Source organism: Dromiciops gliroides, chromosome 1 (genome assembly GCF_019393635.1).
Source record: "Dromiciops gliroides isolate mDroGli1 chromosome 1, mDroGli1.pri, whole genome shotgun sequence".
In the NCBI taxonomy this organism is placed as follows: domain Eukaryota; kingdom Metazoa; phylum Chordata; class Mammalia; order Microbiotheria; family Microbiotheriidae; genus Dromiciops; species Dromiciops gliroides.
The window spans coordinates 386,778,028-386,850,116 of record NC_057861.1 but is presented as its reverse complement, the minus strand read 5'-3'; the positions used below and the strand labels follow the sequence as shown (position 1 = coordinate 386,850,116).

General features: G+C 39.9%; 1 protein-coding gene across 1 annotated transcript; it reads right to left on the bottom strand.

Moving 5' to 3' along the window:
- Positions 1-25,743: 25,743 nt before the first annotated feature.
- SERPINB5 (serpin family B member 5) lies at positions 25,744-66,199 on the bottom strand. The gene is made up of 7 exons (XM_043977505.1): positions 66,104-66,199; positions 48,581-48,755; positions 41,231-41,368; positions 38,455-38,572; positions 34,905-35,047; positions 29,923-30,090; positions 25,744-27,321 (listed from the first exon to the last, which is right to left on the bottom strand). The coding sequence occupies exons 2-7, from the start codon at positions 48,746-48,748 to the stop codon at positions 26,929-26,931; spliced, it is 1,128 nt and encodes a 375-aa protein (XP_043833440.1). The 5' UTR covers positions 48,749-48,755; positions 66,104-66,199; the 3' UTR covers positions 25,744-26,928.
- Positions 66,200-72,089: the final 5,890 nt, after the last annotated feature.

Below are 72,089 nucleotides of genomic sequence, written 5' to 3'. Positions count from 1 at the left end.
GTCTTCTAACATCCCTTGGCTGAAGCCCTTGGACCTTCTCTCTGTTATCCTTTGTTCTCACTGTAGACCAGACTTACCTCTCTTTCTGATAATACAGTTCATTTTTTTTTTTTTTTAGTGAGGCAATTGGGGTTAAGTGACTTGCCCAGGGTCACACAGCTAGTAAGTGTGTGTTAAGTGTCTGAGGCCGGATTCAAACTCAGGTACTCCTGACTCCAGGGCCGGCGCTCTTATCCACTGCGCCACCTAGCTGCCCCCAGTTCATTTTTTATATATGGATCACTAGTCCAATCTTTCTGAGTGAGCCTGGATCTCCTCAAGGAACCTTGTAGAATAGTCTAATTAGTCTAATGCTGCTGAAAACAGGAAGATCTAGAAAGCCTCCCCATCAATAGGAAATCCCTCTTCCATTTGGACTCTATGTGAGGCATCCTCCAGAATAGGAGCAGACACCTGAGCAAAGGGGTGGTCCAGTAGAAAAGATACTGGATTTGGTATCAGAGCTCCTGGGTTCAATTCCTGGCTATGCCACTTACTACCTGTGTGTCCTTAAGCAAATCACAACCTCTCTGGGCCTCAGTTTCCTCATCTTTAAAATGAGGGGTTCTACCAAGTGGTCTGGCTCAGCTCTAAAGCTGTGACCCATGACTCTAGTGAACATATTTGCCCTTTTTTATGCCTCACTTGAGGTGACTCTTCAGAGCATTATCGAGCAAAATTATCTCTGTAGTCCCATCAATCAAGAATCTTGCAATCTTAAAACACACATGAAGGAGACCTTGTCTAAGGAAAACACATAAGGCTATGCCAAATGTTTTTTTTTTAATTATTATCAAAAAGTAGGGGGCAGCTAGGTGGTGCAGTGGATAGAGCACCAGCCCTGGATTCAGGAGGACCTGAGCTCAAATTTGACCTCAGACACTTAACACTTACTAGCTGTGTGACCCTGGGCAAGTCACTTAACCCCAATTGCCTCACCAAAAAAAAAGAAAAAAAGAAAAAAAAAAGTAGACAGATTCTGTTCTTATATTGCTTACACCTTTCAGTAACTGTGAACTGCAGAAAATCATCTTCCTTCCTAGACTTTGCCATCATGGTGCCTTCATATCAGTTTCATCCTGAAACTTTCCACATAAACTGGGAACTCTTCACCCTGCAATATTAATCTTCCTCTGTGGCCTTCTGACCCAGGAGCATCCCTCCACCATGCTGGCCCCTTTCTTCTACTGGTGAGTTACTCCAGCTGCTCCATTCTGGAAAGGGTCCCAAGGAAGCCAACCTTCACTCCCTTCTAGTCTCTGCTTCTGACTTTCCAGACTTTGACACAATGCTCCTGTGATGCTGCCTTCTTCTTCCTACCCCCCCCCCATTTTCCAATGCCTATTAGTGTACTACATTTTCCCCTTAGAACTAATCTCCTTAAAGGCTGGAACTGTCTTCCTTTGCATTTTCTGTAACCCTAGCACTTAGCACAGTGCCTGGCATTCAGTGAGCACTTAACAAATGTTTCTTGCCTTGCCTACCTTCAGAAGCTTTCCTCCGGAGCACATCTAGCTATCTCTCATATTCAGTCTCTCTCAATCTGTCTCTTTTCCTGGTTACTGATATATTCAAGTCTCCCATATTCTTTTTTTTTTATTTTATTTTTAATTATTTTCCCAATCTATGTAAAGATATTTTTCAGTTCCAAATTTTTTCTCCCACCCTTCCTTCCCTCCCCCGTCTTGAGGCCAACAAGCAATTTGATATAGGTTATACATTATAATCATGTTAAACATATTTCTACATTAGTTGTATTGTAAGAGAAGGATCAGAACAAAAAGAAAAAAAAACACAAAAAAGAATAAACAATAATGGGGCAGCTGGGTGGCACAGTGGATAAAGCACTGGTCCTGGATTCAGGAGGACCTGAGTTCAAATCTGACCTCAGACACTTGACACTTACTAGCTGTGTGACCCTGGGCAAGTCACTTAACCCTCATTGCCTACACACACACATATACACACAAAAGAATAAACAGTAACAATGATAAAAAAGCAACAATAAAAGTGAAAATAGTCGGCTTCAATCTGTATTCATATTCCACAGTTCTTTTTCTGGATGTGGAAAGCATTTCCCACCATAAGTCTTTTGGCATTGTCTTGTATTGCTGAAAAGAGTTTAGTCTATCACAATTGATCATCTCACAATGTTGTTGATACTGTGTACAATGTTCTCCTGGTTCTGCTCATTTCACTCAACATCAATTCGTGTGAGTCTTTCCAGCTATTTTTGAAATCCAGCTGCTTATCATTTCTTATAGCACAATAGTATTCCATTCCATTCATATGCCACAACTTGTTCAGCCATTCCCCAACTGATGTGTCCATCATCCCCTGAATTTCCAGTTCTTTGCTACCACAAAAAGAGCAGCTATAAATATTTTTGTACATGTGAGTCCTTTTCCCTTTCTTATGACAATTAATTTTTTTTTAGGGGCAATGGGGGTTAAGTGACTTGCCCAGGGTCACACAGCTAGTAAGTGTTAAGTGTCTGAGGCCATATTTGAACTCAGGTACTCCTGACTCCAGGGCTGGTGCTCTATCCACTGCACCATCTAGCTGCCCCCTCCCATATCCTTAAAACAAAAAAAATCTTCCTGTGGCCCTGCCATCTTCTCAAGTTAGTATGCTATATCTCTCCTCCATTTTACATTCACTTTTCAAACCCTCACAAACTGAATTAGGAACCTCTACTTGAAATTGTTTTTTCGAGAGTCACCAGTGTGTCACCTCTTAATTGCTAACTTTAATGGTATTTTTCCTATTCTTAGTCCCCTTTATACTCATCATCCTTTTCTTGGCCCTAGTAGGGGTAACTCCCAAAGTCCTGTCCTAGGTCGGGTTCTTTCCTCCTCCTCTCTCTTTATTCTCTCCTTTAGTGACCTCACTTGCTCTCATAGGTTTAATTATCACCTTTTTGAAGATAAACCAAAATACATCCCTTAAACACCAATTCCACATTTCCAAATATCTACTGGATATCTCCACCTGACTATCCCACTAGCACAGCAATATGATGGTAAATGTTTAACAATCTGCTCTCAAAAAAAAAAAAAGCATGAATAACACACTTTCAAGTTTAATTTGTATTGTTAACATTTTCTCCATCACTTTCTTATGTCTAGCTACAACCAACAAAACAATAAAGTTCTAATTTGTAGTATTTGTCAATTTCCAGGTTGTAAAAATGCTTACACTGAGGGGACAGCTAGATGGCGCAGTGGATAAAGCACCGGCCCTGGATTCAGGAGGACCTGAGTTCAAATCTGGCCTCAGACACTTGACACTTAAGAGTTGTGTGGCCTTGGGCAAGTCACTTAACCCTCATTGCCTTGCTCTTCCTCCCCCCCAAAAAAACCCACAACCAAACAAAAAATGCTTACACTGAGAATTTAACAATCAACCCTAAGCCTAACAATGACTCCTAAGCCCAACATAAGTTGGATCCAGCACACCCATGCAATAGTACCTCAAACTCAATGTGGACAAAACCAAGCTCCTCACCTTTCCTTCTTAATCTCCTCCCCGCAAATTCCTTGTGCCTGTTGAGGGCACATCATGGTCCTGGTGGTCCTGGCGGTCCTGGCTAAATGCTTAGATATTTTCTTGGACTCTTCCTTCTCTCTCAATTCCCCCACATCCAAACATTTGCCAAGTCCCATTGAATGTATTTCTATAACATCTCCCAGTAGAATGTTACCCTGAAAGTAAAAACTGTTTCATTTTTCTTTGTATTAAAAATATTTGAATAAAATACTTCCTCAGTATACCCTGCCCTTGGGCCCCTCCCTCCTTCTGTCTCAGAAGAGTGAAAGGTAGATATCAAAGAGTTTCCTCACAAAGCCTGTATAAATATAGGCTTAAAAGGAGGGCCCCAGGGCAGACATATCACTTCCAACTTGGCTGCCCACCCTCTCCAGCCTTGCTTTTTCAGCTTCCATTTATGCATGGTCTTCCCCACTTGATTATAAAATCCTTGACTTTATTGCTTCAACACTTAGCTCAGTGCCTGGTTTAAGGACTTAATACATGTTTATTGACTGGCTAAATAATAATTTTGTATTTAATTGAATTGAACTGAACTGAACTGAATTGAATCTCTTCTCTACATCCCCTTCTTTTAATTCCTGGTGCCACATCCTAGTTCAAGTCCACATTACTTTTTACCTTAACTACCATAACAGATTCCAAAACAATCTCCCGATTTATAGACTTGGAGAACATGTCATATGAGGATCATTTGAAAGAATTAGGGTATTTTAGCCCAAGAGCTATTTTCCGATATTTAAATTTGTGCCAAATAAGAGGATTAGACTAGTTAATAATAGCTCACTATGTAGTTTAGGGTGGCTAGGTGGTACAGTGGATAGAATGCTGAGCCTGGAGTCAGGAAGATCTGAGTTCAAATCCAGAGACACTAGCTGTGCGACCCTGGGCAAGTTACTTATCCCTGCTTGCCTCAGTTTCCTCATCTGTAAAATGAGCTGGAGAAGGAAGTCACTCAATATCTCTGCCAAAGAAAACCCCAAACAAACCCAAATAGGGTCATGAAGAGTCAGACACAACTGAAATCACTGAAGGACAACAACTGTGGATTATGTAGCTTTGAGATTTGTAGCATGCTTCACACCCATTATCTCACCTGATCTTTACTACAACCCTGTGGTGGAGATGCCATTATTATCTTCTCCATTTTACAGATGAGGAAACTGAGGCTTACAGAAGTTTAGCCACTTGCCCAGAATCAGAAAGTTAGTGTCTTGAGGCAGTATTAGAACCAAAATCCACTATGAAACAGTGCTTCTCACTCTTTCTCCCTTTAGCCTAGTTCTGCCGGTCAAGGAGCTATGGCTGGAAGTTGTAAAGTGGCACATGTAACACTGGATGTGGGGGAATTTTCTGAAATACTAGAACTGTCCAAAAGTGGAATGGGCTGCTCACTAGTGGTCTTCCAGTAGAGTCTGGATGACTTTTTATAGGCAATACTGTAGAAGGAATTCCAACTCAGACACAGAAGAGAATAGTTGATCTTGAAGATACCTTTGTACTCTGAGATTCTGGGATTCCCATTCAGACGCTACCCTAATATAGTTGTCACACAGCTGCCAAAATAATGTTCCTAAAAAACAGATCTAACCAAGTCACTACTCATCTCAAAAATCTTCAATGGCTCACTATTGCCCATGAGATAAAACGCAAAATCTTCAACCAGGCCTCCACAATCAAGCTCCAAACCTATCTTTCTTTTTTTTTTTTTTTTTGGTCTGGGCAATGAGGGTTAAGTGACTTGCCCAGGGTCACACAGCTAGTAAGTGTCAAGTGTCTGAGGCCAGATTTGAACTCAGGTCCTCCTGAATCCAGGGCTGGTGCTTTATCCACTGCGCCACATAGCTGCCCCCCAAACCTACCTTTCTAACCCTGGTTCATATCACACACTTTCATGTACTCTCCTTTCCCGCCACACCAGACTGCTACTAGTTACTTCCCACTACCATCTTGTACTCTCCCATGTCTACATTCTTTTGCAAGATGTACTCCATGCCTGGGATTCACTTGCTTTCTAATTCTGCCTCTCTGGTATCTCTATTCCTTCAGGGTTTGACTTTGATATAATCTTCTCTGAATAGTCTTCTCTAATCTGCCAGTTAAAAAGATTTCTTAAATTTTCCTAGAGCATCTTGCCTGATCTCTCCTTTGTCCCCATAACTGGGAATTTATATATATATATTTTTTTTAGTGAGGCAATTGGGGTTAAGTGACTTGCCCAGGGTCACACAGCTAGTAAGTGTTAAGTGTCTGAGGCCGGATCTGAACTCAGGTACTCCCGACTCCAGGGCCGGTGCTCTATCCACTGCACCACCTAGCCGCTCCTGGGAATTTATATTTACTTGAGCATGGCCATATCTTGTCCTATGCCCAGGAGAAATAAACTCCTTGAGGGAGAAGAGTAAGGAATTTTTATCTTTCTATTCCCTGAACCTCACAGTGTGCCTTCCACATACATGGTAGATGGTCAATAGATACTGGTTGAATTGAATTGTAGCTTTTGAATGTCGTACTGCATGATAAAATGCCAAACGAGTAGCACAGATAGCCAGTATTTTGATGTTATAAGTTCAAAAGGAGAGAAGGTTACTGTGGTTGCAATGGTCTGAGTTGGTTATGAAGTCAATTCCTATGTTTATCTTTAAGAGAAAATAACACATCTACCTTCCTCATCACCAGCATTCCAGGAAATGGGCAAAGAATAGTCATTACTGTTAGGAAGACACTTTGATCTCACTGCATGAAAAGGATACAGCTCCTAGGTGGTACCAACAAAAATACATGGCCAATCACCTGGAGATGGTTATCCCCAGTGCAAGGTCTTTGAAGGTCGCAATAAAACATATCCTCTATCATAAAACTGGAAACACCTTCCTAAAATACACACAGCACTCCTAGGGAAAGTGTGGCACACTAGTGACCATGTGACCATGGGTGGACAAAGCATATGCATGGAACTCACGGTGGCCAGGATACACAGAGGGAGGGGAGACTTCTGCTTTGACACCCATAGGGACCAGCCATGCCTTTAATGTATCATCATCCTACTTTCCAGAGGCCGACTCCCCATGCTTTCTACTGTACTCTATTCCCCGAATGCCCTGATTGCAGTCTCTGCCAGGAGCTATCAGGAACTCTCTGGAAATGGGACTGTGGAGATTCTCTGCTTCTAGCTCTAGCCTCAGCTTTTAGCTACCTGTTTCCTTATGAGGAGTGAGCTGTTACTCTTCTTCTAGTTCAAAGTCCAAAGGCTTTAAGCAGCCAGCATAGCCACAGACTGGGAATAAGGAGAATGAAAGGAGAGAACCTCTCTATTTTATATATTTATTTGTTTGTTTGTTTATTTATTCATTTATTTATCTATCTGTTTGTTTATTGTGAGGGAAAAATCCATCCTTTTCTCAATAATTCTCAGGAACTCAGCATCGAGGTGACAAAGGCTTTATTTTCTTCTCATGAGAAGGAGGCACCCTAGTGTGCAGCTAGTGGGTGCCCAGAAAGGGGGCTCACAGGCCCTGTTTTATACCCTAGTCCCTAACGCAAATGGACCTTCCCCTTTTTCATCACTGGTCGGAGTTACAATCTACTCGCAAAAACTAGCTAATCAGAACGCAGTATTCCCACCCCTCTTCCTTGTATGGGCATAACTCAGGAGTGGACCTTATACTTCCTTATATGGACACAACTCTGGAGAGGACCTAATTGAGACCAGGGCTCCTTGAACCATGTGACCTTGCTAACCTGAGGGGGAGGAGGAGATCTGAGACCTTTGTCCTACAAACAGGTCAGGGGAGTATGACTGACTTGTTATATCCACATTGAGAGGAGACAACTACCCATTTCTCACATTCTTTCATTCATTCCTTTGTTTATTTGTTTGTCCTTTACAATGAGGCTGAGGCCTGTCTTCAGGATATTGGCTATGAGGTGTCATCTCCGGCATGAGATTCTCAAACCTAGTCACAAATTCTTTTAGAACAAAGAACATAGACATTCCTGGCTAGAAAGCTAGTACCCTAAGCTACCTTCTGACTTCTGACTTTTCTTTGATAAAGATTTTTGGTTTCTGGGCATGAAGTCTCCATGGGCAGCTTCACTCTGGCAAGCATCTCGTACCTCCTGATTTGAATCTCTGAAGGCCAGTCTCTACCTGCTCATTATTCATGTGAAAGTACTATCAAATAACTACCAAATCTCTGTGAAGTTCAGGGTTCCCAAGTTTTTCAGCTCCAAGCCTTTTCTTTTCTCTTATATAGATAATTAGGTGGGGAAAAGATTCTATAGGAAAGTGGCCTAGCCACATTCCTAGCCTTTCATATGTAGACATAGCCAGAAAAGCTTGAAAAGACTTAGTTCTCACCCTTATATCAATCTCACAGATGCAAAAAAGCATTTGGTATCACTTTAGAGAACTCAGACTGAGGCAGAAACCTCCTAAATCCAGCACCAACCATCTCTGAGGCTGGCAAACATGAGGGATGATCAGGGACCCACTGAGTAAAGCAGGGCAGTAAGGAATATGGTGCTGAGTCCTAGAGAAGAGAACTCTGGGTGAGGCTAAGTTGAACTGGGTTTAAGGTTAAGAACTTCACTGGCTAAGGAGTTTTCAGTCTAAATATTATGAAGAGCCCCCTCCCCTGCTTTTTTTTTCTTTCTATCTTTTTTTTTCAGGGCAATGAGGGTTAAGTGACTTGCCCAGGGTCACACAGCTAGTAAGTGTCAAGTGTCTGAGGCTGGATTTGAACTCAGGCCTTCCTGAATCCAGGACCAGTGCTCTATCCACTGTACCACCTAAGTTCCCCAAACCTACTACTTCTTAAGGAAAGATATTTTTATTATTATAAATACCCAAATTAAATACAAAGGACCTATGAAGTAAGACTATCTTTATCCAGAGAGAACTAATAAATAGAAGTGATATGGCGGGAAGTGGGGTACGGGTATGGTTAGGGGTTGGGGTTCTTAGGAATTCCTCTTTAAAGAATTACACCCTCTTGCACACAAAAGTAGTTAGAATAAGGTGATAGTTTATTTAGGAGCAAGGGAAGGGAAGGGTGGGGGGAAGGGAAACCATGAAAGAAATCCTTGGACTTTTCATGGGGAGATTGGCACAGAGCACATGGCTCAGAGGTACCAAATCTCCTCGAACAGGAGACTGGAATGTACTTTTATAGAGGACTGATGGGGGTGGACCATCTGCCCGTGAAAAGTTCCTTTAGTGAGAGAGGACCATCCCCCACTGGTGGTAGCTGGGGGAATTAGGTGAGGAGTGGAGGACCATCCCCCACTGGTAGTGACTAAAGGAATTGGGTGAGGGGTGGCTACAGATCTCTCTTCAGAACCCAAAGGCCGCAGCCACACCCAAACTTATCTCCCCAGGGTAAGGGAGACCAGAATGAAGAGTAGGAATCCCAAGCTAGCTCAGTCCGATTTGGTTCAGCTTATCTCTCTAGGAGTTATCTGTCCTCTGGTTTAGTTTCTCAAGGAGAAGATTCCTCGGTGTGCCCCAGAGAAATTCTGGGGTGCTCTGCACCCCATGACATTCCCCACTTCTCTATATATAAGGAAAGGGGACGAAGATTCTTCCGAAACTGCTTCATGCTGACCGGGGGTCAAAGAAATCACGGCGCAAGGGAGGGGGAGGGGAGAGAAGTGGAGAAGGCCTGGAGTGTGCGGAGCTGTGAGGGGCCCAGAGGGTCCAGAGTCAACACATTGGCACAATGGGTATCTGCCACGAATCCTTGAGCCTAGATGGAACAGACTTAAACAAAAAATTAAAACTGACCAGAGCAAAAAAAAAAACAAAAACGAAAAGGGACTTCATCAGATCAGGAGTCAAGTGGGACCTTTTTTGCAGGACAGGGTGTGGCCTGCTTTACTGGAGTTCAAGCCTAATTCTGTGATAGACAGTGTCTATCTACATTTAGGGTCCTTTTATCCCATCCCCACTTTGTGCCTTGATTGTATGCTAGGACCTGAACCAGAGAGTAAGACAGAGGTCGCCCCAAAACCATTCCTAGGCTTGCCTCCTATGTCCAGCTTGGCCATGGGCCTGACAAGGTGCTGGTCAGGAGAGCAAGCTGCAGAGTGCTGGATTTTCGCTAAGCCAATCTCTTGGGTGCTGCCCTGGGGACAAAGAGGTAGGAGAGCTGGCCTCACCTTCATGCGGCATCCCCCACTTCTGTGTCCCGGTTTACTGAAGCTGCCAGAATCTCGGCCAGCCGGAGTTCTGTTGGTAGCAGATGTGGTGATGGCTGCTGCTATTATAGAAGCTTGGTCTATGGAGTGGGCACGAGCCATCTTTTCTCTCTCTTTGGCTACTGCAAGGTCCCTGTTATTAAAAATCTTAAAAGCAATATCAAGGAGTTGTAAGGATGGGATCTGGGGACCCCAGTCTAACCTCTGGAGCTCTCTCCTAATGTCAGGAGCAGACTGGCTGATAAAATGAATATTGAGGACAGTTATTCCTACATCTCTTTGGGGGTCTAGGTTAGTATATTTCTTCAGAGAGTCCGCTAAGCAACTCATGAAGACAACAGGATTTTCATCAGACCCCTGTGTTATTTCCCTCACCTTCCCATAATTGACTTGTTTCCTAACCCCCCTTCTCATTCCCTCAACCAGGCAGGTGACCATGTGATTTCTACGAGCCCTGTCTTCCCTGTTATCATAGTTCCATCTCGGTTCTATGACCGGGACAGCTGTAAATCCAGGGACCCCAAGCCAATTTCCAACCTGTGAGTGTTCATCCCCAACTTGTACCACCAGGTCCCAAATCTGTTTTTTCTCGTCAGGGGTACAACAGCTGGCAAGAATAATTTGCAAATCGGTCCAGGAAAGGTCAAACTCCAGTGTCACAGACTTAAAGCCATCTATGAACTTTGTGGGGTTCTCTGAGTAGCTCCCCAATTTCTCTTTAATCTGAGATAACCTACTTATGGAAAAAGGGACTTGCCTTAATGTTGTGTCCTTCTCAATGGGAAATTCCTTTAATGGAAGCAGGGAAGCAGGGGGAGACACTGGTAAGGACCTGAGTTGGGGAGAAAGCTCAGGTGGAGGCTGAGACAGAGGATTGGGTGGAGGGCCCAGTGGGGGAGGGGTGACAGCCTTTGGCTGTGGAATAGGTGGGGGAGGGGAAACGGTCTTTGGCTGCAGCTGGGTGGAGATGGGGAAAGGGAGATGGGCGTAGGCGACTGCAGATTGGGTAAAGCAGATGGGGTCAGCTGAATGGAAAAAACAGGAGAAATGGGAACATATTGGAGTTCCCCACCCCATGACAGAAGTATATATAGAATGATTTTACATATATATGTATATATACACATATGTGTCTAATGGGAACCATCTTGGGGAGTTGGGGAAAGAAAAAAGAAAGTTACATGATAACTTTAATATATATTTAAAAGAGGGGGCAGCTAGGTAGCCCAGTGGTTAAAGCACTGGCCTTGGAGTCAGGAGGAACTGAGTTCAAATCCAGCCTCAGACACTTGACACTTACTAGCTGTGTGACCCTGGGCAAATCACTTAACCCCAATTGTCTCACTAAAAAAAGAACCAAACAAAAAATGTTTTATGCACATAAAATTTGAGTCAAGAGTTACATCAATTAATCGATAAATAAGCACGTATTAAGCACCTGCTATGTGTCAGACACTGTGCTAAGTGCTGGGGATATAAAAAGAGATTACAGATAGTCCCTGCCCTCAAAGATATTATATTATATTATAAATATATTGGAGAAGAAAATGTGAACAAATATATACAGAACAAGCTATATACAGGACAAATAGGAAATAATTAATAGAAGGAAGTCACTGGAATCAAGAGAGGCTGGGGAAGACTTCCTGGAGAAGATGGGAATTTAGTTAGGACTTAAAGGAAGTCAGATGGGGCAGCTAGGTGGCACAGTGGACAAAGCACTGGCCCTGGATTCAAGAGGACCTGAATTCAAATCCGACTTCAGATACTTGACACTTACTAGCTGTGTGACCTTGGGCAAGTCACTTAACCCTCATTTCCCCTCAAAAAAATATTTAAAATTGTTTTAAAAAAGGAAGTCAGAGAGCTTTGTAGTCAAAGAAAAGGAGGCAGAGAGTTCCAAGCCTAGGAGGTTAGTCAGAGAAAATGCCCAGAACCGAGATATAGAGTGTCTTGTTCATGGAGCAACCAAGAGGCCAGTGTCACTGGGTCAAATAGTATGTTTCAAGTGGTCAGGTGTAAGAATACTGGAAAGGTAGGAGGGAGGCTTGGTCATGAAGGGTTTTGAATGCCAAATGGAGGATTTTCTATTGACTCCTGAAGGCAATAGGGAATCACTGGATTTCTTGGGGGGGTGGGAGGGCAGGGGGGAGCAGCAGTGCAGTGACATGATCAGACCAACACTTTAGGAAAGTCATTTTATTGGGTTTTTTGTTTTATTTTGTTTTGGTTTTTTGCAGGACAATGGGGGTTAAGTGACTTGCCCAGGGTCACACAGCTAGTAAGCGTCAAGTGTCTGAGGCCAGATTTGAACTCAGGTACTCCAGAATCCAAGGCTGGTGCTTTATCCACTGCGCCACCTAGCTGCCCCCATGGAAAGTCATTTTAGAGGCTGAAAGGTGGATGGATTGGAGTGGGGAGAGACTTGAGCATGCAGACCCCCCAGCCGGGCTATTGAAATAATCAAGACATGAGATGATTATTAGAATGGTGGCAGTATCAGAGGAGAGAAGGAAATGTATTTGAGGGATATTACAAAGGTAAAATTAACAGGCCATGGCAACAGATTGGATATGGGAGGTGAGAGAGAGAGTAAGAAATCTAGGATGACTCCTAAATTGTGAGCCTGAGGGATTCAGAGGATGGTGTAATAGAGAAGGTAGGGGGTGCAGGGAGAGTTTAAGGGGAAAGATAATAAGTTCCACTTTGGACATATTGAGTTTAAGATGTCAACTGGACATCTAATTTGAGTTGTCTGAAAAGTAGTTGGAGATGCAAGACTGAGAATTAGCAGAGATTGGGTAAGTACCATCACAGAGATGGTCATTAAATCCATGGGAGCTGAGGAGATCACCAAGTGAAGTAATATAAGAGAAGAAGAGAAGAGAGGGCCGAGGACAGAATCCTGAGGCCTATTAGAGGGTGTGATCTGAAAGAGGATTCAGCAAAGGAGATGGGGGTTGTCAGATAGGTAAGAGGAACACCAGGAGAAAATGACGTCCCAAAAGGGACATCAAGGAAGAGAGAGTGATGCACAGGTTCAAAGGCTGCAGAGAGGTCAAGAAGAATAAGGAATAAGAAAAAGTCATTGGATTTGGCAAGTAAGAGATAATTAGTAACTTTGGAGAGAGTAGTTTCCATGAAATGATTATGGTTGGAAGACAGATTATAAAGGGTTAAGAAGAGAGTGCAAGGAGAGAAAGTGGAGACACAACCTGTTGTACATAGTCTTTTTGAGGAGTTTAGCTACAAAGGGCAGAAGAGATGTAAGATTATAGTCAGCAAGGATGGAAGGATCAAGTGAGGATTTTTTCCAAATAGGGGAGACATTGGCATGTTTGTAGGATATAGGAAACGAGCCATTTGAGAAGGAGAGGATGAAAATAAGTGAAAGAGTGGGGGATGACAACGAAGGCAATCTGCTGGAGGAGATGGGATAGAATGGGAATGCTTGAACGAGTAAGGGTTTAGCCTTAGTAAGGAGTTAAGACTACTTCATCATGTGAGACAGAGGTGGAGGACATAATAGAAGAAGACTGAGTAATAGGAGATGAGGAAGAGGGGAGAAAAGGGAGTGCATGGTGAGTGGCATCATTTTTTTCCTATAAAATATGAGGCAGCGTTATCAGCTGAGAGAATTGAGGGGAAGGGAAGCCATTAGAGGTTTGAGGAGCGATGAAAAGGTTATATCAATTACCATCACCTGGCCCTTCTGTTATACTCTTCTCTCTCTGTCTCTGTCTCTCTGTCTCTGTCTCTCTGTCTCTGTCTCTCTGTCTCTCTGTCTCTCTGTCTCTGTCTCTCTGTCTCTCTGTCTCTCTCTCTCTCTCTCTGTCTCTCTCTCTCTTTCTCAGGGCAATGAGGGTTAAGTTACTTGCTCAGGGTCACACAGCTAGTAAGTGTCAAGTGTCTGAGGCTGGATTTGAACTCAGGTCCTCCTGAATCTAGGACCAGTGCTTTATCCACTGTACCACCTAGCTGCCCCTCCTTTTTTTTCTCTTAATACAACTTTTTAAAAATCTGCCCTTTTTTGTTGTCCTTAGCTTTCCTCCATAGCCTCAGCTCATTTTAAGTTTTAATATTCCTGACAGTCTTTTTATGGGATTATGCCACATTTTTATATTTATTCCCGATTACCTGGATTTGCTTCCATCTTCTGTAAATATCTTTTTGTTAAAAAATTTAAATTGGTCAGTGAGTTCCCCGTGCATACACACTGATCTCTTCAAGCAAATCCAATTTTTCCTTCTCACTGGGATTCTTAAGAATATCTCTTGCCTTTTAGGCAGACATACTGTGAATAACTGGACTCCAAGAGAGCCTACCTATCTTTCTTCTGAGCCCTTTGAAATCTCTCCTCCTAAAGTATAGAGTGTATGTCAGACTATGCCTAGATTTCCTCTACTTTATCACAAACTCTAAAATGGGCTGGCCACTTTCCTCCACCCCCCATCCCAGTGTTTCATCATTTCCACCCCCAGCAACTATTATTTGAGAGAATATAAGCCAGAAAATGGATGATGCCAACCAGCTTGAAGCAGTGTGTAAGGACCTCCTCTGTTCCAGACCTATAAAAAGCTTCCACAATCAGTTTGCTAGAGAGTTCGTGATTGAAGCAGGCTCATGAATCTGGCACACAGAAGGCACTTAATAGATGTATATTGACTAATGCTGTATTCCAAGCAAACATTTGCTTCACAGAGTGGCTACAATTCAGAATTCAATGTAAACCCTATCAAATCCCCACTAGAGAATAGAACAAACTGTGGATCTCATGACTGCATCATTTATGACAAGCTTGCTAAACTAAATTCCTCATCTTGCAAGGGAAGATATTCTCATGTTCATCTTATGAATGAATGATTAAATGAAAATAGGTAAGCTAAATTTTTTTTTTGTTAAAAATTTACTTAATTAGGTAGGGCTAATGATCAATCAGAACTCCTTTTAGAACTTAGTAATTTATTAAATGCTGAACTTTCTCAAGTATGTCACAAGTTGAATGTCCTATGCCCTTGGAAGTCGGAAGGCCTTTGGGGAAGAAGAAGGGAGAAGGGAATGGCAGAGGGACCAGGGCCATGACCAGTGGGCAGTGGCAATGCACATGAAGGTTGAAGTAAAGCAAGGATTATGGGTTCCCTCTAAAAGGAGTAGGAATGGGGATGGGGGACAATATTTAGTTGAAAGAGAGAAAAGGGAAAGGCGCCTTGGTAGGACAGTTTTCTCATGAGACCTGCTCCAGCTGGGCCCTGCAGTGCCTGGTATAATCTTGCTGGGAAATGGACTGAGGTGGGGGAAGGGAAGGTCTTCTCATGAGGCCTATTCCCCAAAGGCCTTCCGACTTCCAAGGGCATAGGACATTCAACTTGTGACATACTTGAGAAAGTTCAGCATTTAATAAATTACTAAGTTCTAAAAGGAGTTCTGATTGATCATTAGCCCTACCTAATTAAGTAAATTTTTAACAAAAAAAAAATTTAGCTTACCTATTTTCATTTAATCATTCATTCATAAGATGAACATGAGAATATCTTCCCTTGCAAGATGAGGAATTTAGTTTAGCAAGCTTGTCATAAATGATGCAGTCATGAGATCCACAGTTTGTTCTATTCTCTAGTGGGGATTTGATAGGGTTTACATTGAATTCTGAATTGTAGCCACTCTGTGAAGCAAATGTTTGCTTGGAATACAGCATTAGTCAATATACATCTATTAAGTGCCTTCTGTGTGCCAGATTCATGAGCCTGCTTCAATCACGAACTCTCTAGCAAACTGATTGTGGAAGCTTTTTATAGGTCTGGAACAGAGGAGGTCCTTACACACTGCTTCAAGCTGGTTGGCATCATCCAAATCCATTGGTTCACTAGACTTGAAGGTGTTCTCAAGTTAAGTTCACAGTCTAGCTTCTGAGAATAATACCTTCTTAAGGGCTAGCCAGGTGTGATTACAATCTAGTTAACTTTGAAGTAGGCTAATCAGCAGTCAATCACTCTCACTTGATTCAATCAGTTTAGATTAATCTCCTGGTGGGTCTTTGAGTATCTGCTGAATCCCATTATTTTATCACACTCTTCAGAATCTGGCTATGGAAGGTGAGAATGAGGAATCAAGAATGACTCCTAGGTCATGAGCCTAAATGACTGAGATAATGATGCCAACCTTAACAGTCGTTGTTTGTCCTTCCTTCTCCAAGAGGGCCATGACATCAAAATGATGTCATGATTTGCACTGAATTGGATTTAAGTGAGGAGGGGCTATGCAAGGTCACCAGTCTCACACTCTCCTCTAGAGCCATCTGGATCCAGTGGCAAGATATATATCAGGATGACTAGAGAAGGCCCTGAGTGTATTTTGTTTTTGGGGTTTTTTTGGTGAGGCAGTTGGGGTTAAGTGACTTGCCCAGGGTCACACAGCTAGTAAGTGTTAAGTGTCTGAGGTTGGATTTGAACTCAGGTCCTCCTGCCTCCAGGGCTGGTGCTCTATCCACTGTGCCACCTAGCTGCCCCAGCCCTGAGTGTTTTTAAGGCAATTGGGGTTGTGACTTGCCCAGGGTCACACAGCTAGTAAATGTCTGGGGTGAGATTTGAACTCAGATCCTCCCAACTTCAGGGCCAGTGTTCTATTCACTATGCCACCTAGCTGTCCCTTAGGGAAGTGTGGAAGAAGGGATGGTTTGAGGGGAAAATTAATGAGTTTGATTTTGGACATATTGAATTGTCAGGATCCCCATGCCAAAACCACCCCTCTCTTTTTACTACTAGGAGACACCCTTTTTTCTAGAGCTAAGGACCAGCAAGCAAACTGTGCCCTGAGCTTGGCATAACAGCAATCTTTTGTGCTAACCTTTTGGATGAGCTCAGATGCAGCAAAATCCCAGAATTGTTTCACACCAGCCTCAAGTGGTCACTGAATTCAGACACGCACCTTCAGGAACCACATTCCAGTCATGAAGCCCTTCTATGCATCAAACTTACCTCATTATTATTATTATTGTTATTATTATTATTATTATTTTGTGGGGCAATGAGGGTTAAGTGACTTGCCCAGAGTCACACAGCTAGTAAGTATCAAATGTCTGAGGCTGGATTTGAACTCAGATCCTCCTGAATCCAGGGCCAGTGCTTTATCCAAAACTCAACTCATTATTGCTATTACCTCCTCATTGCCATGGCAACAGTTCACTGCATATTTCTTTGTCTAGCCACTGTTATACATATCAAGGTTTGGCCTGCCTGTAGTGGGTCTCCACAGTATCAGAGCAGACCCCAGCACACATGTCTAATTTCCCTCTTCCAAAGCAATAGAGGGGTTTTGTTTGGTTTGGTTTGGTTTGGTTTTGGTTTTGGTTTTTGCTTATAACCACTGTTAGCTCTTTTGTTTTGTTTTGTTTTTTTTAATTTTTTAGAATCAACAGGGTATTACTTCTGTTAGCTTCTAGATGTTTTTTTCATTTTTTTCAGAGTTAACAGCAGTTGTATAACTTCCGTGACTCTTTGGTAATTTATTTTCAGAGTTAACAATGTATGTAGGGATATCAAGTTTGAGATGTTCAGTGGGTAGTTGGAGATGCAAGACTGGAAGTTGGGAGGAAGATTGGGCTGGGTAAGTCAATTTGAGAATCATCAGCATAGAGATAAAAATTGAATCCGTGAAAGCTGACAAGATCACCAAGTGAAGTAGCATAGAAAGAGAACAAAAGAGTGCCCACAACAGAGCTTTGGGGAGCACTCACAGTTAATAAGAATTACCTGGATGAAGATCCAGCAAAGGAGATAAGAAGGTGCATTTAGAAAGGTGGGAGAAACAGGAGAAAGCAAATGTGCTGAAAACTAGAGAGAAGAGAGTATCAAGGAGAAGAGCATAATCAAAGGTGTTAAAGGTTGCAAAGAGGTCAAGAAGGATGAGTATTAAGAAAAGGTCAGTGTATGTGGCTATTAATAAATTACTGGTAATTTCAGGTTCAGTTGAATGAGGAGATTGGTACCTGATCATAGAGACTTAAGAGGGGAGGAATAAGAAAATAAGTAGAGGCATCTATCGTAGACAGCCTTCTCAAAGAGTTCAGCCACAATAGGCAGATGAGATAGAGGATGACAGCAGAGACGGAAGGATCAAGTGAGGGGTTTTTGAGGATGAGGGAGACATGAGCATGTTCATAGGCAGTAAGGAAGCAGGAGACCAGGAAAGATGGAAGATAGCAAGTAGAGTTGATAGGGACAATCTCCTGGAGGAGATGGATTGGAATAGGATCACTTGTGCAGGTTGGCCTTGGCAAGGACAAGGGTCACCTCTTCATGTGAGATAGGGGTGAAGGAAAAGATAGTGGCAGAAGGCATTTGAGTGATATAACATGGAGGGGGGATGAGTGGACTTTTAGCAAATGGCCTCAATTTTTATAGTAAAATATGAGATAAAGTTGTCAGCTGAGAGAGTGAGGGGGAAGGAGAACCAAAGGAGGTTTGAGGAGGTATGAAAAGGTTTGGAAAGAGCTGCTGTGGAGAGTGGAGAGTGAACAGGGAAGTATAGAAGAATTACCTTCTGCAGCAGTGAGTTTATGTAAAGTTGAACTGGTTTTCAAAGGGATCAAGATGGGGAAGGGGGGAAGAGTATAGCTGGTGCAGGGGTGATGATCTGGGAGAGAACTAAGTGGTCAAAAGATTGGAGATTACATTGATGATGAAGAACAGGTTTGATATGGTAAAGCAAAGGAGACAGGAGACCAATAGGTTGTTATTAGATAAGGGAATTTCCGAATTCATGATCATATAGGTGGTATATTTGTAGGTGATGGCAAAGTCAAGATTATGACCATCTTTGCTGAGACTGAGGTGGAGTGGAACAGTATTGTTCAATATTTTCAGTAACGTCTGACCCTTCATGACCTGATTTAGGGTTTTCTTGGCAAAGATACTGGAATGGTTTGTCATTACCCTCTCCAGGATGTAAAATTAAGTCATGGAAAATGAATAGGTTGAGAATTGGGAGTTTAAGGCATTTGAAGGAGTATCAATATGCATGTTGAAGTCCTCTAGTGTGAGAGTGGGAGTTGGGGAAGAGAGAAAGATTGTGAGCTGGGTCCTGAACTTTCTGAGAAAGGAAGGGGAGTGTCTTGGAGGTCTGTTGAAAACAGTTATCAGAATTTTGATTGGGGTGCAGTGAGGTAAATGTAGATTGTATAGACCTCAAAGCAGGAGAGTTACAAAGTGATAGTGGCAGAGAGAGAACCTGGAAGTAGCAATGGGTAGTAGCAAAGAGTATTCTAATTCCCCTGGAGAAGGAAATGGCAAACCACTCCAGAATCTTTGCCAAGAAACTCCCAAAATGGACGTCACAAAGAGTCAGACACAATTGAAAAATGATTGAAGAGCAAACCTTGAATTGAAGGGGAATCAGTGAAAAGCACAACCAGTGCTGAAAAGAATGCCCAGAGAGGCTGTGTCACCAAGAGGGAGCCTGGTCTCAGCGAGAGCCAGAAGATGGAAGAATGAGAAAGGAAAAGGTAAAAAAATGAAAATAAGTTTGTTGCCTATGGAACAGGACTTAAGGGGCACAAAGAAAGGGGTAGGTAGCATTTGGTTGAGACTTTGAAGGTCAATGGGTTGAAGGAGATGGAAATAAGGAATAGAATAGTAGGGGAAGGGGTTGGGGAAAGGGTTTGGACAATGACTGACAGGGATTTAGAATCACTGGGATGTGTGGGATATGGCCAGGGAGGAGGTTTGTTGGGTTTTTTTTCAGGGCAATGAGGGTTAAGTGACTTGCCCAGGGTCACACAGCTAGTAAGTGTCAAGTGTCTGAGGTCGGATTTGAACCCGGGTACTCCTGAATCCAAGGCTGGTGCTTTATCCACTGTGCCACCTAGCTGCCCCATTTTTTAAAAAAATCATTTAGTAAAAAATGAAAAAAAGATTTTCAGTCAATAGTATCATGGTAGAGTTTTTTCAGAGCCTTGGGGAATTCAGGTAAGGGGTCAAGAAGTGAAGGAGTGGTGTTACTCTCCGTCCCAATGGCAATAGACCAGACTGGAAATTTGATGGAATGATACCCTCTCCCCAAACCTCAGCAATGAGAATATGGTGAGATGGAACGGAACTTCTCTTCTCATGGGAAACTAGAAACCAGGTAATAGATGGACAAATACAGTAGTAAGGCACCCACCACTACACAATTCCAGGGGAGATTCAAGGATAGGCAGGAGATACAGATAACATGATGGAAGTGTAGACTCCATGAAGTGAAAAAAAGATTCCCAGGATGAAAAGTCTTGAAGTACCCCTGGCTTCACATGTTCCCTACATCTGTGCCTCATTGTGCTTTAAATTTGAACCCACTTTCCAAAGGGACTGTGTATGCAGAGGGAAGAACACATCCCTGGTTTGGGGAACATTTTGTAATTTTTATCTTTCTCAACAAATATTCCTTTTGAAAAAAATTGAGGTTAGCTGGTTGATTGATATTGGAGAGCATACCAGAGGCCAGCTAGGTGGTGCAGTGGATAAAGCATCAGCCCTGGATTCATGAGGATCTGAGTTCAAATCCAGCCTCAGACACTTGACACTTACTAGTTGTGTGACCCTGGGCAAATCACTTAACCCTCATTGCCCTATTAAAAAAAAAAAAAAAAGAATGAAGGAGAGCACACCAGATAGGGGCGCATGATCAATAGAACCAGAAACTCTGTCACTTCCCGATTACCCCTAGAACCTTGAGGAGAGGGGTAGTCATTGCCCTTTGAGAACTTAACCCACCAATACCCTTCAGTTGGAAGAGTGAACCCAGAGGAGGTTCATTTAGTTCTAATTTTACACTGTAAAATTCAGACACCCAAATTCTAAAGCCTACTTCGTATAATTGTACTTACCAAACAATGAATTTTCTATATTATAAGATTATAGATTAGAGCTGAAAAGGACCTTAGAGTCCGACTCCCTCATTCTACCATTGTGTAAATAATCCCAGAGAGATTAAATGGTTTGTTTTGTTCTGTTTTTTAGTAAGGCAATTGGGGTTAAGTGACTTTCCCAGGGTCACACAGCTAGTAAGTGTTAAGTGTCTGAGGCTGGATTTGAACTCAGGTACTCCTGACTCCAGGGCCGGTGCTCTATCCATTGCACCATCTAGCTGCCCCAGATTAAATGTTTTGTAAATTGTAGAGCTAACATGTGGATCCTGGTCTCCTGATTTAATCTCCCTAAGGCCTCAATTTCTTTTAAATTAGATGGTTTTTGTCTTCCAAGTCTAAATCTATGTTCCTATTTGGGCCTTTTTCCATTATATCTTGCCATCCACTTAACCGCAGGTGTTCTGCTTTATACTTAAGATCATAGATTTGGAACTAGAAGAAAACTTGGAAATAATATAGTTCAAACTCCTTATTTTTAAAATGAGGAAACTGAGGATCAGTGAAGTGAGTTTCTTAAAGTCTGATTCTGAATGAAATGTTCTTCAGATTTTAAAGGTTTGTGATCTGTTTTATTTATCTGGAAAAACCTGATAAGTGTTAACCAGGTCTGAATATGCAGTTCAGAACATTAGGGGATTAAAATACAGTTTTCAAGTGCCAATTTCCAATACATTCCTCAAATGCCATCCTCCTACATACACCTTATTGCCATCTGGAGAGAAAAGTAAAGCAGTTCATTAAATTATCAGGTGCAATATACCTGGGTTCACTAGATGGCACTCTAGCTACATTGGTTTCTCAACAATGGGTCTTTCCTAACCAGTTATCAATTAAAAAAAAAAAAGTTTTCTTGATACCTTTTCTTTTTATATCACAAACCACTCTCCCCTCTGACCCTGCAATATGCTTCAACCCATCCCCGACATTGAAATCTTATACCAAAGAAAAGTTGTTAAGCAAAATTGTCTAGCGTAGCAACCAGGGCTCCAAGAATATGCAAGACGTTGTTCCTACAGTCCCCAATGTCTCTACTGAGAGAACTGTGTCTAGTTATGTCTTCTCCGTGGCCACTGAATTTCAGCCGAGTTAGACTGAATTGTAGTCTCAACTTTATTTCCATTATTCAAGTCGTGTATTTTGTTTTTTCTAGTTTTGTTTTCTGCACTACATCCATATGTTTTGTCTCATTTCTCTCAATCTCCCACATTTACTCTTACATCACAGTGATATTCCACTATATTCATACAATTTGTCCAGTAATTCCCCCATTTGATGGGCATCTACATTCTTTCCAGTTTTTTACTGCCACAAAAAGCAATGCTATCAATTGTATCACCTTTAGGTATATATGTGTATATATTTAGTATATGTGACATGGAGTACTATATCTAGAAAGTGTTATAGTATTCTGGCTTTTGCAAATATTTTTCTTTAGACAGAGTTAGCCTTATAGTATGGGATCTGAGTGGAGTTGGTCTCTTGTTTTGGTCTGGATACCATGATTTTAGACATTAGAGTAGTGACAGAGTTATGGATAGCATACTTAGCAAAAATACAATCTGAGAGGAATAGCAAACACAGCAATCAGGATTCAAAAAGCTCTTGATGGTATCAGAGTCAAATCTAATAAAACAAATATAATAAGTATAGGCATAAAGTTTCACACTTAGCGTCTAGAAATGACCTGGGGGAGTTATAAAAGAAGCAGGACTAGAGAATGGCTTGTCTGACAAAGATCTGGAAATTTTAAAGTGTTTAATATGAATTACACAAAAGTGTAATAAGGGGGACAGCCAGGTGGCCCAGTGGATAGAGCACTGGCCCTGGATTCAGGAGGACCTGAGTTCAAATCTGACCTCAGACACTTGTCACTTAGTAGCTGTGTCACCCTGGGCAAGTCACTTAACCCCAATTGCCTTACCAAAAAAAAAAAAAAGTATAATAAGGGAGGTAAATGTAACCTTAGGATGGATTGAGAGACAGTGTCCAAATGCTCCAGTCATATCTAGAGTATCATGTTCATTTCTATACACCACATTTTGGGAAGGTCTTTGATAAGCAGGAGAGGATCAAGAAAAGAGATACTGAAGGGCCTCAAAATCATGAAGGAATTTCTGGAGGATGGGTGTTTACTCTAGAGAAGAGAAGAATGGGCATGGAGATGGGAATGACAGATGTCATAAGAAAGAGAGATTAAATTTTGTTTTTCTTGGTCCCAGAAAGTAGAGTCAGGAGCACTGAGTGGAAATTACAAAGAAATAAATTTAAGCTGGCTGTCAAGAAAAAGTCTAACAATTAGAGCTATCCCCCATAGCTGCCCCGCCATTAACCATCTTCAAGTAAAAGCTACTTTACCCCTTACTGGATATGTTGTAGTAGGGATTCAAGTGAAAGCTACTTTACTCCTTACTGGATATGTTGTAGCAGGGATTTGTGATCAGCCACGAGTTAGACTAGATCACCTCTTCCAATTCTTAGATTCTGAAATTCGGTGCTATATTATCTCAAATTGTATTGATTTTTTAATAATAAAGTATTTTATTTTTTCCTGTTACATGTAAAGATAGTTTTCAACTTTTGTTTATACAAGCTTTCCAATTTCAGATTTTTCTCCCTCCCTCCCCTCCCACCCCCTCCCCTAGACAGTGGGTAATCTGATATAGGTTATATATATATATATATATATATATATATATATATATATATATAATTGTATTGATTTTTAACATTGTTTTTTTCATTGTCAGTTCCTCAAGGGCAGGTGCCTTGTCATGTACCTCTTTGTAAACACCCATACTATTCTATCTCAGAGCCTCAAATATAGTAGATGATCATTAAATACTTTTTGGTGATAGAACATAAGTTCCTTGAGGCAGGGACTGTTATTTTTGTCTTTGTATTCCTGGAACCCAACCCAGTGCCTAGAAAATGTAGGTCCTTAATAAATGCTTGTGGATTGATTGATGATCAATAGCCACCATCGCAGCAGCAATACTCCCCAGGGTGCTGCTATGAACAAGCAGTCACATTGTTTTATTCAAGTGATCAGTTTCCCAGCTGGTCTTACATTTGTTTACTACCAGACATAGAAAAAGGTCTATTGGTTTCCTCATTCATTTTTTTTTCTAGGGAGGAATGTGGAAATAGGATATGATCTGACTTCTACTTAGGCAACATAGGCAGCCACCTATAACAGAGAATGTGTAGGTTGCCACAAAGTGCCCAAGTGGAAACCAGCCTCCCCCTGAATAGAGAATTTTGATTAGAAGGAATGGGTATCAGGAAGGTCAGTCATCCTAAGGCTAGGTAGGGGACCAGTGAAGAGTAACTTCTTCCAAGTGGACAGGCCTACTTATGGTTTGCTATAGTTACCTTTGACAGGAGGCAATATTGTGTGAAATTGCCAGTCTTAATTTCATGCTCCAATGGGCTGATCTGAGCAAAGATTTGTTTTTTTCTACAACAAAGGTTATGGCATGCAGACATCTACCACACAAGAAAGAGTAAGATTATAGGATCTAACTCATAGCTCCACAGCTGCAAAAGATTACAGAGACCATCTAGTCCAAGCCTCTCATTTTACTGATGAGGAAACTGCCTAGTAAGGCGAAATGCTTTTTGCCCTAGATTACCCAATTGTCCAAGGTAGGATTTGAACCCAAGTCCTTTAACTCCAGAATCAGCTCTGTTTTCATTGCACCACAAGTCAAAAAGGGTGTCACAATTTACTTCAAACAGCTGCAGAAGATGCTGCAGGAATGAAGGCTCAATAAGAGAAAGTAGTCTTCTTGCAAAGTAAAACATAATTTATTATTTTTTAAAAGATAACTATCTGTTTTGTCCAGGCCTTGAGATAGAAAGGGGCTCCAGGGCTCCTTTGCAGGCCTTATTTCATCCCATCTTAGTGGGTGAAAACATCACGAAATATCCTATTTTGTTTTCTCCCCTTTCCTCTCTGATAAGAGTTTTAAAAGGAAATGATTAGAATTGGGGAGGAGGAACATGAGGACGGTTTGGGGGTGTTAAGGGCTAAAATTCTAGCTAAACTATCTAAAATATCTAATGAGTGGTCACCAATAAATTATAAGATCTAGCAAGAGTTAGACTTTTAAGCATTTATTAAGGAGAATAAGAATTTGGTAAAGAGAGAGAGACAGGCCTAGATTCATCTATCTATTAAAGGGAGAGCACATTTCTAGCTCCCTTCACCACCAGCGTCCTCAGGAAAGAGAGAGAGACAGAGCGCCCGGCTCCCCCTTCCTCCTCCCACCAGCAAACGTCGCTTCCTGACACTAAAGAAAAGACGCATGGTCGTGCCCTCAAAGACCTTCCTTCGTGGCAGAACTTTTCTATAGTAAGTCTCCAGTAGGTGGCGTCATTCCAATCATTACAGGGGATAGATGAAGGTTATAGGTAAGGACAGGAAGAAAGATCTGTCACTTGGGAGCTGTAGGACCCTAGGCATGCAGGGTGGGAAAAGGCTTTGAGTTCACACAATTAGAGATTTTGGTGAGAAAAGAGGGGTAGTTTGGCCTGTAGGGGAAAAAGACTCAGAGGAACAGTATATGAAGAACTGTCATGTGGACAAAGGAGTAGATTTCTTCTATCTGGCCCCAGAAGGCAGAACTAGGAGATAATCAGTAGAAGTTGCAAAGAGACCCTTTAGACTTGATGTCAGGAAAAACTTCATAGCCATTAGAGACCAAAAAAGCTGCCTAGAGCAGTGATGGATCCAAAACCGCCCCCACTTTCATCTTCAAGCTGAAGTCAGGTAGGGATTCTTTTCCTATATGGATTGGACTTCATGGCCACCAAAGTTCATTCCAACTCTCAAATGCTGATTTGTAAACTTTGGGAGTTGGACCTCTCTGTCTCCTTCATCTTTAATATTCCTATATTTCCCCCCCTACATTAAGGCTTCATTATGACATTTGAAAACAGAATATTATGTAAAGTCACAGAATAATTGTGTCCTTGTAAATGGCAGGCATGATAGAAAGAAAGCTATGGACACTTAATTTAATAATATTTTATTTTGAATAGTATAAGGTGAACTCAATACCCAACACATGCAGCAAGAAAACAGAGATGGAAATTAAACCCATTTATAGGACACTCAACAGAGGATCCAAGTCACAAAGTAACCCATTAGTCGAGGAATCCGATTCCTTTTACCCAGAGTTAACAGATGGGTCTATGTTGTGCTAGTAGCTTATCAAACTGCCTTTACAAATGCCCATTGACTCCAAATCCCAACTAAACCCTTTGCTGAATCATTCCCTCAAGTTAGAAAAATTATAGAATGGTAAAGGGTCAAAAGCCCCTTAATGATCTGAGTTTTATTCTGAAAAAAAAAGAAACAAACCCCAAACCCTACCAAATTCCCATTCTTTTCCCACCACCATGCCAGACAAGAGTCTAGTTGCTGCCCTCTTTCTTCCCAAGCTCAAAAGGTCTTTTTATTTCAAATTGAAGCGTTTCCAAGCATTGGAAGGACCTAACATCAGGTGTCCAAAACCTTTTTGTTTCTTACTTGGAATCCACTGCTACCTTTTGGTGGGCAAAGCACCAATGAGATACACTTTAGGAAAGAGTTCACTCTGTGTAGGTCTGACCTTCCCGTCAGGGTTTTCAGTCTAACTCCTGCCGCAACAACAGATCTCTTTACCCTCTAGCTAGAGCCACTAAACAGAACTGAACCAAATGAAAAATTCTGTCAAGATCCAATTTTGCATGGCTTCTCAAGTCTGCCACAGACCCCTGTATTATTCCCAGCCCAACCAACCCTTGCACTGCCCTCTATACTAACCCCAGTGAATCACATACGGTAAATCTTTCACTCCATCTGAATCTGCACCTAGAACTAGCCTTACCAGAATTGGCTACATCGGAATGACCAATGGTAGAAGCTCATCCCCTGTAGGTGGATCCTCTGGAGATGTTTGAGAGTTGTCCCCAAATGAACAATTACCAAATAAATATTTCTATCTATGTGATGTATTTTTTTTTTGCTAAAAAATAAAAATTCACATTGTTCTCTTTTTTGAGAAAGGAGTGAAATAAAAATAACTTTAAAAAAGAGGGCTATTCTATGTAATGACTACATATGAAAAATATTTATTGTTCCCTGATCCAAAAATATTAATAATATGCCAAAGTTAGAAAGTAATTCTCTGGGTGCAAAGTTTATAAAAACCTGCACCTGGGCAAACTTAAGACAGGGTTGTTTATACATTGTGTTAAGGAGAACAGAATTTTCCAAAGAAAATTATATTGCGTGTTTTGTTGTGCCTAATGATATAAATAAATGGGTGATCAGCATTAAATTCATCTTTATGCTGCAGGATTCGAGATCCTGGTACCTCTATAGAATCACCACCATCTTCTGTTATTTCTAAACTGGCTTTGTGAATGACATTGGACAAAGCTACTCCCTTAGTCTCTGACAGCCCCGAGAAATCACTTGTGCTTTCATCAAAGACATTTTTCATTCCAAGGCTCTCCAGATCTGTTTTAGGGTCAATAATTTTTTCCACCTTAAATTTTGGAATTGAAAGTTTCACTTTGGCGCTGGCCATTGTACTGGGATTGGTCCACTCCTGCAGTGTCTCAGGGCTGAGCTCTTTCTCAACCTGAAAGAAGAAAAAAAGAAGCAAAGCATGGTTTATTACCAATGGGCATAAAAGGGGGGGGGATATCCTCCTTCACCTTAGCCCTCAAAATGAAAATGACCAATCAATCAATAAACATTTATTAAGTATCTACTATTTGCCAGGAACAGGGAAAGGCTCTGGGAATACAAAAATAAAAACACTGTCCCTGACTTCACACAGCTTACAGTCAATTAATGGAAAAAAACCACATCCTAATCTAAGTAAATACAAAAAATATACAAAGTAAATTAAGGTGATGGGGAGGGGAGCAGAATACAGTGAGGAGGCACTAACAGGTGACAGGATTAAGAAAAGACCTCATGCGGGGGCAGCTAGGTGGCACAGTGGATAGAGCACCAGCCCTGGATTCAGGAGGACCTGAGTTCAAATCCAGCCTCAGACACTTGACACTTACTAGCTGTGTGACCTTGGGCAAGTCATTTAACTCTCATTGCCCAGAAGAAGAGGAGGAAGAGGAAGAAGAAGGAAGAAGAAGAAAGAAGACCTCATATTAGAAGATAGAACCTAAGCTGAACTCTGAAGGAAGTTATGGACTCTAAGGGATACAAGTAAGGAGGGAGTGCATTCCAGGCATATTGAGCAAACTATATAAAGACACAGAGATGAAAGACAGAATGTCATGTGTGAGGGACAGATAGGAGGTAAATCTGGCTGACCCAAGGGGCTTTGATGTTCTGAATGGAAATAGCTGCTGGGATGCAATGTAAAAGTATTCTTTTTGTTTTTGTTTTTTGCGAGGCAATTGGGGTTAAGTGACTTGCCCAGGGTCACACAGCTAGTAAGTATCAAGTGTATGAGATCGCATTTGAACTCAGGTCCTCCTGAATCCAGGGCCAATGCTTTATCCACTGTGCCACCTAGCTGCCCCAAAAGTATTCTTGATAAACCTCAAAGAATAAGATTCATTCCACCCAACAGTTTTTTACTGTTTCATTTCTATTGAGTGATGCCACCATCACGCAAAACAGAACCTTAATGAGGAAACTTCCCACCCCCTCCCACTACCATTGAGGCAGCTAACTGGAGTAGTGGATAAAATGAAGTCAGGGAGACCTGAGTTTAAATATGGCCTCAGACACTGTGTGGCCTCAGATAAGTCATTGAATCTTAGTTTGCCTCAGTCTCCTCATCTCACAGGGTTGTTGTGAGGATCAAATGAGATGATAATAAAATGCTTAGCACAGGGCCCAGCACATAGTAAGTGCCAGGTGAATCTTAGCTATAATTATTGTTGTTCATTCCTTTCCTAGGACATTATCCTCTTTGTAATGATCTTTCATATGTAAAATACTATTCTTACATAGATAAGTTTCTGCTGAACTAGGCAAAAGACAGGAGAAATGGACTTCAGTCTAACCCAACAATAGCTAAATGCCATGGAATGAAGTTGGTGGAATAAAGAGGCCAGTACCTCCAAGAGACAACAAAAGACAGTCAGAGATTAAGTTGATGGAGTGAGGGGTGGTGACATGGGACCCAGGTTAGATTTAAGGTCTGGGAAACAGATCTAGAAAAGTAGCAGGATTGTAGGAATTAATAAGAGCTGTCTTCTTCCTCAGGGATCTGCTGCAGAAAGGCTTTGTCTTAGATTTGGGATGGAAGCAGAGTGGAAACATGAAAAGAATACAGGCTTCTCCAATCACGAAGAGGAAGAGGTTCTGGAAATATGCTAGCCTTGGCTAATTGGACAGAAGTATTCAGAACTTGGCTTGGGGGGCAGACATAATGTCACTGGTACATGGAATTATAGATGAGGAAACCCATGTACCTTATAGGCAGAGTTGTAAACTTAAGGGTCTCAAAGAGCTGCCTGAGGCATAAGGAGGTTAAATTACTTGCCTAGGGACACACAGTCTATACATGTGATCAGCAGGATTTGAACCCAGGTCTTCCTGACTCTAAGGCCAGCTCTCTATCCATTATACCCTACTGCTTCTCTGAACTAAAAGACCTCTAAGTAAGACTCAGATCCCAACCTGAATCATTCATTTTGCCCATAATGCCCTCATAAATCCTCAGACTTGTAGTGAAGCAGCTTCTAGACTCTTGAAATGGCTGACCTCAGAGTGAGCTGGCATAGGGACAAGTGAGCCATAAGAAGGAAAGGTTACATCCACTAGACCAAACCCCCCAGGAATGACCCCCAGGTCCTTCAATTGTGGCACTGGAATGAGCATCAAAAGCAGGGGGGTCTGTAAGTGTTCAATTATTTTTCAGGCATGTCAACATTTTGTGATCCCATTTGGGGTTTTCTTGGCAAAGAAACTGAGTGGTTTACCATTTCCTTCTCCAGTTCATTTTACAGATGAGGAAACTGAGGCAAACATGGTTAAGTGACTTGCCCAGAGTTACACAGATAATAAGTGTCTGAGGCCAGATTTGAGCTCAGTAAGATGAGTCTTCCTGACTCCCAGCCCGACAATTCTATCCGCTGTGCCACCTTGTTGTTTGCCATCGAGGCAGCATAGGTTTCAACAAATCCCCAAATGGTGAAGTTTACAACTATTTCCCCATTACAAGGCAGTGTATATTTGTGAAAGCATCACCTAGATTCCTTACCTTTTCCAATCCAGTTGAATCATCCTCCACATCTTTTGGCAGTAAAATGAGCATGCTCAGGTGCTTATTTTGAAAGGGAAGTTCTATGATCTTGCAGTTTATATCTTTGATGTTGCCCATACAAAATGTAGCTTCTATATTCATCATCTGCACTGGTTTGGTGTCTGTCTGTAAAACATAAGAGACATGTAGATATCTACCACAATCATCTGGATAATCAGGAAAGACAGCATGTGTGAACAGCTTAATTGATTTGCCTTTATTAGAAGCACAGCAGGCTGAAAAACAACATCTAATCTCTCTACCTACTTCCAAATAAGACTGCGTCACCAAAGCTCCATAGAACATTTAGAGCCTCACTTGGTAAAGCATTCCAGGCTTTCACAATAACCCATGCATGTCTAGGCAGAGACACTGTTAACCAGTCTTCAAAGCATTCATATCTTAACAAATAAAGTAAGTCCTGCTGTGTCAGAACCTGAAGTCACCTTAGAAATCACCTAGCCATGGGATTTTTAGCCTTTTTTGTGCCATGGACACCTTTGGCCAGCTAGTAAAGCCTATGGTGGGTGCCCTTCTCAAAATATTGGTTTTTAATTGCATAAAATAAAATACATAGGAAACTAATTATAATGAAATCATTTATAAATGTTTTTTTTTTTTTAAAAAGCAAGTTCACAGATCACAATTTAGTAACCCCTGGTCTAGTTCAAATTTCATTTTTACACACCCAGAAACTGAAGTCCATGGAGATTATATGACTTCTCTGAGATCACACAGTCCAATGCTTTCAGGGCTAAGATTAAAATCCCTGACTTTTGGGGGGCAGCTAGGTGGTACAGTGGATAAAGCACTGGCCCTGGATCAGGAGGACCTGAGTTCAAATCTGGCCTCAGACGCTTGACACTTACTAGCTGTGTGACCCTGGGCAAGTCACTTAACCCCAATTGCCTAGAAAGAAAGAAAGAAAGAAAGAAAGAAAGAAAGAAAGAAAGAAAGAAAGAAAGAAAGAAAGAAAGAAAGAAGGAAAGAAAGAAAGAAAGAAAGAAAGATCCTTGGCTCTTGACTTCTAAACCAGTTACTACTCTTTCTTTCCATTAATCCCATGCCTCCTTCTCTTTCATAATTCCTGCTAATCCAATGCTAATAATAATGAAAAATTACATGTCCTTTTTAATATTTTTAATACTATTTTATTTAATACTATTTTAATACTATTGTGCAATAGAATGTCCATGTAAAGTAGAATAGGTTGACTCTAAACCTACTGATTGTATTCCTAGAACCCACAGAATGGGTTGACCCTGGACAACAATGTCAGTAGCAAGCTTATGTTTGCCCATCTGCTTCCTTTTTTTTTTTTTTAAGTGTTCCTCTCTATGGTCCCTTTGCCACATGGTATAGTAGAAAAGAATATCAGATTAGGAACCAAAAGCTCTAGATTCTAGTCTCAACACTGCCATTAGCTCCTCAACCACATCTATAACTTGGGTGAATCACTTAAACTTCTATGGACCTGGGGTCAGCTAGATGGCGCAGTGGATAAAGCACTGGCCCTGGATTCAGGAGGACCTGAGTTCAAATCCAACCTCAGACACTTGACACTTATTAGCTGTGTGACTTGGGGCAAGTCACTTAACCCTCATTGCCCCACATTAAAAACAAACAAACAAACTTCTATGGACATCACTTTTCTTCCTCAGCAAAATATAGATTAAATAGTCTCTAAGGCACCTTCCAACTCCCATACCCTTTGATTTGTAGAAAATATACACACACACCATCAAAAATCATCTTTGTTTCCTTCTCTTGTTAATCTATGATCATTTAATTTATACTGTGGAATAAAGAATTGACAGTTCAGTGATCACCCTTTCCATGGAGGCATTGTTGAAATTTTTTGGTAAAAAATTCAATGGCCATATTAAGTTTATGGGAAAATATTCATGGGAAATCTTCTAGTCACTGGAAAGCAGTCAATCACCTCCTTTATTTTTCTTATGTGACCAGAAACCTCTAGAGTCGGGATGGGTAAAGTACATGACCAGGTTCTTCCCCTAGATTTACTACACTTAAAATGGGTCAGGGATTAGACTCCAGTTTTAAAATCTCTAACCAGTTAAATAATTGACAGTCCCTAAATTTAGATCAAATTGTGGTTTCCCAAATGCTTCTTTTATTTCATATGTCAGAACTGAATTTGGGTCACCTATGTAGGAATAGCCTGATGTACTAAACTTCTCATGAATAGCTTCAGAAATTTAGGGCAAGCCTTGAAGGAGATGGCATAAGATGTGAGAAAAGCTTTAATAATGTGGCTCAAAAGTGCAAGGACTGACAGAAATCCAAGCCATCACAGGAAAGTAATAGCTTCGGCTGTCCTCAGGAAGAAAGCAGCACCAAAGCCTTGCAATGACATTTTATTGCCCTATTAGGGGAAACAGAGAAAGATCGCTGACATTCTAGTTCCTTATTAATCCTGTTCGCAGAGTCAGGGTATCAGGCCTGGGACCAGTTTGAACAAGCTTTAAAATTTAATAAATGAGAAAGCTGGAGTGCTAAGGTTTTCCCCCATCTCAAAGGGTATTCGTTCATATTTTTGACAATTCAAAACTGGAAAGCCCATGGAGATTTCAGGGGGAAAAAGTCAAGGATGCTTTGACCTCCCTCTCTTCCATCCCTCCTCTCCCCCCCCCCCATTATCACAATCGAATGACAATTTTGACTGGCACTAAATCCTGTTAAGGGGCACCATTTAGTGGCAGGGTCAAAACTTCATGTAAAAAATTAAAAGATTTATAGCATTTTTTGAAGAGTTTTTCCAGTAATCTCCTTAGATAAGAGGACCAATAGCCAGCATGATGCGAATCCAACACCATGCAGGAGTGGCTACCCACTGCTAAGAACTTGCTTCACTGGTAATCTGGCTAGTGCCAATGTGTTCTACAGATAGATTCTGGCAGGTCTTTATAGAGTTCTTAGGGATTGCATAGTCCAGTGCCTTTATTTTCAGAAGAGAATGCTGCAACCCAGAGAAATCAAGTGACTTTGGCAAATCATTTGTCTGTCTGCCTTAGTTTCCTCAATTATAGAATGGTGATCATGATATAACACCTACTTCTAACCTGTGAAGATCAAATGAGATAGTATGTTTATCATAGTTCCTGGCATATAGTTGGTGCTTAATAACTGTTTCCTTACTTCCTTTTGAACCCAGAACTCCTGACTCATACTCCAGTGCTCTTTTCCCCTGTACTTTGCTGACTTTTGAGTCACTACTATACCCTCCTAACTCACAACAAGATCTGTATAAAGTTCAATACCCTCTCATTTCAGAATGAAAGGAAACAGTGAAAAAATAATTTACAAGACATTTTGGAAACTGAGTGATTCGTTTGTAAAGGCTTAGAATAAGTTGGGGGATTTCCCCCTTCTGGTACATCAGGCCCCTCATCTTAGCGAAAGAGGGGACAGGTATTCTCTCCTATTGTCAGTACCACTGATGTGAAGTATTACTATAGTGATTTCACAGGAGAGGAAACAGAGAAAGTAAAATGATTTTCCTAAGTTTACTCTCTGAGATGTTCCTTGTATTTTGCGCTTTAATTTCAAATCTGCTCCTTAGCCTCAGACACACACTTACCTCTCATCAAAAGTAGAAATGTCAGTATGCTTTTTAATGTATTTTTTTTTAATGTAACCCAAGCCTCAGAGCCCATTGATGTGGGACTTTTTCCTTATCATGCCCCATGCTTGTGTGAAGGGCAGGGTGGAGTTGGCAAGATCAAGATAGAGGAGAGATTTGGTCTCTTTGAGTTCTTCTAGCTTACAGTATGGACATAAAAGATGTACAGGATTTCAACCTCTCTTTATGATCATGAAGAGAGAAAGACTCCAAGAAGAAACTGACATAAGAAGACTTAACAGCCTCCATTATGACCCTACTCACAGTTTGCTGCTCTAGAGACTTCATGGAATTTCCCCTGAAGTGAAACTGGGCGCTCTCTCTCTCGGTTGAGTTGAGCTACCTTACTCCCCAAACTCATTTACCCTGTATATTATCTGAGATTATATATATATATATATATATATATATATATATATATATATATATATATATATACATACACATACATACATATATATATGTATGTGTATATAAGTGTATGTGTGTATATAGGTATGTATATATCTGTATATATATACACATGCATGTATACATGCATACACATACAAATATGCATGTGCATTGTGTATGTAATTCTCCTATGTATACTTTCTCTGATTTCTGTTTTGCTACTAACTTGGATAAATGGATTTATTTGCTATTTGTTATGCATTTTCATTGTAGACCAAGCATTTGATGGGAAGGGAGTCAAAAATATAAAGCTTGGAATCATCCTTTATCCTTTTAGATATAGCAATCAAGAGTTTAGATTGAACTTACAAATTACATCCCCTAGACTAATAATATTTAAGGGAGATGATAGATATAATTCTAGCCCAGTACTCCTTCTCTCTGAGGAAACTGGAGTGATGTACAGTCTCTAGATCCAATCTCCTGCTTTCTCTCCTGGCAGAAATTAGAAACTCCGTTGGAGAAAGGTGTAGGGAGGAGAAGTTATATATAACTACTCTAGCCTTACATGACACCTATATTTATATTTACCAAATGGTTCAGGCATTTTACAAACCAAAATATGACTACTCCTGTTTCACAGATAAAGAAAGTCACTCAGAACGTGAGTGGCTGACTGGAGGGACACCCAAAGGTGAGGCTTGAAATATAGGAACACCAGCAGTTTATTATGACCTGCAGAATTATTTTTTTTTACTTTTTTAGGCCCAAGTAATTTGGGTCCTTTTCTAAGGGGCAATAACTGTATGGGACCTCCCGCTCTGAAATATAAATCTTATAAAATCTCCCCCAGTTCAGCCTTTGATAATCAACACATGACTCTTAGGACACCTGGAACACATACCTTGTTGATTCTAAAAGGACATTCTTTTGTTTCAGATTCAGGAAATTTCTTCATCCATTTTCCTATGAAATAGGCCGCATTCACCACAAGGATTTTGGTTTGATCATTCACACTATCCTCAGTCAAGATGTTCTCAAAATGTCCTGAAAAGGTATTTTTTTAAATCCACACAAATTTCATAAAATGAATTTTCCAAATTTGACACCTATTATTTACCTACAGGTAGAATAGAAACAGGAAGTAAGGTCATTCAACACCTCTAACTTGTTCCTCAGACAACCTTGGGTAGGATGTCCATGACTACTTTGGTAGGGAAAGGAAGAGGAAGCACATAATATGCTCACAAATTTCCCAGCTAGCTAACTGGCTGAGAAAACGTCTTTGGGGAAGGGAGAGGGGTATGGCAGGGAGTCCTTGCTTACATATTAGTATAGCAGCACGCATCTCTCCTAGTCAGGGCTAGTCAGGGAAGCAGAGGCCATAGGATATAAACAATGCCATGTACAGAACGACTGTATATGGGAAGAACTTGAGTGGGGAGCTAGGAGACCTGGGCTTGAGTCATACTTCCGACTCTGACCCTCTGTGTGGCTTTTGAGCAAATAACTTCCTTCTCAGGTCCTCATTTTTTTTTTCTCATTTCAAATGAAAGATCTGGACTAGATAATGTCTCAGGTTACTTCAAGCTCTGAAATTTCGTGATTTCTATGGTTCACATACAACATGGAATGCTAAAGCTCAGAGTGAACTGAGGCTGGCAAAGAAAGCCAAAACAATAAAATTTGTTAGGGGAAGAGGTGGGAGAGGTTGCTTTTTGAGTTAAATTAGAAGATTACAGGGTATATGGGGAGATAAAAGTAAATGACATGAAGAAAGCAAAATTACAAAAATGTTATTTTGCTTCTCTTTTCTCTGTGAAAGTGAATATCATTAGACTGAAACAGAGAGAACAGTGATTAATACAGATGACCACTTGTCTGGTAAGTTATAGTGGAAATACATTTCACATATGGTTTGGATTAAAAGGCTACTGTGGTATCTTCCAACTCTCAAATTCTTTGATTCTGTGATATGTCATTCTGAGTTGAAATACAGATGAATAATCAATTCAAGTTAGCATATCCAGACAAATGGAATCCTAAAGTATTTTTGTGAATGCTGAGGCAAAGGTCTTCAAAAGATCTTGAAGGAGGGGAGAGGTATGACATAACGAAAGAGGAAAATTTTCCCGATGTTTTTTTCATCAAAATAAAAGGGGGAGGGAAATAGAGCATACACACAGGCTAATGAGCTTGAGCTAGCAAATTTCTAGATTGTATCCTAAGAAAGAATGACTAGTAAACATCTAGGGAAAAAAAGGGGGTGATCACAAGAAGTCAACATGGTTCCATCCAGACTAGTCTCATTTCTGCTTTTGACATGGGTTTTTTAAATTTATAATTGAAAGAAATACTAAATTTTATTTAGAGGTTAGTAAAAATAAGTGTGTAGGGAGCAGCTAGGTGACACAGTAGATAGAGCACCAGCCCTGGAGTCAGAAAGACCTGAATCCAAATCCAACCTCAGACACTTGACACTAGCTGTGTGACCTTGGGCAAGTCACTTAACACCAATTGCCTCAACCCCCCGCCAAAAAAAAAAACAAGGAAAAATAAGTGTGTAAATATTTTCCCTCTAAGTTTATTTCCCCTGAAATCTACCATGAATCCATTGGAGGCTCATGGATTTCAGGTTAAGAATTCCTGCCTAAAAAGAAATAAAGAGGGGCAGCTAGGTGGCGCAGTGGATAGAGCACCAGCCCTGGAGTCAGGAGTACCTGAGTTCAAATCTGGCCTCAGACACTTAACACTTACTAGCTGTGTGACCCTGGGCAAGTCACTTAACCCCAATTGCCTCACTAAAAAAAAAAAGAAATTTTAAAAAAAAGAAATAAAGAAAAAGCACAGTGGAGATGGGGAAAAATATTGTGTGACAGATCGGTAAATCACAAAATCACACTTGTGAAGGAGTTGGCATAATAGACCTCTGCCTGTGAGATTTGATTTGAGAACTCCCCCCTTGTCTAAAAGAACCTCTCATCATCTCAAATTCTATAATCCTTGAAATGCTCATCATTAGAATTACTTCCCTGGGTTAAAGATTTGTCTCCAAAAGGTTCCCATTAAAATACAAATTTGCTGCCTGGGAAGAGAAACCTATAATCATATCATTTTTAGATTGATTTAGAGATATGCCTGGGGAAACAGAACACTGAAGCTCTGTTGAACACAAGATTAAGAAGTTTTTGAGGGAGACAAAAGAGGGGGACATATTTGGGTAAAGAAACAGGAAGAAAGATGGAAAACCTGCATATTACAAAGGAGAGCTGGATAGGCCCCTGAAGAGGAGCCTTCGTTAGATTATAAAGATGTACCAATAGATTGTAACAATACATCAGATCAGTAACAATACAAGAAGAGGCTTAAGGACTAAAGACATTGCAACTGCTTCATGATTCTGCCTAGATCTGGCCTTGAAGAAAACAATCTTTTTTTTTTTTCTCCTTTTCACTGAATTTTTTTATACAGAAGGTAAAAGAACTGAAATGGGATATATTATTTAATTATCTTAAATACATGAAAATAAAGAACACTGGCCCATAGAATCTGAATTCAAATAATGCCTCTTAAGTCTACTACCTTTGCAACCTTGGACAAATGGCTTAAAATTCTGAGGCCTCAGTTTATTCACGTGTAAAATGAGGCTAGTTGGCACAGTGGACAGAGTACTGGGCCTGGAGTCAGGAAGAACTAAGCTCAAATCCAGCCTCAGATACTTACTAACTGTATAACCCTGAACAACTCACTTCATTCTGTTTGCTTCAGTTTCCTCATCTGTAAAGTGAGCTAGAGAAGGGAATGGCAAACCACTCCAGTGTCTTCCCCAAGAAAACTGCAAATGGGGTCATGAAGAGTCAGATACAACTGAGGCAATTGAACAATAAAATGAGGTGGCTGGACGAGATGACCTCCAGGGTCTTTTCCAGCTGTAGATGCTATCATCCAAGGTAGACTTACTAACATATAGGCTTAAATAATGAGATCTAATCTAACTTCCTTCCTTTTTTTTTTTTTTTGGTGAGGCTATTGGGGTTAAGTGACTTCCCCAGGGTCACACAGCTAGTAAGTGTCAAGTGTCCGAGGCCAGATTTGAACTCAGGTCCTCCTGAATCCAGGGCCAGTCAGTGCTCTATCCACTGCACCACCTAGCTGCCCCAATTATAACTTCCTTCTTTTCTTTTCTTTTCTTTTTTTGAGAGCTGATCTAAAGGGGAAAAATAAAAATAGAAAAACTCTAATGTGAAAATGAAAGGAAAAATGCCAAGATACTGGGAAAGTCACCACATTAAGACTTTTTGGTTCTGCCTGAAGAAAGAGGCTTAGACTAAATACCAACTCAAAGTTTCTTCCAGGTATGTAATTATAATTGATCTGATATGTGTTGGCTTGGGGTGATAGAAGAAAAAGCAGAGTCTGGTCCCTGCTATAGCATTAGATTAAAAGATACTTGCCATCTGTAAGGTCATTAATTGATTTGTTGATCTGGCCTTTAGTTTCTTCCAGTTTATCCTTAAAATCAACTGTTTCCATTTCATTTGCATAGGGTCTTTTGGTGGCACTGAGAAATTCCTGAAAAATACAAGTTTTACAATGTAGATTCATTATACATTACTTAAAAGAGAAAATAAAGTCTTGACATACCACACACAACTGTATTTGTTCTATTACATTTTACAGAACTCTGTGAAAAACTTTCTTGGTCCAATGCCTCATTGTAGTATGGACATAGTTCTGAGTCCTTGGAAAATATGACAACAAAGCTTCTGTTGTAACAAATCCTAACAAACTGAGAAGATCGCAAGCACTAACTCAGCAATAGATAGTGCATTTGCTTTCTGATGACCAACCTAAACTGTGTTTGGAGAGACTCAACACCAGGAGATTGGGCCCCAGGCAATGAACTATTTGACCATAACAACTCATTGAACTGCCTAATAAGGAGTGAAGAGCTTGCAATCTACATTTGTGGAGAGAACACCCTAACCCATGAAAACACAAATATTTTGAAGTATTGAGAAATAGCCAGAACTATCTTTTCAAATGCTGTAACACTGTAAATTTTGAAGAAGAAAAGGAAGAGAATAAAGAAGAAGAGAAGCAGAAAAGGAGCAGGGAGAAGAAAGGGAAAAGATAGAAGGGAAGGAAGGGGAAGAAGGGAAGATGGTAAAGAAGAAAGAGGAGAAGATAGCAGATGAAGAAAAGAAGGAAAAAGAAAACATGGAGGCAAAAAGATGGAAGAGGAAGAGGGAAAGAAGATAAAAGAGAATGAGGAGGAGAAAGGAAAAGGAGGAAGGGAAGAAGAAAGAGAAGAAGGAGAAATGGAGGAGAAAAAGAGGCAAAAGAAAGAAGACTAGAGAGGTGGAAGGAAGAGTGGAAGAAGCAAAAGAAAAAAGAGGAAGAGGAGGAGAGGAAAAGATTGAGATGGAAATAGAGGAAAATTGATTCTTTATATATACAAGTCAATGGATTTTTCTGCATAGGAAACAGAATTACTACTGAGATATGCAAAAAGTACACAACCGGGGCAGCTAGGTGGTGCAGTGAATAGAGCGCTGGCCCTGGATTCAGGAGTACCTGAGTTCAAATCCGGCCTCAGACACTTGACACTAGCTGTGTGACCCTGGGCAAGTCACTTAATCCCCATTGCCCAGCAAAAACAAAAACAAAAACAAAAAAAAACCCACAACCAAAGCTAGCAATGGAAAGTAAATGGAAAAAAAAAAGTTCCATGATTTGGTTAAAATGATTCATAGGCTTCCAAGGTAGCAGTACAGTCCACCTATGACATAGATCACTCTCAATCCAAGCACTATCAAAAACCTTATGTGGTATTACATCATATATTACATCATTTGAAATTACCTGAGCCTTAAGAATAGGTCCCTTTCTTACCTGCTGCCAAAAGCAGTAAAATTATGGTAGGCTGTTTAGCTTAGTGGTTATCAAGTTTAGGATGTTTGAGTCCTACAGTGCTTTGGGGGGAGAGAACACGCTATAAGAGACTTGCTGAAATTCAGGACACTTTTCTGTCCTCAGAATTGATTTTCATTCAATCTAACATGACACAACTGAAGTTCATTTAAGATTGGACTAAACAGTGATATCGCTGGCTCCTGACTACTGAAATACATACTCTGAAGTAGCTGTTAATCACTGGTACTAAGAAAGGTTAAAAAACAAACAAAACAAACAAAAAAAAAACCACCGTGTGTAGTTAAAGTGAAGCAGAGAGGGGGCAACTAGGTGGCGTAGTGGATAGAGCACTGGCCCTGGAGTCAGTAGTACCTGAGTTCAAATCCTGCCTCAGACACTTAACACTTACTAGCTGTGTGACCCTGGGCAAGTCACTTAACCCCAATTACCTCACTTAAAAAAAAAAAAGTGAAGCAGAGAGATGAAGGGAATATCCAGATAGTTGAAGCAAAACACTACTGTGGAAGAGGTAGGCTTAGTTATCAACACTGATTAAATTAACCAGAATTTGTCTGCTTCTACAGCTTTTTTTGCCTGTGTAAATGTATCCTAGGAGTGAGAGCAGAATGGAATTACATTGGTAATAATATGTGAAAGACGAAAAAAGGATTTTCTACCTTGTCTGTTTCTTTTGTTAATTGAACCTAGACTCTTAGGGTTGACTTTTTAAAAAACAATTCACTAATGATGAGAAATTTTAATTGTTCCAATAAAAGCTTCCTCATAACACTGCTAAAATAAATTTAGGGGAAGGACTACATAGGGAAAATATTTTGTATAAATGTGGCACATAAAAATAGAGGGGAAGGAGCTTTTCTCTTCTGTCATATTAATATCATTGGTCGGTTGAAAGATTAGAGAGCATTAGGCCAGGCAGCAGTAGGTTTAACTGGTTGTTATGCCATCAATAGCTGGCCTAATGTTTATTGCAAGGTGGCACAGTGGATAGAGTACCAGGCCTGGAGCAGCAGCAGTTATTACCACATGCTCAGGCTTTTGTAGAGTGTCTCCCTAATAATTAATAATAATAATTAATTAATTACAATAATAATTAAGGACAGAATCAGCTAAGGTTCAGGTGACCCCAAATACCTGAGAAATCCCAAATGCCCCAGTGTGGCTACAACCCTGTGGACAGTTCTAAAAGTGTGAAAGGAAACATAAGCCAATGTTTTTTTAATTGTAAAGAATTATTTATTTATTTAGAATTTTCCCCAAGTTACATGTATATAAATTTTTTTTAAAGCAACTTACCATACATGGGTTTAGAGATTTATCTACATAGAGTCGTTTGATCAGCTTCAGAGAGTAGAAAGAACTAAGTTTGTTTACGTCAGAGGTCACTGTTTGAAACCCAAAAGGCACATCTTTGACATTTTCAAAGTGAAGGACCTGTGAACAAAGAGAGAAAGCTGCTTAATGGAAACCATTGATCTTTTCTGTCACTGTTGGACAGCTCCATTCAACCTTCATTTGTTAAGTGCTGGACAAGTTCAGTGTCCTGTGCTAGGCACTGGGTGGAGAATGTGCCCGAGGGAAGGGGCCAAGATGCAAATCACATGATCCACAGTCACTGACTTGACAAAACTGGTTAGTCTAATAGGGGAATATGGTGCATGCATAAATAATTATATCCCAGTCTCTTGGCTGTGGGCAGTGATAAGGTGCCAGGCTTGGAGTCAAGAAGACTTATCTTCCTGAGTTCAAATCTGGCCTCAGATACTTACTAACCAGTGACCCTGGGCAAGTCACTTAACCCTATTTGCCTCAGTTTCCTCATCTATAAAATGAGCTGGAGAAGAAAATGGCAAACCACTCCAGTGTCTTTGCCAAGAAAATCCCAAATGAGGTAAAAAAGAGTCAGATATGACTGAAAAATGAACAACATTTTCTTGGTTAGCTGTGTTAGGAATGGATTCTCTAATTTAATGCTCCTAATGTTAACACTGGAAAATTTTCAAATGTGATAAGTCTCAAGCTCCCTCAGAGAAAAAATTAGCATCATCAGTTGGAGAAATAATTCATGGAAATGGTAATATTTAATAATAACAAATGACAGTTATATAGCACTTAAGGCTTCCTAAGTACTTTACATAGATCATCTCACTTAGCCTTGAAAAAACTCTGTGACTTGGGCATGACGGGTTTTATTATGGCCATATTATCAGTGAGAAAACTGATGCTAAGAAAGGTTGCGACTTGCCTTGAGTCATACGGCTAGTAATAATCAGACCCAGGCTCTGTCTTAAGTCTGAGTCTATTATAGCACACTACAACACTCCTGGGAAATATTAACCCCCGACAGTCCATGTGATTTACACAAAGCCTCACACAGAGAAGGGGGCAGAGTCCAGGTTAGAAGGCAGAACAGGAGGAATGATAGACTGCCACCCCCAGCCCTTTCAGAAATACTCATTTTCCTTGAGGGAAAATGGACTTATTGTTAAGGTGCAACCAGGGTGATATTAATATAATAAGAATTTATTTCAGCCATTTTTCAGTCCTGTCTGACTCTTCATGACTGAATTTGAAATTTTCTTTGCAAAGATACTGGAGTGGTTTGCTATTTCCTTCTCCAGATAATTTTACGGATGAGGAACCAAGACAAACAAGGTTAAGTAACTTGCCCAGGATCATACATCTAGTGTCTGAAGCCATATTTGAACTCAGGAAGATGAATCTTCTTGACTCCAGGCCTGGCACTTTATCCACTGTGCCATCTAACTGCCTATAATTTATAATATAATATAATATGATATGATATAATACAATATAATATAACACAACACAACATAATATAATATGAATAGCTAACACTTATATAATACTTATTCTGTGCCAGGCACTTTACAATTTTTATTTCACTTGATCCTCACAACAACCCTGGAAGGTAGGTGCTATTGTTGTGCCCATCTTACAGATAAGGAAACTGAGGCAAACAGGGTAGGACACTTGCCCAGTGTCACACAGTAAATATCTGAGGTGGGATTTGAATTCAGGTTTCCCTGACTCCAGGCCCACTGCACCACCTCATTCCAACAATTATTATGTGAGTCTAGATCTCTCCTACTCCATTGCTAATTTTTCTTAAATAAACTGTACATGATCAAAAGAACTTGTTCCAACAGATCCATCACAGACATATTTGAAGTAGGTGATGTGGGGTAGAGAAAAGCACAATGGATTTGTGATCAGAAAACCCAAGTCTGAATCCTGGTTCTATAACTTACTACTCTGGGCAAGGCACTCAAAACTCTCTAGGCCTAGAGTTTCCTTATTTGTAAAAGGAGGGGGTTGTACAAAATGATTTCTAAGGTCCCATTCAGTGCTAAATCTATGACCCTTTCATTTTTTAAAAGCTCTTAAGGATCTCCCTTTTCCCCATTTGTTCTTGAGGGAAATGAACTTGGTGTGGAAATTGCACCTTGCCAGGCACTGTGCCAAGTGCTGTAGGTAGTAGTAGTAGTAATAGTAGAGGAGTAGTAGTAGTAGTAGTGGTAGTAGTAGTAGTAGTAGTAGTAGTGGTAGTGGTAGTGGTGGTGGTGGTGGTGGTAGTTGATCCTCCCAACAACCTTGGGAGGTAGGTGTTATTATAATCCCCATTTTAGAAATGAGGAAACTGAGGCAAACAGAAGTCAGTGTCTTGCCCAAAGTCATACAGCTAGTGAATTTCTGAGACCAGATTTGAACTCAGGTCTTCCTGATTCCAGGTCTGGAGCTCTCACTGTATCATCTCATTTCCACAGTTTGCCAACCCATGGTCTAAAGTAATGTTTACACATTCTTCATTATGTTGAAACATATAATAGATGATCCACACAATAGATTTTTTGTTGTTAAAGGTGAGAGTCTATCTTTAGGATATGGATGAAGTTTCCTTAGTTTCCAGTTTACTTGCAAAACATTTAGTACAGTTCCTGGAACACAGTAGGTGCTCTATAAATGCACATCTACAAGACAGTGTGATTTTTCAGAAAGCAGGCTTAAGGTGTCTTTTGGCAGGAGCCTCCACCTTCTTACTTGTAGCAACAAATACCAGGTTGCCTTACATTTTATTCCAAAAACAGATCCCCAGCTGAGTGTTATTATTAACCCAAAATGAAAACAACAGATAAGCAGTTGGCAGAGAGTAATAAACCTAGAGGAGATGAAATGGGTGGTGAGCCCAAGAATGCTGCTCTGAGCTATTCTAGAATTGGCCTGTACAGAAAAATGAACTTCCTAAATCATGTGCCCTGCCACCTCAAGACCAGTCCTTCAAGGCCCTCCATAATCTAAACTCCAGGCAGCCTTGTCTACCTTGAATGCATGCAATGTCGCGTCTGCAGCCACTCCTCAACTGCTTTGCAGACACACCCTATTGAATTCTACCTTCCTTTTCTTCTCCTAAGTGGCCTACATTCACTTATCACTTCTCACCAATATCTTTTGTGGAATCATACATTTAGAGCTGGAAAAGATATTGGAGGCTGTCTAATACAACAGATTTTTTTTTTTTTACAGATAGGGAAACCAAGGCTCAGAGATGTTAAAGTTTCTTGCACAAGGCCACACAAGTAGTAAATACCAAAGCTGAGATTTGACCTGAGGTTTCTCTGACTCCTTACCCAGAGTTTCTTTCACCACACATTGCTGCACAAATTCTGTCCATCTTTCAGGACCTGGCTCAGGTCCTATTTTCTCCATAAAGCCTTCTCCAATCTTTCCAGCCCTGGTGACCCCTCTTCCCTGAACTCTTACTGCATTTAATTTTAATGCTCCAGATTAGCAACTAAGAATTATCTGATTGTTTCATGTAGTTTTGTTTTTCAAAACGAAGGTCTGGTCTCATAAGCTTTCCATATCTCACACACTGCACAAGTCTAATGGCAGTGCATATAACAGAATCTTAGAGTGTTCAAGCTAGAAGTGACATAAGAGAACTTAAGTCTAACCTTCTCATTGGAGGAGGCTGAGGCTCTAAGAAGCTTGTGGCTTATGCTGTTCAGTTCTTTTAATCATGTCTGACTCTTTGTGACCCCATATGGGGTTTCCTTAGCAAAGATACTGGAGTAGTTTGCCATTTTTTCTCCAGTTCACTTTACAGATGAGGAAACTAAGGCAAATAGGGTTAAGTGATTTGCCCAGGGTCACCCAGCTAGTAAGTGTCTGAGATCAGGTCTGAAATCAGGTCTCCCTGACTCCAGTGCCAGCCCTCTATCCACTGTGCCACCTACCTGGCCTACATCGCTTACTCAACTTCAAATTCAGTGACTGTTTAGTGATAGAATTGTAATATCATGGTAGAATGAAAAAGAATCCTGGATTAGGACCTGAGTTTGAATCTCGTCTCTGCCACTTGAGTACACTATTTCACCATTCTGGGCTTCAGTTTTCTCATCTGTAAGATGGGGGGTTTGGATGAAAGGATTCCCCAAAGTCCCTTCGAGTTCCTAATTCCTAAAATCCTATGAACCTGGTTCTGTGACTCCTAGTAGCATTACACCACAGAGCCTTGATGCTACAGACAAGCACTCAGTAAATACTGATTGATTGGGTGGTGAGTTGAATGTGATTGAAGCACTTCTCTCACCCTTCCAGTCCTTACATTAACTCCATGGGTACTACAGACAGTTCCCCTAAGCCTCAGAAAGGGTGTCCCAGAAAACTGCTTCAGTTTCTTTATGAGTTGCTTCAACCCAACAGTGCCTCCAGAATCTGACAGGTCTTGAATCCTACATTTTTGCTCCTCATCTGAGTCATCAAATGTTTTCTCTCTAGTACAAACTAATCTAAATCCAAAACGGTTGTAATCTTACAACATATAAAGTGGAGATTGTTCTCTCATGCAAATGAGAGATGCCACATCATGCTCTAAAGACATTATACCAATACCATCTGACAATGAGAGATCACATTGCCATAATGTGCCACACAGAGACTCTGGCTGGGAGACCAGAAAAGTAAGTAGCCAAGATGACTGTTGAGGTGGAGGGGGTGTGCAAGGACACATCTCCTTTTTTTTTTTTTGCTTTTGTTTTTTAAGGTTGGGAGCAGCTAGGTGGCACAGTGGATAAAGAATCAACCCTGGGGGCAGCTAGGTGGCGCAGTGGATAGAGCACCAGCCCTGGAGTCAGGAGTACCTGGGTTCAAATCCAGCCTCAGACTCTTAACACTTACTAGCTGTGTGACCCTGGGCAAGTCACTTAACCCCAATTGCCTCACTAAAAAAAAAAAAAAAAAAGAATCAACCCTGGATTCAGGAGTTCAAACCTGATCTCAGACACTTGACATTTACCAGCAGTGTGACCCTTGGCAAGTCACTTAATCCTCATTGCCCTGCCAAAAAAAAAAAAAAAAAAGGTTCCATGTTTCCCTATGCTATTGTTAAAGTTCTATGTAAAGATGTATTATCATTATCGGTAACAATACTTTAAGCACTGAAGCATTATTATCAGCTCATTATTAATTTAGAGCTTTAAGGATACAAAGAATCTTTTTTAAAAATTAATAAAGTATTTTGGGTTTTTTTACATGTAATGGGAAAAAATTAAATACTTTATTAATTTTTAAAAAAGGATACAAAGATTCTTTACCAAGGAAAACACACTGAGAAAAACCTTAATTTACAAAGACCTAGGTCATCCACTGCATCCCAGGCCATCACCAGTTGTCTTGATTTTTGTCTTGCTACTGGACTCCAGTGGCTGGAGGAGAAAGTAAGGCGGATGACTGTGTAACTCTGCCTCCCTTAAATTCCAATTCACACACAAGTCAAGACACCCCCACTCATGATAGCATTGGTCCTCTTTGAGAACAAAGGATGAAGAATGAACGATTCTCCTGTGTGACCATACCTTCCGGGAGAATGGACTGGGATTGGCAGGGGCAGAGGGGGGCAGGGCAAGGGGCTGGTTAAACAGAGGAAAGGCAAATGAAGGACGGCTGCTCTTTTAGCTGGGACTTATATCTCTAGGCCTCATGTAAATTATGACCCAGAAAGCCCCAGGAATGTTTAAGGACTCATCCAGAGACCCCAGGCTAAAAGTTCTTAAGAGTTCCTTGGAGGGGAAAAAAAAAAAAAAGAGTTCCTTGGAGGGGAAAAATGCTATTGAGGGCAGCTAGGTGGCGCAGTGGATAGAGCACCGGCCCTGGAGTCAGGAGTACCTGAGTTCAAATCCCGCCTCAGACACTTAACATTTACTAGCTGTGTGACCCTGGGCAAATCACTAAACCCCAATTGCCTCACTAAAAAAAAAAAAAAAGCTATTGAACTACAAAATAATCATTAGTACAGTAATGCTAGATTATAGGGAATTTCATCTGATGACTAAAAGCAAATGAGGATATGAATAAAGATAATAAGAAGCTTAGAAATACACTCCATAGAAATAAAGAACTGGGTAGAGATAGTGTTGGGCAAAATAAAGATGTGCAAACTTTCCTGCACATTACTGACAAGGGAACTAATTCATTCTCACTAGACTCAAAAAAGCTTTGATTTAGCCTGGTACTTTATTGGGGATTGACCAAAGCTACATTGACAAAAACATCCTGATTTAGGGGAAAAGAATATTTTATATTTGCATAGTACTTAGTGAGGAAGGTCTTCAGGATGTTGGGTGCACTTCAAGTGGCCCAAGTATGGGAGGATATATCTAAGAGTTAGTCTGTATGAATGGGTAGTAATATGCGTTACTGTAGGGAACATCCAAACTGATGAGATCACAGATCCGTTTGGGCATAGTACTTCTCAAAGTGTGTTCAAATGCATTATGTTATTTGACCCTTGCTACATGCCCTATGAGATTGTAGGGATAGGAACTATCTTCTCCATTTTGCAGATGAGGAAACTCTAATGAAGAGAGGTTTAGTGACTCAACATAGTTATTGGCGTGGACTAGAGCATATATAAAGCATGGACTAGGGGCAGCTAGGTGGCTCAGTGGATAGAGCACCGGTTCTGGATTCAGGAGGACCTGAGTTCAAATCTGGACTCAGACACTTAACACTTACTAGCTGTGTGACCCTGGGCAAGTCACTTAACCCCAATTGCCTCAGCAAATAAATAAATAAATAAACAAACAAACAAACAAACAAACAAATAAATAAATAAAGCATGGACCAGAACCCAGTTTTAGATAGTTCATGAATCTTTCTACTATACAACAAAGCCTGATATAAAACACTTTTTTGGGGGTTCCACTGGCCTGAATCAGATAGACCAGGACTTATTTTAAAATAGCAGAGTAGGGGCAGCTAGGTGGCACAGTGGATAGAGCACCGGCCCTGAAGTCAGGAGGACCTGAATTCAAATCCAGCCTCAGACACTTGACACTTACTAGCTGTGTGACCCTGGGCAAGTCACTTAACCCCAATTGCCTCGCCAAAAATAATAATAATAATAATAAAATAAAATAGCAGAGTAAATTGTGCAAAACCACGTAATTCCATTGCAGAAACTGCCTGTTTAATATGAGAGTGTAGGTATGAAGAAAATTGGCTGTGCCTTAATTCTTGCAGTAATACTACACTAAAATATTCCCACTTTCCCCCTGGACATTGTCCAAGGAAAAGCAAATATCACTAACTCTCAAAAATGAAAACAAAGAATCTGAAGCTCACCTTTCCGATTTCATCGGCTGTATCCCCTTTGGTGCCTACTTGAGCCAGGGACAGGGAAGTAGAAAGACATATTGGAGAGAAAAGGACATTGCCTGTCGTTTCCTTGTCACACAGCTGTTTGAAAAGGTCAACCGCAAAAGCTGAATTTGCCAATCGTAGCGCATCCATGGTGGGCCTAAGACAGAAAAGTAAAGGGAAATATTGCACTCATAAAATCACATGGCATCTCAATAAAAATCTCATCTACAGCATATGAAATAATCCAAGATCTCCATACCTGGAGGTTCTAGAGTCCAATGGAAGAAGGAACACAGGATTCTTTACATACACACACACACACATCTTAAGTGATTACTTATTTTTTTATTATTTATTTATTTTATTATTTTTTTTTGTGGAGCAATGAGGGTTAAATGACTTGCCCAGAGTCACACAGCTAGAACGTGTCAAGTGTCTGAGGCCAGATTTGAACTCAGGTCCTCCTGAATGCAGGGCCAGTGCTTTATCCACTGTGCCACCTAGCTGTCCCCCAAGTCTTTATTTAAAATAGTGGTATTTAAGATATTTCTGAATTGTACCACTTCAACAGTACAATAATTCTGCCTTCATTTGTTGTTACCAAGCATGGTGACACACATCTATGAGCCCAGCTAAGGACACTGAAGCTGGTGGATTGAGTTCTGAAGTCCTGAGCTGCAATTAGCTATGCCAATCAGATGTCCATACTAAGTTTGACTTCAGTGTGGTGAGCACTAAGGAAGGGGTAGTGATTGACTAAGGAGGGGCAAACTGGCCCAGGTCAGCCAGTCAAAGTTTGGGTGCCACAGAGAGCTCTCCTTCTTGGAATAATGTTTTAAAATACATAAGGAAAGCAGTTATAGTCTGCATCCAGAGAGAGAACTGATAAATAGAAGCATGCATAGCGTGATTTTACATATATATACATATATGTGTCTGATGGTAGCCATCTCTAGGGTTGGGGGAGGGGAGAAGTAGGGAAAAAAAGAAATTTTATGTGATAACTTCATTATATATTTTAAAAGAATAGCAAGTTATACACAATAGATTTACAGTCTCATGTGCAATAATCTTTTTTTTAATTATGCTATGTTATGAAAATTCTTATTTTATTCCATAAATTAATTTTTCATTAAAAATACAGTTATCAACATATTTTAAAAACAAATTTATGGGGGGCAGCTAGATGGCACAGTGGATAAAGCACTGGCCCTGGATTCAGGAGGACCCGAGTTCAAATTCAGCCTCAGACACTTGACACTCGCTGTGTGACCCTGGGCAAGTCATTTAACCCTCATTGCCCCACAAAAAAAAAATACAGACCCCTGAAATATATATGTAAATCCCACCAGGATCTCTAGACCCCAAGTTAAGAACTTCTGTCCCAGACTGCTCCTTAACCTAAACTTTGACTAATTTACTCACAATTACCATTCATTAAGAGTAGAGTCATCCCCCATCAAGATATGAAAACCTTTTTTTTTTCTGTAGTATAATAATCTTATTAAAGCAGATTCAAGAAATTTCCTTCCCTGTTGTCTAGCACCAGGGGAATGGAAATTTGTGGGGGAAGAGTTTTGGGAAGGAGAAAAAAAGTAATTTTGGAACACTGGTCCCTATGGAGATAGAACTAGGGAAGGTAGGGAGGTGTTTCAGTAGGAGGGTTTAGACAAAAGGAAGCATTAAAGCACTGAGCCATGGGGAGTGGTGCTAGGGGAGAAGAGGGGAGGGTGATGTTGAGGGCAGAAGGGAAATTTGTAGAAGAGGGGAAAAGAAAGATAAATTTTACTTATTTTGAAACTTTGCTTATATAGCCTTTACCTTTCAGTGGGGAGGAATATACTGGGTGTAATGAAATAATTGAGGGGTTTATTCTGGCTATAGCTATACTTTGTCTTTTCTATCTTACACAATTAATGTGGTAAAAGAAATAAAACAATTGTCTTATTTTAAAAAAAAAGAGGGGTGGCTAGGTGGCGCAGTGGATAAAGCACCAGCCCTGAATTCAGGAGTACCTGAGTTCAAATCCGACCTCAGACACTTGACACTTACTAGCTGTGTGACCCTGGGCAAGTCACTTAACCCCCATTGCCCCACCAAAAAAAAAAAAAGAGTAGTCATGCCAATCACGGTAGCATATTCACTCATTCATTCAACAAATGAAAGTACAATATGGGAGTAACATATTTATAAAGAAATTTACAAAGTGCCTGTGGCAAAAGTATGTTATTCTCATAACAAACCTATGAGGAAGGCAATGTATTATTACAAATAGGAAAACCAAGGTCCAGAGAAGTTAAGTAACTGGCCAATAGTCACAAAGCTAGTGAATATATGTGAGTCATTCTACTCTTTGTTTCTGTGGTCTACAAGATGAATAAGACATGGTCCCTGCTTTGAAGGAGCTTAAAGTCTGGTAGGGAGAATGTGATATATGCACACACAACTATTAATACAAGATGTGATATTGCAATAAGAAAGGTATAAAATAGGGAGAGAGATTACTTCTGCCTAGGGGGTATCTAAAAAGGCCTCACAGAGGAGGTGGCATTTGAACCAGATCTTAAAAGGCAGAGATGGAGAAAGGGTATTCTTGGCTGAAACAACAGCATCAGCAAAAGCACAGAAACAGGAAAACAAGAAGTGCATTCTGAGATAGCAATGATGGTGTGGCTGAAGCTTAGAGGTCATAAAGAGAAGGAATGAGAAATGAAGCTGAATAGCTAAGTCAAGACCAATCCATGATGATCCTGATCTATCTCTTCTAGGACTTTATTCTACAGTCAATGGGGAACCATTGCATGTTTATAATTTTAAGAAGGATTTGACAGATTAGATTAAAAAGGTAAGAATTACATTAAAAAGAATAATCTAAGGGGCAGCTAGGTGGCACAGTGGATAAAGCACTGGCCCTGGATTCAGGAGGACCTGAGTTCAAATTCGACTTCAGATACTTGACACTCACTAGCTGTGTGACCCTGGGCAAGTCACTTAACCCTCATTGCCCTACAAAAGAAAAAAAAGAAATAATCTAACTAACATGTGTAGGGTGGAATGCCCTAAGGGAGACCAGTTAGGAGGGTATTACAGGGATCCAGATGATGTAACAGGAACCTAAACCAATAGGAGGGAGGCAGAATGAAAAGACCCATAGTGGAGTCCCATCCCAGGTTCTAATCAAACACTTACTAGCTTTATGATTATGGGCAACTTCCTTGATCTCTCTCAGAACTTCCATTTCTTTGTAAAATGGGGATAATAATACTTGCACTATTTACCACACAGAGCGGTTGTGAAGCAAACCTTTGGGTGCTACAAAAATGTGAGTTATTATCTGAGAAACTGTGAAAACTGTGAGGGGCAGGATTTGGCCACTGACAGGCTATGGGAGGGGCAGAAGGGAGGCAGGAGTCAATGACAATAGGGAGCCAAGGGGACTAACACAAACAGGGAGATCAGAAGGAAGGGCAGGTTAAAGGACGGGCCTGAAATATAGGCATGGAAGCCTTTTGTCTGCGGAGAGACAGCAGCTGAAGTCATAGGAGCAAATAAAGTGACCAAATGAGAGACTGGAGAGAGAGAGAGAGAGAGAAGAATAGGACAGAGATCTGAAATCTGGGGGACAAAGACATTTTGAGGATGGGAAGAGGAAGAGGAATTATTCGAGGAAACAGTAAAGGAGCAACTCAATTAAGAGAAGAAAACCTCGAGAATCCAACATCACTTAAGTCAAAGTAGTTTCAAGGACCAGGTGAGTCAATTGAGTGTCAAAAGTAGCAAAGAGTGAAGAATGAAACATAGATCATCCCTTGCAAAGGTTCTGAGCTAGCAAATATTTGATTCAATTCAACAAGCACTTATTAAAATCCTATCTGTGGAGCATGGAATGTACTACCTATCAGATTTATGGCTAAGAGAAGAATTTATAAAGAAACAAGAGATAGAGAGCTTTGTGGGATGTAAAATGGATAATTTTGATTACATTAAATTGAAAAGGTTTTGCACAAATAAACCCAACAAAACCAAGATTAAAAGGAAAGTGAAAAATTTGGAAGAAAAAATTATAGCCAGTTTCTCAGATAAAGGTCTCATATCTATAAGTCATTCCCCAATTGATAAATGGTCAAAGAATATGAAGAGGTAATTTTTGGAAGAAATCAGAGCTATAGATTATATATAAACATATGAAAAAATGCTTTAAATCATCACTGATTAGAGAAATGCACATTAAAACAACTCTGAGTTTACCATCTCACACTAAACAGATTGGCTAAATGAAAGAAGAGGAAAATAATAAACATTGGAGAGAATGTGGAAAAATTGGGACACTAATACACTGTTGGTAGAATTGTGAATCAATCCAACCATGTTGGAGAGCAATTTGGAATTATGCCCAAATAGTTATAAAACTGTATATAATTATATAATATAATTATTAGGGCTATTTCCTAAGGTGATCAGGGGAAAATAAAAAGAACCTACATGTTCTAAAATATTTATAGCAGATCTCTTTGTGGGGGCAAAGAACTGGAAAGTGAAGGGATGGCCATCAATTTGGGAATGACTGAATAAGTTGTGTTATATGACCACGATGGAATACCACTGTACTGTAGTAATGACAAACAGATTGGTTTTAGAAAAACATGCAAAGACTATTATGAAATAATGCAGAGTGAAATTAGCAGAACCAAGAGAACATTATATACAATAACAACACTATTGTTTGAAGAGTAACTATGAATAAGTAACCTATTTTAATATGGTAAAAATGCTATCTTCCTCCAGAGAAAGAACTGATATATGTAAGTATGTAGTGTATGGTTTCACATGTACATGTACACAAATACACATGCAAACATATATATACCCATACACACATGTGTATATGTATATATCATATATATACACATATACTAAATGTTGGCTTTCTCTAATGTGGGTTTGGAAGGGAGAGAGGGAGACAACTTGGAATTAAAAATGTAACAAAAATAACCTTTTAAAATAAAAAAACCCCAAACTTGTGCAAAACACTTTGCTAGGTACCAGAGATATAAAAAAAACCAATCTCTGCCCCCATGAACCATATATCATAAGGGGAATATAATATGGACACAAATAACTAAATACAAGTTAATTCAAAACAGAAAAAGATTGTTAACATTGGAGGAAATTAGGGAAATAGGGAGGAAGAGACAACTGAGATGAGCCTGGAAGAGAAGGATTCCCTGCATTCCATGGAAATAGGACATAGGAGGGGACAGCTAGGTGGCGCAGTGGACAAAGCACCAGCCCTGGATTCAGGAGTTCCTGAGTTCAAATCCGACCTCAGACACTTAACACTTACTAGCTGTGTGACCCTGGGCAAGTCACTTAACCCCATTGCCCGTTAAAAAAAAAAAATAGGACATAGGACTGCTTGTACACATGCATGGAAGCAGAAAATGGAATGTTGACTTTGGAGAATGACTAGTGATCCTATTTTGCAGGAAAGCAGAAGTGAATGAAGGGGAACAGTGTAGAATAACCTAGAAAAATGTGGAGGGCCTGAAATGTCAGTCTGAGTAGTTTGTAGTTTGTCATAAAGGCAGTAAGGAGCCACTGAACTACTTTGAGATCTAAAATGACACAGTCAGGGCTGCCAAGCCTTAGAAATATTATTTTGGCAGCTGCGTGGATGACATTTTGAAGAGGAGAAAAACTGGAACCAGGGAGAGCAATTGCAATGAATATAAGAGATGTTGTAGAATTGATAAGGCATGGCAACTGATTGGATTTGGGTACTGAGGGAAAGAGCAGGTCAAAGATAACTCAAAAGCTAAGATTCTGGGTGACTATTGAGGATGGCAGTGCTCTCATCAGAAACAGGAACTTATCCCCTGAGTCTGAAAATATATGTTCCTTTTTAGACATGCTAACTTTGAGATACTGATGGAATGGATATCAAGGTGGAGATGTCAAATAGGAAGTTGGTGATGTTCAAGAGTGACATTAGTCAATAAACATGTATGTGTATATCTTACGTATGTAAACATATGGTATATGTTATTTATATATTATATATTTATAAACATTAGGGCTAGATATATAAATTTAAAAGTCATCTACAATGAGAGAGGAGAAAAGATATGGGAGGTGATAAGATAATCAAATGAGAAAATGTAGAGAGAAGTGGACCAAGAATAGACAGGCAATGCCCTCCCTGAGAGAGTAGAAGAATCCCATAATCATAATTAATAAATAATTAATTAATCCATAATCAGCATAAGAATCCACAAGTGTCTATTGAATACTCACTATCTGCTTGGCACTGGAAAATAAAAGGAATTATAAGATACAGTCCTTGACTCTCCACAGTTTACAAATTTGATGAAGAAATGACACAGATACAAATAATTCCAATACAAGAAGTATATGAGAGCCACCATAGTCAGATAACAAATGGGATTTGTTGTTGTTCAGTCATTTTAGTCATGTCTGACTCTTCCTCATCCCATTCAGGGTTTTCTTAGAAAAGATACTGGGGGCAGCTAGGTGGCACAGTGGATAGAGCACTGGCCCTGGAGTCAGGAGTACTTGAGTTCAAATCCAGCCTCAGACACTTAACACTTACTAGCTGTGTGACCTTGGGCAAGTCACTTAACCCCAATTGCCTTATTTAAAAAAAAAAAGATACTGGAGTGGTTTGCCATTTCTCCAGCTCATTTTACAGATGAGGAAACTGAGGCAAACAGGGTAAAGTGACTTATACAAGATCACATAGTAAGTGTCTAAGGCTGGATCTGAACTCATGAAGATGAGTCTTCCTAATTCCAGGCCCAGTACTCTATCCACTGCACCACCTAGCTGCCCAAGATTAGGTATGCTCAATCAAATTAACTCAGTCGAATATTGAAAGGGTATAAATGGGGCAGCTAGGTGGTACAGTGGATAGAGCACCGGCCCTGGAGTCAGGAGGACCTGAGTTTAAATCTGGTCTTAGACAACTGACACTTACTAGCTGTGTGACCCTGGGCAAGTCACTTAACCCCAATTGCCTCACAAAAAAAGGGGGGGGGGTGTAAATGCAACCTCAGGCACTATGCTGTCATATATATAGATTTGGGCAGTCATTTCTATCAACTCCATCACAGGAAATCTGGTTGAGAGCTTTCTTTTAACCCATCTCCAATGACAGTCCAAAATCTCAAGGCTGAAGTTATGTGCATAAGTACGACCTAAATGTGCAATTTGAACAAAAATGTCAAAAGCTGAGAATTGAGAAAGAATATCACTAGTGAACCCCTAGAAGTGAGCTTTTACTAAGTGGCTGTGTCTTTTCACACAATGTAACACATGAAGTCAGAGATAACACAAAGTATATCTATCTTGAGTGTGAGGACAGTCTTATAGGTAGGTTTCCCAAAAATCTCTCAGCCTGAAAAAGCTGTGCAGAGGAAAGAGATATTTCCACTGACAATATTCATGCTTTCCAATATGAGCATCCTCTCTGAGACATGCTGTCATCTTCTTCCTCCTACTCTCCACATCATTAGATTAAGGAAATAGTAATGGAGCCAAATGTGCTTGGTGCTGGCTCTCACTCAGAATTCTCATTGAAAGCAAAAGGAATCTAAAGGAGGGACAGAGAGTCTTCAATTGCTTTAAGGCCTGATTTCATTTGCCCTCTAGGCAGGTGAACTATATGCTAGCAAATCACAGGGCCCCCACTCAGTGGGATTATACTATCCGTTAGATAAGTAAAATTCTGAAAGAAAGAAGATATTCATTGAAAAAGATCAATATATATAGCCTGAGTTGTTTGACTCCCCAAATTAAATTCTATCTTTGAATAATCTGTATTGTTTTTCCCTTTACAAAAGAGAAGAGTCAACTATAATTCATTTCAAACAAAGATTTATTAAGTTCCTGCTATGTGTACACTGGTTTTTGTGAATTTCCAAGCTAGACTCAAAGCAGATCAATAAACTTTTTCTCCTAGGTGGTGCAGTGGATAAAGCACCGGCCCTGGATTCAGGAGGACCTGAGTTCAAATCCAGCCTCAGACACTTGACACTTACTAGCTGTGTGACCCTGGGCAATTCATTTAACCCTCATTGCCCCACAAAATAAATAAATAAATAGATTAAAAAACAACAACTTTTTCTCTAAACTAAAATAGTTTAATCTGATAGACAAAAACAAAACAAAACAAAAAACAAACAAGAACTGCCTGCCCCCCTCATCATTTTTTAAGTATGTGTTTGCTTTAAAGACCAGGGAGGTTCACAAATGGTTATGCTCTATATAACTCATAATATCATTTAGCTTAGTTGACATTAGCAAATTGATATGGAAAAAAAGAATCTGAAAGTATGCCAAACAACAAATTATTATTAAACTTAAAGCACATAGCATTTCTTTCTATTAACAAATAGTGAACTACAGACATGGGAAATGCCATATACTATCAGTGAAAATTACTCCATTGTACTGTTTTGCTTAACTTTGGGGGGATATTTCTTTGGATGTTTGTCATATGAAAGTTAATGCTGTGTAAAAAACAAAATGCATCAATATTTCCTTTTAAAAGAAAGCACACCAAACATAAAATATGGGGCAAGAATCTCTAACCAATACCTTTGGATAAAGCAGTAAATCTTAAAAGTTTTAAATGGTAGATTTTCAAGCAGTTGCCCAGGCAACCCCACCTCACCCCACCCCAAGGATTCACAATGAGAAGGTAAGCACAGCTGACCTTAGCACCCTCTCCCCAGCACTCCACTTAACTGTCAGCAATTTCCTCTTCTACCTTACCCTAAAATGACACTATTATCAATCATCTCAAGTTTTCAAGAAAGTGAAAAGTAGCTCCAAAATTTTTTTTTAAAAGGTTGAGGGTCCCTATTATAGGACTCTCTCAAATATTCAGATGGATCCCATCATCTCATCATCTCAGGAGTTGGCACCAATGATCCAATCGGAACCCATCCATACCCGTCCATCCTATGCTACCTTTGCCCATGTCATCCCCAAAAGGTTATCACAAGATGTGCCCCTTGTTATTCTAGAGTCCTTCCTTATTTTATCCCAGCATCCCAATGGTACCTGTGGAAAATTCTAGTTAAGGGACATAGAGGGTAAAAATCCATAATCAGACAGCAAAGCAAGCTTGTTATGCTGACAAATTTGATGGTTTTAACACTCCCCTACACCCTCCCCCCCACATTCATTCACTTACTCATACTAATGAAACCATTATTTTCATTTTAACTATTTTCTTTTGCATTATACAAGTCCTTTCAAACCCAGAAATAACAGCTTCTCAAACATGAAGGGGCATATAACCAAATTGGTTTTAAAAATCAATATTTAACAATGCAGCTGACTAATAAATAACTCCCATGTGTCTTTTGTGTGGGTGTGTGTGGGTGTGTGTGGGTGTGTGTGTTGTTTGCTTGGGAACCTAGAGTGGATGTAATTACATCGTCAATAGTAAGATATCATTTTATATTTTCAAAATTCTTTCCATGGAAAGAAATGCTCTGAATTTTTGAAATAATTGATGAGGGCATTCGAATGCAAAGCCTCTTGTGTAACAAGGGCAATATTGTTCAGTGAGAGCTTTTGGATACAATGACCTAAACCTGCAAAGAACAAAAATTAACTTTATTCCTTCTTGTGTAGCCCAGGCATTATTCATTCTCAAAAACATTTTGCAATGCATTTAACCTGAATGACACTATATGAATAAAAGATTCTCATAGCTTTTAAGGCAATTCATGACATAATTTAATTAATACTATTTTTCAATTAAAGGCTCGAAGTTAACACTTGTTAGAAAACTGAAGTCAGTGCATACCTCACTAAAGATGATGTATCAAAGAGAGGGCTTTCCCCCTAACAACCAACCTTTCCATTGAATATGTTTCCTCCTGCTAGATGGGAATGACCATGCGTGAGTCACACATGAGATCAGGCCTCCTCAATATAATGACCTGTACCGCTCCCATAAAACTCTTCTTTGTGTTTTGGGAAGGTCATTTCAACCATTAACATATGATGTACAAACTCAACAGTCTTCCTGAGCACTCCCTTCTAACACTGGACACCATTTGACCAGCTCTTGTTTAGCTTTGGCTACATGCAAAGCACTGGGCTTGGTGCTGGAAAGACAAAGACAAAAATAAAACATCCCTTGCCCTCAGAAGCTTACAACGTATTAATAATGAATGTAATCAAAAGCAAAAACACAGTAGGAGATAAAGAAAACAAATACCGTGCCTAGAGGGATCATGGCTGAATGGATAGCATAGTAGGACCTATAATTAGAAGACTTGGGTTTGATTCTGGCCTCAGACACTTACTAGCCTGGGAAAATCATTTAACCTCTCTTAGCCTCAGTTTCTTCATCTGTAAAATGGGGATAATGACAGGACCTACCTCATAGGGTTGTTGTTAGACTGAAATGAGAAAATATACATAAGGCACTTTTCAACCCTTAAAGTGCTCTATAAATGTTAGCTATACATATTTAAATAAACCCTACTAGGCTCTGTAGTTCTATGTGCTTTTTAAAAAATCATATTTTTCCCCCAATTACATGTAAAAACAATTTTTGGTTCTACATACTTTTAAATCCTCTGATCCTGTGACCAAATTGAGCCTTATTTGGATTATGATGACCAATCACACATGGTACTTAGAATCCATCTGTCCAACGATTGGCCCAAAATGACTGAAAAGAATGGGTTCAGTTTTGTATCCACACAGGGCCCAAGTTAACACAACAAGGCTTGCCAGTGGTCACAGCCAGGCATCAACCTGATGACACAACGACACAACAAAGTCATTTTAACCAGATGTCAGCACTATTAACAGCACATCAACTTCCTACAAAAACAATGATAATTATAAACAGGAATCTAACAATGACCGTTAATAGAAGCAAAAATGTTTCCTCCTACAGAGCAATGCAGTGTTTTAATGACTTCCATCCAAAGTGCTTCAGACAGTGAATGCCAGGGCTTCCAGTTAGTCACTCCCTGGCTTCAAACACCCTTGTAATCCCTTGTATATATATATATATATATATATATTTTAAATTTTACACTTTTAAAATATTATTCTGAGAAGGGGTCCATAACCTTCACCAGACTTCCAAAGAAGTCCATGAGCCATAAAAGCTCTGGATGATATCCAACTGTTTCTTCTATTTCTAAAATGAGTCTGGACATCTGCAAGCCTCTGAGAATATGCTCTACATCTCTATTAATCTTGCTGTCTTTCAGAAACGACATTCCTTCCACACTTTCCGACATCTACAGCCTTCATCTCTCCTCCCCCTTCCACTTCTCTTTTATAGGTTGTCTTGCAGAATGTAAACTCCTTCAGGGCAGGGACTGTCCTGCCTGTTTTTAATTGCATCCACAGCACTTAGCACAGTTCCAGGAACATAGAAAGCACTTAAGAAATGCTTTATCTATTTATCTTCCTTAGTAAGATTGAGTAATAAGAATCCAACTTTAAGAGAAGCCACGTCATCAGATCACAAAATTTTTGAGCCAGAAAGGACCTTATATGATTTTATATAAGTCCCTTACTTTACAAGCAAGGAAACTGAGGCCTAGAGAGGTACGGAAGGAACCCTTGGACATCATCTAGAGTTTCCTAAGCTTTTTTGGCCTGTAAGCTCCTTTGGCAAGTCTGGTGAAGGTTATAGACCCCTTCTCACAATAATATCATTTTAAATTTTTAAAAATTTATTTTGTTTTTATTTTACAGAATAAAACAAGCATTTCTGTAACACAGCATCATCATAATAATAAAAAAGATGATTACACATGAAACTGCAAATCTTTTATGTACAACTTGCTATTCCTTTTAAATATATAATAAAGTTATCATGTAAATTTTTTTCCTTTTTTCTTCCCTCTTCCCCACCTAGAGGTGATTAACATTAGATATAACTACGTATGTGCATATTTATAGATACATTGATATATTTAAAGTCTATATATTAGACACGACTATGTATATTCATATAGATGTAAATATATATATATCTTAAAAGCACAAAATAAAAATGTAGAATTACAAAGGAAACCAAGTATATTGAAATATCGTTATCAAAATATTTAAAAAACAATTTCATGGTTTCCAGGTTACAAAACCCATCATACAGTTAGTCAAAGGTTGAGTAAAAACTAGAATCTCAGCCTCCTTCTTTCCCAGTCTCTTTCCAGTATACTATCTTCCTCCTCAGCTACTTTCTTGATAACAATGACATGATTAGAGGTTCAGTTTTTACAAGTTCTAAAAGTCTGATGTCTTTATGAATCCAAAATTGTTTCTTTAGGAATAGGGAGAGACTTTTGGCATCGATATTTTTAAACTAACACTGATTTTTCTTACTTTAAGGTTATTTATCATAGAACTTGTAGTGTTGGAAGGGACATTGGAGATTACCTAGTCTGAGTTCGTTTTGACAGGTGAGAATTCCCCAGATCACAGTAGCAAGTCAGAACCTGCATATCCTGTCTCTCAGTCCAATGTGGGCTCCCATAAACCACAATGCCTTTTTCAGCCATTCATCTGGTAGATCGGTTGGCAATGTATTTGTTGAATCATTTCATCCCTGCCTCTAAAGTTTTTGTTTGTTGAATCTTTCAATGATCTTTTGTTACCTTGCATTACCATCTTACAATGAAGCCCTGCGTGGGAAAAGAGGGACAAAGACCTATAACAGATATCCTCTTTTGGGGATAAAAGGGGTTGTTACATCTTTCTTATTTATGCCTAGGGTTTCATTTGCTTCTCTTCAGCTAGGTTTAAAAAAGGTGATTCCTTGACATTCACTAAACTTCTCCTATCAAGTTCAAGTCTCAAACAGCCCCAGAACAGCTTTTTTTTTTTTTACAAGCTATGTAGAACTTCATAACTTCATGTTCTGACACTGGTGACTAGTTCCTCATCTTAAAAAAATGAGCTATAATTCTCAATCCACAAACATCTAAAACCACTGTCTAGGAAAAAGAAAATATTTCATTCAGTCTTGGACTCTAATTCATTCTTGTAAATGTTATGCATTTACTGTCCATATTCAGAACACAGCATCTTGTCTGTACTCTTGATTGGCTTACTGAAAAGACGGATTCACTGTGTATATGAGCAAAGATGAGCAGAGGGGATAGAGAAAGAAAAATGAATGAGTAAAGGGCAAGAAAGTTAGTGCCCTTAGCAGTAACTGATTTGATTTTTATTTTCTGGTTCTTTTTACCATTTGTAGTACCAACTCTATAATTCTCTTTTGCTCACAAAAATTGTCATGTATAGGTATTGACTACATTATTATATCTCCCACATCTGTCCCTTTTCTTCACCATCTTCATGGCCATCACCCTAGTTCATATTCTCATTACTTGTGGGAGGGTGTGGGGTCCAAAAGAAATAATACAAGATCACACAAGGTTTCCCTGAAGAACTTTGGTTATCAATTGTGAGACATGGGAGACACTGGCACAGAACTGTGCAATATGGTGTGCCTGCATCAAAGAAGGTGCTGTGCTCTATGAGCAAAGCAGAATAAAAATAGCTCCAAAAAACCAACATGAGATGGACAAATTTAGAGACACCTCCATCCTGAATGTTCATACAGACTATTTGTGCCCAACTGATGGTAGAGCCTCCTGACCTTGTATTGGTCTGATCAGCCACAGATGGGCACATTGTACACTGACCCCAACATAGTGATGTCATTTTGATCCTCTTTGAGCATGAAGGACAAAAAACCAACAATGGGGAGGGTGGAGGGAGGGCTGTTGCCAGAGCCTACTTCTCCACCCCAAGTCAGTCTCTCCTGCAAATCCATCCTCCACTTTTCTGCCAGATTAATCGACCTAATGTATAGCCCTAATCACATCACTTTCTGTGTAATGTTTAGTGACTGAAAGCCTGGCCTTCAGTGTCCTCCAGAATCTGGCTCCAATCCACCTTTCTAATCTTATCTCATACTGCTTCCACATACATTCTCAATATTCCTGCCAAAGTGAACAACTCAGTGTCCCCTGAACACACCCTGTACTCTCCTGTATGCGTTTGTTTGCACTATTCCCCATTTGTCAATCCAGTCTACTGAAATTCTACTCATGACTGAGTTCAATTGCCAGCTCCTAATGAAACCTCCCATCCTATCTAGTACTTTGGACTAGTAGTACCCATTTTATGCACTTGTGATGTTCTCTTTTTCATCATATTTCTAAGTCTGTGTCTCAGCTACCCTACTAGACTGTAAGCTTTTTTTTTGGGGGGGGGGCGGGACAGCTAGTAAGTGTCAACTGTCTGGGGTCACATTTGAACTCAGGATCTCCTGAATCCAGGGCCCATGCTTTATCCATTGCGCCACCTAGCTGTCCCCAGATTGTAAACTTTTTCTTTTTTTTGAGTGGGTCAATGAGGGTTAAGTGACTTGCCCAGGGTCACACAGCTAGTAAGTGTCAAGTGTCTGAGGCCGGATTTGAACTCAGGATCTCCTGAATCCAGGGCCAGTGCTTTATCCACTGTGCCATCTAGCTGCCCCCCAGATTGTAAACTTTTTAAGGATTAAAGCCATGTTTTAGCTGTCTAGCATAGCTCCTTGAATGGGAATAGGTGCTCCATAAATGTGGGATGAATAAATGAACAAATGGCATTTGCCAATACTATGTTTTGTATTTTAACATGACAGCGAGGGTTGTTGTTGCTAATTACCTTCAAACTAATTTGTATCTGCTCTAATTAGTTTTCTAGTGACTTGGTCTTACTTTTCCAAATTGGTTTGCACACTCTTACAATTGCACTTTTGTGACAGACCTGTCCACCTGTCTTAATATTGAGAAAAATGAAGCCACCCATACTATTCAAAGAAAGGAATGCAGCAATCAGGAGGGTAGAGATGATCAGGACCACAGACTTTCAAAGATTTGGATAAAAGCATTTGTAACCATAAACCTAGAAAAGCAATTTTCAATTGGAACCATTGTATGAAACAAAACAAGACAATGTGTTCTCCTAATTAATCAATCAAGGAGTATTTATTAAGTGCCAACTGTGGGCTAGGTACAGAGAGACAGAAATTAAATAGCCTCTACCCTGAAAGAGTTTACATTCTATCTGGAGGGACAACATGCACCTATTTAAGTATATGCAAAATATATAGAAGGTAATTTGGTAGAGGCTCTGTTACCTGGAGGAGGGCATCTGAAAAAACTGATGTGGGCCTTCTCCAGAGACACACAAAAATAAAATCGAATAATTTTGCCTGGATAAATAACCAGTTTTATAAATATATCTCTTAAATGCTCTTTTTATGCATTTTTATCTAGATTTAACATTACATTGGCAAACACTTTTAAAAATGTTTTCTACTTTATTCTATTGCACAGTGTCTTGGGAATTAGTTTGGATTAAGCAAAGCCATAGTACAAGTCCTCTGCCTCTCCACCCACAAGGAAATTACTCAGCATCTGCAATATGGCTGGGAACTGGCATAGTCTTCTTAAGATCATAGGTCTGTTAACTGAGACCTGCCTAACCTGATTCAAACTTGCATGGCTAAAATAAGTAGGCATTGAAAAAAAAAGTCTGGAAATACTAGTGCTTAGAGTACTCTCTAGATATAAGATGACTGTGAATGTTGAATAATCATTATAACAATTAGGTAGAGGGGGCGGCTAAGTGGAACAGTGGATAAAGCACCGGCCCTGAATTCAGGAGTACCTGAGTTCAAATCTGACCTCAGACACTTGACACTTACTAGCTGTGTGACCCTGTGCAAGTCACTTAACCCCCATTGCCCCGCAAAAACAAAACAAAACAAAAAAATTAGGTAGAAAGACCCAAGAAATTATCTACTTCATTTGCCGATGGCAAGGTAGAATTGGTACAACAAATTATCCTCTCCAAATTCACGGAGCCTCACTTCAGTGTTCACAGCAACATAACTTCAATCATTTCTTCATTCCACCCCATTCTTCTTAGTCTTGATACCCTCAACCATCCAAAAATATCTTGGGCCTCATTTCACTGTGGTTAGGATGTAACTGCAATGATTGTGGGAGAATATTATGCTTTGATGCCAAAGAGAAAATGTAGATTAAATATTGAAATAAGAGGGATTCATGAGGACCCATTTCCCCATGAGAGAAGATTCATCTCTTTAGTCTTTAGAACAACAAGAGCCAACATGTGTGTAGTACTCTAAGGTTTACAAAGCACTTTACAAATATTCTCTCACTTGATCCTCACAATAACTCTGGGAGGTTAATGTCACAATTATTTCCATCTCACAGATAAAGAAACTGAGGCAGACTGAGGTGAAGTTATTTTCCCAGAATCACATAGCTGGTGTTTGAGGTCACATTTGACCTCCGGTCTTCCTGACTCCAGGCCCAAACCTCTCTCCACTACCTAGTGCCACTTTTGCCACTTATACCTGTGGGACCTTGGACAAGTCACTTATCTTTCCCAGGGCCTCAGTTTCTTCATCTGAAAAATGAGAGAGTTAAACTACATGGTCTCTAAGGTCCCTTCCAGATCTATATTTAACCCTATGTTCTCTGAAAAAAACAAACTGAAAATAAAGCGTTTGCTAACCCTGAATTGATGACTGAATTCATCAAGTTTTTTTTAAAACAAAACTCATATGGCTAATGTATTGAATTTTGGTACTTTGGTGTATCTGTGATTCCACTAGTGTGAGTACTTCTTTCACCTATGAAGCTCACAACCTCTCTCCATGAACCCGACAATTTTATCATTTTCTAGTACACATTTTCCCAGAAACAAGAATAATTAAATAATATAGGCAAAGCATTTTGCAAACTTTAAGGCAATATTTAAATGTTATTTATATATTATAAACTTTAAATAATGTAAATATTAAGCCTCCATAATTTATCTACCCTTACACTAGAAGCCTTCCTCTGATCTTTTTCTTTTCATATTTAGGATACAAATGTATTATATTAATAAAGTTAAATCCCAGTTAAGCAGTACCTGCTAATAAGAGTGAACCAGTCATTCCAGTGTTTCCCTTGTAATTAGCAAATTAAGAATTGAAAAAAAATTGCTTACTTTAAGATACACACCCTTTCTGAAACTGATATGAAGGTTTTAACAAAACAGATTAAAGACCAACAATCTGAATTCTAAGGTAGACTGAGAGAACATAATCAGAATATTGGGCAAACCACTTCTTCCTTCATGAATCAGTGGTCACCTACCTGAAGGGGTTATCTATCTCTCTATGTTTCTGCCTTGTATGGTTAAGTCTGATTTCAATGCCAGAAGCAGAACTCCCAGTTCACAGTGGGAGAAGTAAGTCAAACTGCCTGGCTTATTAGGATCAAAGTGATGGGTAGGAAACCAGCATTCCTAAGAACTTGCCATTGCATTGTTTGTTGAGCTTCTCTCCCTTCCTACTCAAAATTATTATTTTCTTTTAAAATTTCAGAAGAAGGAAAACCCACCATGTCCCTCCCCTCCCCTTACCTTGCTATGCAGTAATCCGGGGAAAAGCAATGGCAAAAGAAATTTAAAGAATCAAGCTGAGAAACCGGGTGTTGAGGCAATGCCTTTCAAAAGAGAAAGAGTTAGCTCACCTGAGGCCTGATGCCACTCCCACTGTAACCGCTCCTAATTTGCACTCTCTGTGTCCCTCCCCTCCCACTTGCTTTCTCTTCTTACTCATACACCTTGGCAACTTTTCCAAAATTGAAAAAAATGATTCAGCCTAAAGTTGCTGTTGTTTGCAGAGCTTCCAAAGGCTAACGACATGCTACAGCAAGGATGGGATAAGGACAACTTGGGACACTAATTCACTGTTGGTGGAGATGTGAATTAATATAACCATTCTAGAAAACAATCTGGGACTATGCCCAAAGGGCTATAAAACTGTGCTTACCCTTTGATCCAGCAATACCACTGCTAGGTCTGTATCTCAAAGAAATTTTTTTTTCTATTTTCTTTCTTTTTTTTTTTTTTTGGAGGGGCAATGGGGGTTAAGTGACTTGCCCAGGGTCACACAGCTAGTAAGTGTCAAGTGTCTGAGGCCGGATTTGAACTCAGGTCCTCCTGAATCCAGGGCTGGTGCTTTATCCACTGCACCACCTAGCTGCCCCCTCAAAGGAAAATTTTTTTTAAAAAAAGGAAAAGGACCTATTTGTACAAACATGTTTGTAGTAGCTCTTTTTGTGGTAACAAAGAATTGGAAATTGAGGGGATGTCCATTAACTGGGGAATGGCTGAACAAATTGTGGTAAATAATTGTGATGGAATACTATTGTGCTATAAGAAATGAAGAGCAGAAACACCTGGGAAGCTTTATATGAACTCATGCAAAGTGAAGTGAGCAGAACCAGGAGGACATTGTAAACAGTAACTCAATGTTGTAAGGATGATCAATTATGAAAGACTTAGCTATTCTGATCAAGACAATGATGCAACACAATTCCAAAGGATCCAGGATGAAAAATATTATCCTTCTCCAGAAAGATTGATGAACTCTGAATGCTGATGGAAGCATACTTTTTTTTTAAACTTTCTTTATTTTTGTTGTTTTCTTTTCTTTGTGTTTTCTTTTGCAACATGCTTAATATGGAAATATGTTTGACATGACCTCATATGTATAATAAAAGTCAAAGTGTTTGCATTCTCAAGAAAGAGGGAAGGACAGAAAGGATGGAGAGAACTTAGAACTCGATTTTTAAAAACTGATTTTTGGGGGGCAGCTAGCTGGCGCAGTGGATAGAGCACCGGCCCTGGAGTCAGGAGTACCTGAGTTCAAATCTGACCTCAGACACTTAACACTTACTAGCTGTGTGACCCTGGGCAAATCACTTAACCCCAATTGCCTCACTAAAAACAAAAACAAACAAACAAACAAAAGACAAACAACTGATTGTTAAAAATTATTTTACATGTAACTGGGAAATGGTTGATGAAACTAAAAAGAATGCTCTGGCAGAAAACAGCTGTCAATGAAGTTTGACTATCACACACACATATGCATAAGACTAGGAAGGAGAAAGAAAATGGTTAAAGGGGAGGGGTGGAGCAGGAAGCCTCACACTAGACTTTTTTTTTTCACTTTATGATTAAGCCCTACAATTTAGAAAGACCTTAAGAGAGATAATGCCTGTAAAATCACATAATATCCCTAAAATCACTTGGCATACAGTACCTGGCACATAGTAGGCCCATAATAAATGCTTTGTCCTTTCCTCTCCGCCCCCTCTCCTCCCCATCCCCATTCCCTTCCAAATCAAAGGTTGGCCCAGGTTATAAGCAACTGTACTTTATTCAAATATCTGTGTGTTTTTCCAGAAGGTGGAGGGCTGGGGCAGAAGGAAGTATACTAGACAGTTGCCTGACACATATAAAGATTAAGTGACTTGCCCAGGACCATTCAGCTAACAAGAGTCAGACTTAAGATTAGAGCCCAAGTCTTCCTGTTGCCAGGCCCAGCTTATTATCTACTCTTCCAGGCTACCTCTATGTAACCATCATTATTTCCTTCATTCTTTCATGCAACATTTATTGAGTAGCCACTATATGTGGGCAGTTAGGTGGTATGCTAGATAGAATGCAAGGCCTGGAGTCAGGGGGACCTGAGTTACAATCAGGCCTCAGACACTTACCAGCTGTATGAGTCTGAGCAAGTCATTTAAACCCGTTTGCCTCAGTTTCCTCATCTGTAAAATGAACTGGAGAAGGAAATGACAAACCACCTCATTATCTTTGCCAAGAAAACCCCAAACAGGAGTCACAAAGAGTCAGGTGTGACTAAAATGACAACAACAACAAACACAAGTTCCTACATACTATGCTAGGTCATAGGGAAAATTCAAGATGTTTAAAAATAGATGATCCCTTTCCTAATAAGTTTATAATCTAGTGGCATTTGAAACAGACCTTGAAGGATGGATTGGAAGAGCAGAAAAAGAATGGTGCTCCAAGCAAAAAGGAACAGTATGAATGAAAGTTCAAATACAAGACATTCCATTAGTATTTATGTTTGTTTCCACAAAGTAATATATTTACATACCTACGTTATCTCCCCAAATAAAATGTAGACTCCTTGAGAATAGGGATTTTTTCTCTTTCTTTTATTCGTATCCACAGTACTTAGCACATAATAGGTGCTTTTTTCACATAATAGGTGCTTTTTTTTGTTGTTTTTGGTTTTTTTGGTGAGGCAATTGGGGTTAAGTGACTTGCCCAGGGTCACACAGCTAGTAATTGTTAAGTGTCTGAGGCCAAATTTGAACTCAGGTCCTTCTGAATCCAGGGCCAGTGCTCTATCCACTGAGCCACCTAACTGCCCCACATAATAGGTTCTTAATAAATGCTTATTGATTAATTGATTGAACCTTTTGATTAACAATAAGAACATAATGTAAGTAATTAAGCCTGTGAGCATAAGACATAATCCTTATTCTGGTCATTCCAGGATCAAAAAAGGATTTAAGGGGCAGCTAGGTGGTGCAGTGGATAAAGCACTGGCCTTGGATTCAGGAGGACCTGAGTTCAAATCCAGCCTCAGACACTTGACACTTAACTAGCTGTGTTACCCTGGGCAAGTCACTTAACCCTCATTGCCCTGCAATAACAAAAAACAGAAAACAAAACAAACAAAAAAAAGGATTTAAGACACCAGACTGATTAAAACTATACAAAGTCAGGACATGGCAGAGGGCTCGGCTCTGCCATGGATCAGTCCTTGAATAGTAGATGACTTGCTTCTGGGAGCATAAAAAAAGAATGTAAAGACACCAGTTTAACAAACTATCCATTGCATGGTAATTTTGAATAAGGGCCTTCATGACTGGCAAAGATAGGTGAATCAAGAGATATCATGACATAGTGAATAGGGCACCTGACTTGAAGTCAGGAAGGCTTGAGTTAAAATTCCACCTTAAATACTTATTAGCTGTGTGACCCAGAGCAAGTCACTTAACCTCTCTGGGACAAAGTTTCTTCATCTATAAAATGGGGGAGTTTTGAGGGGGTGAGGGTGGAGGAAACTCCAGGGCAGCTAGGTGATGCAGTGGATAGAATGCCAGACCTGGAGTAAGGAAGACTCCTTTTTGTGAGTTCAAATCTGGACTCAGATACTTACTAGCTCTGTGACCCTGGGCAAGTCACTTAACCCTGCTTGCCTCAGTTTCCTCATCTGTAAAATGAGCTGGAGATGGAAATGGCAAACCACTCCAGTATCTTTGCCAAGGAAACCCCAAATGGGATTACGAAGAGTCGGACATGACTAAAATGACTGAACAACAAAACAATACTGTCAGTCATCAATATGGCAAGCCTGGGGGAGCACAGGGTCACTAGGCTGACTAAGGAGATGCAAACCAACCAGGGTCAAAAAAGAAGAGCATGTTAAGACTTCTATGTGGATTAATATTGGGATCAGGCCCATGAGTGGTCACTGCACTTACAGCCTAGGTGAGATAGGAAGGCCCAGACTCAAAAACAAAGGAAAAAAAAAAGGAAGGAAACAAAAAAGAAGAAAAAGAAAAGAGGGTCATTGAGGCATATTTTTTTAAAAACAGAGAACAGAAGGAATGCCAGACAGAAGTATCAACAAGCAAGACAGCTTTGCAAGCTACAACTAGAATTTATTATAAATTTGAAAAGAAAAGCAAACTCTACATAATAGGTATTTGTAGTTCTAGTTTTTGTAGTTCTAGTATTTGTAGTTCTGCAGCTAGGTGGCGCAGTGGATAGAGCACCGGCCCTGGAGTCAGGAGGACCTGAGTTCAAATCTGACCTCAGACACTTGACACTTACTAGCTGTGTCACCCCCGGGCAAGTCACTTAACCCCAATTGCTTCACCAAAAAAGCATACATATATATACATATATGTATATGTATATGTGTATATATATATATATATATATATACACACAAACACTATTCTATTTAACACTATTTTTTCTGTTCTGCTATGTATATGGAAATGCCCATTTTATTTGATGTTTTATATATATGGAGCTATATTATACATATGTGTGTATATATATGTATATATATATGTTAAATAGAAGTTATTAAGGCTAATCTTCAAAGCAACAAACTTAATTTCCCATTTTTTAAACAATGGTTTGCATAGCTGTCTTTCCTCAAGATTATTGATATCCAGAGAGGCAGCTAGGTGGTGCAGTGGATAAAGCACTGGCCCTGGAGTCAGGAGGACCTGAGTTCAAATCAGGCCTCAGACACTTAACACTTACTAGCAAGTCACAACTCCAAATGCCTCACCCAAAAAACAAAAAAATTATTGATGTCTAGTTATTGCATATGCTTAATAAATTTCCATTCTTATTTTCAAGGAAGGAACTGTGTGTGTATGAGTTGTTGGCATAATCTTCCAAGTCACACTATTCTCAATATCAGAAGATCCCAAGTTCATAAGACTCCTGGAACAAGTATAAGAGAAGGACATGTTCACAGAAGAAGGGGTGATTCTGAATCTAGTAAATTACTCCATACTCTGACTTGTTCAGCTATCCAAGGAGTCTGTAGGTGTATGTATACACCCTACCAATTTAGCAGTATCATTAAAATGAGCTGACATTTTCTATTTCAACATTCAATTTAACATGTATTCATTGAGCATCTACTATAATTATTACTGATTTCTACCTTCTAGTCAAACCAAAGAATGATAAGGCCTCCTGAGAGATCTGAATATGACATTCTGGACAAAAAGTTAGGACTGTAACGACTGGAATGACGCCACCTGCTGGGGAGTTACTATAGGAAAGCTCCGCCATGAGGAGAAGGCATCTGAGGGCAAGCCACGCAGCTTTCCTTGGCATCAGGAAGTGATGTTTGCTCGTGGGTACTGTCAATCAAGGCTACCAGCCAATTAGCTTGGAGATGTGTGTGTGAGCGAGAGTGGATGGGACGTTCCCAGTTTCACAGGAGGCTTGTGGGATGAAGGAGGTGTGGCTCACTCTCTTTCATCGGGACTCCTGTGGAAAGTGGAGCTAAAATGCGCTCTCCCTTTGATAGATGAATCTAGGCTTTTCTCTCTCTCTTCACCAAATTCTTATTCTCCTTCATAAATGCTTAAAAGTCTAACTCTTGCTAAAGCTTCTAATTTATTGGCAACCACTCATTAGATATTTTAGACAGACTAGCTGGAATTTTAGTCCCTTACAACACAAAATTTCCCATTTTTAAAATGGAATTTGGATGATGATGGCTATTGATTGAGCTGAGTAGGAAACCTTAACTAGTAACACATAATCCACTTTAACCCAAGTGTTAAGACCTTTTAAATTCTGTCTGATGACATATTTGAAAATAGAGAAAAGAGAATGGCCTAGAGTTATTTGAATATCACATGTAAAGGATGTCTTTTATTATGTCTGTACTTTCTGGTTCCAACTTTAAGAGCTGGTGAATTTGAGAGCAGAATGACCACTTTTACAAATCTTCCTCTACCCCTTAATCAATGGTCCC

Bases quoted from the DNA above. Each gene is read 5' to 3' on its own strand.
- SERPINB5 (XM_043977505.1), bottom strand. From the start codon at position 48,748: ATGGATGCGCTACGATTGGCAAATTCAGCTTTTGCGGTTGACCTTTTC. The intron at 38,573-41,230 runs GTAAGTTGCTTT...TGTATTTTTCAG, and splicing joins AATCTCTAAACCCATGTATG to GAATTTCTCAGTGCCACCAA. The intron at 27,322-29,922 runs GTAAGGAATCTA...TTCTTCTTTCAG, and splicing joins ATTCAACTGGATTGGAAAAG to GTTGAGAAAGAGCTCAGCCC.